Genomic DNA, 72,089 nt, shown 5'->3' with positions numbered 1-72,089 from the left:
GGGATTAGAGAGAGAACACACACTCACACTCACAAGGGAAGCCCCAGCTTGAAGAGGCAGCAAGGACACATGTCAGGTCCCTACCCATGTTACCTTCATGTGTTGCTTGAAGCCTATTGGCTAGGCTTCAAAGGGGTCCAATGATAAATTAATTGAATTATCTAATTGTTTTTGCATTTATCAAGTCCTCTCTCTCAAAGGGGAAAGGGGGACACTTGTCCCAAGGCTACCCATGTTGCTTGTAATGGCTCCTGCTTGTGATTGGCTAGGCCTGGAGGGGTCCAATGAGCTTCAAGCATGAGCTACAAGGGGGGGTCGACCCAAGCAAGCTAGGGGGGTGCTTAGGGGGTATACTCACCCACACACACTCACAAACACTCTCATTGTGTACTATGGAAAGTGCAAGAACTCCCTCTCCTTCTCCAAGCAAGAAGAGGTTGAGAGCCTACACCAACACTCTTGGCTATGGAGTGCAAATCCATCCAAGAGCCATGCTTCAATGCTTGAGCTTGCCATCTATTTCTTCTTCATTACTATGCTATTATGTATGCTAGCACAAGAGTTATGATAAGTGAGGAACTAGCTCTTTCTCGTATGAAATGTTTCTTCTTCCTCTTCCCTACCCTCATTCCCTGCTAGCTCTCTCCACCTTCGAAGGTGTTTGAGGTCTTGGGACTGAGGCTTGGTATAGTTAAAGATTTCTTCAAGTTTAGGTTATGCTATGATGGTGATGCATGAAGCTTTCCATCTTCATTGCTTCACCTAGGTCACAAGGAACACAAAGAATGTATTGTAACAAGTCTCTCTTTATGGGAGAAATCATAATACAAATGCCTATTGGAGGGGGGACCGGCTCCACATAAATCCGGTCCTCAACTGTTGTCATGTTCTCTAAACTCTCTCTCTTGCAAAAGTATTGTCTATGCCAAGTTAACTAATTGCTATGATTATGTTGCTATCTTCAATTATGTCTACCCGCTATGCTCACAAAATCATTTCTTGAAAGTACTCTCATTAAATTCCGCTATTCTCAAATTGAATAGGCAAATTCCATTACAAGTGTTGCTAAGTGGTGATAAAGTGTTGGAAGTGTGATGTCAAATAGTGCTTATTGGTAGTGAAGTGCTGAAAAGTGCTATCAAGGAGTGTTGTGTTTTGGTGAATTGAAGGAAAAGTAATGCACATTGGTGGTGAGGTCTTGTAAAGTGGTGATTTTGTGGTGGAAATTTGTTGTCAAGTAGTTCCTATTGGTGGTGAAGTGCCGGAAAATTAGTGCTAGAAAGTGCTATCAAGGAATGATGTGTTTTGGTGAAGTGCTAGAAAAGTAGTGCTCAGTGGTGGTGAGATCCTGTAAAGTGTTGCCAAGTGGTGCTTTTGTGGTGGTGAAGTCCTAGAAAAATGTGGTCACTTGGTTAAATTACTCCAATGGATTGAGTACAAACTATGGGTAAACTTTGAATGATCACATAGATATAACTTACAAGTTCTCCAAAGGGGCATGGTATGTAGATTTATTCAGATACATCATTTGGCATATCATATACATTAGGCTCACCTTCCCTCAAGGATTGGAGACCTGATGCATTGCACCAAGTGGGAGTAGATAAGAGTAGTGGGCTTGTTGTCCAAAAGGACATAGTTATCATCTCGCCCATTTACCTTGTCATAGAATAGACCCTCAATGACAAATGGATTTTTCTTAATACGGTTTTGCCATTCATCCCTTTCAGATTTTATGCTCAAGCGCTTTGTCTTAGTGAATTTGAGGATTTAGAAGTCTGTGCCTGGCTCCTCCACAGTCACTGCAAAGTTTTGGCCAACCATCAAGGCATCACTCAAGTCGTTGTGGTGTCCAATGTATATGGGGATATATTCATCCTCATCCTCACTTGATGCTTGTCCAACCCTTTCATCCCTAATTGTCGGTTGTATTTGCAAGCACTCCCACCCCTCCACGTGCTCTTTGTTCATGCATCTCCTTCATTACCTTTGATGCATGCATGGCAAAAGCAAGACAATAGCTTGTGCATTAGCCCATTCATATCTATTTGACTATAGTCATTAGCACAATGAAAGTATTGATACCCTTTGATGCACATGCAATCCCACACTGTGTCTCTATCGATAGCACCAAGCTTGACCTCCAAAAATAAATGATCGACTTTCTTGTCTGTATGTGGATATTCTTTTATGAGGGTTGCATTGAGGATTGCAACAATGCTTGGCGATATGAAGCACCCATTTGTCATATTTCACCTGCTCTTGTGTGAGAGATCTTTTGAGCACTACATCAGCCCATCATGTTCACCCTTCCCATGGCCAGAAGCAAAGAAATTCAGCATCATCTTGATACTGATCATAATGAAGAATTGGGCTACAAAATACAATGGCCAGCTTGCCTTGAATTGTGAAGCAGCACCATCAAACCACACCCAGTGTCGCTTGACACTACAGCCTTGAATTTTTAGCCACTCATTGTGCAAAAGAAAACAGTGTTTCACAAACAAAGTGTCATGGATTTTTTCATCATAGATGTAGGTGACTTATCTTTTGAATGGCACCAAGCACACCATGTAAGTATAAAATGTGAACCAAAGTTGTGACTTGACTTGAATACCAATGCATTAACTGAGTCTCATTCTGCACATGTAGTCCTCTACAAAATCTACTATAGACACCACTACATCATCAGAAAAGTTATCCAAAGATTCTTTAAATTGTTGAGCTTGTCATTTGTAGACATGATTGTGTTTGATGAAATTTATTGATTTTCTTTGAAGCAAGGAAACAAAACACATTGGACTGACCTCCCAAACCATGAGGCCCTTTTGGAATTTTGTGTTACCTTTCTCATCCACTTCCTGCATAGGAACCTCATCAAAAATCTTCACAGTCATCCTAGAGATATCACCACTCTGTTTGCTTGGACACAACAATAGCCTATCAATGCCACAATGTTTTCATGTTCCCAAAATACATTTTCTATGGTGATAATCATTGTCAATGGGCTTTGGACACAATACAAACTCCCATAGGTCTATTAAGCACAAAAATGTGACATTTGATGATGTGTACTGCACTACTCCATCACGAGAATTGCAAACCATGTAGCTTGTATCTTCTTTGGTGCATCTAATTGAAGGATTCCTTGAAGTATACAAGCTGAACATTGTATTCACAGCAGCAAGAAGAACTTGAGAGCACTCAAAAACGTTCAAAAGCAATGATAAGCACTGGGAAGCACTAGGAAGCACTGGCAAGACCTTGGAAGATCTTGGAAGCATTCAGATTATTTTGGAAGCACTCACAAGCATTGGGAAGCACTAGGAAGGCACTTTGAAGCCTTGGGAAGAACTTGGAAGCATTTGAAAGCAGTCAGAAGCATTCAAAAGCACTAGGAAGCACTTGAAATCACTAGTATGAACTTGGAATCATTGAGAAGCACTAGGAATTACATGACAGCACTCAAAGGACTTTCTTCTGAAGCACTCAAAGTTTGTATTGAGCTCTTGAAAGCACTCTAAAGTATTTGGCTATTGGAATCACTTGAAAGCACTTAGAAGCATTAAAAAGAACTTGGAATCACTTAGAAAGAAGCATTTGAAATCACTTAACAGTTGGAAGCCTTTGAAATTTATTTAAAGCATTAAGAAGCAATCATGATCACTAATCAGCACATGGAGGTACTCAGAAGCACTTGGCATGGTAACACAAGAATGGATTGTCAAGCACTTGGAAGACCTTGAAGCATTTTGAATCATTATGGGACAATTGGAAGCACTTGGATGCACTAATAGGCAATCATGAGCAGTTGGAATACTTTATCCATCTCAGTCAAGGTTAAGTACTATAATGGACTACCATACACATGAAAACAATTGAAGGCACCTTCAAGATGTAAATTCATTTTGAAAAGATTACAAGCACATAGTAAAGCACCTAAATAACACTAAGTAGAGCATTATGGTACAATCCCAAGATGTTTGGGTTGATATACCTAAGGCGAATCGAGTGGATGCACTGGATGTAGTACATGCGTACACTTGCCTATTCTCTTTTGAAAAACATCTTTCTTGTTTGGTGAGATGCAAGTTCCACTGACCAAAATTAAAACACAATTTCTCTAATTTTGGTTGTTAAGATGATTCCTCTATGCAGTTGATGGTGACAAAGCGTCTAAGGGAAATGCCGCATCCTCCATAACATGTTGCAAAACTGAAAATTGGCAGTAATGACATTTCTTTGGTGAAGTCCTAAAGCCTTGGCAACATCTCTACAACTTATTTGATTGTTACCCCCACTTGCTCCATTGAGGCATGCCATGATAGTAGCCTGTTTCAAAAATAGCTTGTTATATGAATGAGGTGTCTTCACCTCAGATAATGTATGACAAATGCTAGAGAAATGATTTTCTCAATTGTTTTTGATGTGTGTTGCAACATTGAAAATGTTGGATGAAGGAGGAGTTGTTGTAGATTCTTCTTTTGATGTGAGCCTGCCATGCCATGGACCGCCGACTGTACCATCTCCAAATGGATACATCGTGATCTCCGACATCCCTCCCGCTTGAGACTCACACCAAGACAGCACTCCTCCTGCTCTTCGATACCAACTCAAGGGGGTGATAAAAGTCACTTTCTCTCATATGGATCCCTTAGCCCCAAAGCACCATTGCTTACCGGTCCAACTTTCCAATCAAAGTCATCAGACTAAATTCAAACTCCACCTTCCAGGGTCAATTGGTGGGAGTTCTCTAGCTCACCCTTAGTTCAAGTTCACTAACATTTTTTTCTTGATTATGGCCAAGCACAGCAGTTAGAGCGTTCCCCTAAGATGAGAGTATTTAATAGCTACCCAAAACCCTCGTTCCCAAGTTTGATCCCCACTCCGTAGATAGGGATCCTTTTCCCTAGATCTTAACTTAATGGACAACATAAAAGTGGGTTCAACTTTTTGGCCAACAAATTAACCCTCCAGAATCCACCCTCCCACCGAATCGTTTCGTAAATGCACCTTCCCAAGGTAGTAATATGATACTAGAAAACGACATTTCAATCATGCCAAACCAAGAATACACTTCAAGCATTTGAAAGCAACATGCCAATTGTTGCATACCCTTGCAAGTGTGCATTTATTAGGTTGTTTCCATATTTTTTTTCTTTTAGAATATTTTATTTCCTTTTTCCTTTAGTATTAGTAAAATTATCTAATTATCTTTCAAGCTATCACCTATACTCCTCCAAGCATATCCATATCCTCATCCTAGGACTTGGGTATCCTGTCTCCTCCACCACGTGTGGATACTGCGCCTTGACACAATTTTCAATTCTTATTTTTCTTTAGCTTGTGTGGGAAAGGTTTACAAAAATAATCTACTCTAGATTCTTTTAAAATCAATAATCCGAGAAGTAGAGCAAAGGTCCGATTAATGAGGACAATTGCAGAATAGCCCGTTTAAGCTCTTAGCCTTTTCAAGGTTCCTTTTTACCAAACAATTAGAAGAGTTCCTTAAATAAATCACATCCTCCTTCCTTATCATGATCCCTTCATGGATCCATTTTCCTTCCTCCTTTTCTCGGCAGCATCAAGCCTACTCGGACTAGGCCGATTTCTAGATGCATCCGCGTGTCCCTATCACCCAACCAACCGGGACTCACTCCCATTCAATCGCATTTCTAGGTAAATGAATGAACTTGAGCTCAAAACATAGACCAACGGTTATCAATCCTAAACAAAAAGGACCATCCCTTGTTGTATCCCACAGGTAAACACTTACGTTGGCATTTTCCAAGCATGTAAGACAAAGTTCACACTTAAATCTTCTATGTTATGCTAGGGCTATCCATGTCAAATGTTCTCTGTAAAGTTCCTAAGTGGACATGCTAGTATAGTGAAAAATACTCATGCAATAGTGTATGAATGATTAACAGATTATTCTTTAAGAAGGGATTTAGACATAGCTTTGCTACCATGGAGAGGATTAATTATGTAGCTAGAAGAGGCTTATGGTTTTGGGACTTTCCAATTGATAAGAGGGGGGGGAAACCTTAATTGGAAGGAAATTTCCACTTCCAAGGAAAAACTCCTTTCATTAAGATAGAGCTACCCTTCAAAACTTAACTCTCCTTGAGAGAATTAGTATCAACTTTATTGGTATCACTAAACAAATCTTACACACATGCTCTTTTTCTTTTTGAAAGAACTGACCATTTTGTTTTATTTCAATGCAGCACATATTGTTCAACCATGGTCCATATTTTGCCAAGACATACGGCTCACTATCAATATGGTCCACACAAGGCATGAAAAAAACCCACTACATGGCAAGAACACGTTATTCTAAGCACACTAGACATGGGGGAGGAAAGGATAAGGCCAATAACCTATTAGAGTTACACCAATGGACTTATAGATGACTAATTCATAGAGCAAGGCAGAAGGATATTCTTAAGAGTTCAGAAATTACACAATCTTTACAACACATCCGCAAAGAGAAGAAACAGATGGCTTGGGGAGCTTCAAATGCGGGGGAGCGCCATGCGAGGTGGTGAGTGTCACGAGTCAAGAGCAGGAGAAGATGGACCTGAGCCCATCATTTTTATCCTCTTTGATGCACCTCCTTCTTCCTCACTTTGTACCTCTTCGATGTGCAAGCTCTGTAGACGAGCTCGTTCCTTTGTTGATGGTAGCATCCCCACGGGCATCAGGGTCTTCTTTCCCTCAGAAATAGCTGCTTGTTGTATGGATCTAAGCTCTCCGGGTCTTCTACCCCTGCATCCAGAGCTTGAGCTGTGTAGGACATGAAATAGGGGGCTCTGAGTGCTTGGCACCCATACCCAATGCCAAAGACGCGTAGAGCAAATTGTTTCTCAATCAAAATTAGTATTTTGGCCTTTAGTGGGAGGGGGTGCCCACCACACAATCTTGTAATAACTTTCATTGCAAACAGTGGGAACTTTGCATTGTCCTCAGAGTATTCCTTGTGGTATATTATGATCTACATAAAGATTGATTAATGAATTTATGGGCCGTAATGAGATGAGTACAATTTCCAAGTACTTGAATTGTTTCTACAAACCTTTTTATGTTTGAAATGCCCGATGTAGTGAGACAACGCCGCATCCTTGCCTTGGACTCCAGTGACAAGCCCTTGCCGTGAGCCTCCCGCTCTTCTAAGGAAACTATCGTCATACACTAGCACCTGTCAACAAAAAAAAAAAATCATGATATTTTATCCTTGGGCCATCTCCAATACCATCTAAATGCACGACAAAAATTACCGTCTAATTCTTGTCCATTTCCAGCATCGACCTCCCACACAAGTGAATTGACTGACTATTCATTACCTGAGCTCTGGGTGCCATGGGCCTACCCATGTTTTCCAAGCCAAGTTGTTTTGTTGTCGATTGAAAATGCTCATCTGTTGGCAGATTGGCCTCTCCGGACTTTGCTTCATTGAATGTATCTTTGATCAGTTGCCACCCTAAAGTAAAATGTGAGTCGCAGATAGCTGTGTCAGCAATAAGATGTTGGTCCACTCCATCATCATCCACAAATCCCATGTCTGCCTCACAAAAATTCTCAATTGCAGCTAGGCAGTAGTCCTCCCGTATATTCAGCTCATGCATAATACTTGTGAGCATAACGTAGTGGGTGTCGCCCGCCATAGCAAAGCTGGGAGCACAATTCAGAGGCAAAGTCACTTCCTCACTTGGGCTTTCTTGATTTCACCCTATTGCTACATCCGCAAGAGAAGCAAGAGTTAAGCCTACATCAAATGTTTCCTTTAATACCTCTACCCGCTCTTCTTCTAGGTCAAACTGCACCTCCACATCCTCTACCTCTTCCTCCGGCGCCAATGAACAACTACCAAAAGTTGTTGACTTGGAAGTCTCTGACTCACCATCCGTCTGCAATTATAAGTAACATACAAACCCATGGTAGAGTTCCACTAAGTGACACTTTTTGAAGTGCTTCATACACTTGTCTTGTACAAGCATTGCATTGGAGGTACACTTTTCTAGACAGCGATTCAGTCTCCTTGAAGCACTCTTGTTAGGGTCAAGGCCGGCTGGGTGCACATATCTCATGCCATCAACTGTCATGGAATTGTCACAAGTGACTGCCTCACACTGTTGCAAATGGGTTTGTAGGTACTCAAATGAGCAATCTATAGTCCTTTGTGTAGAAATTTCTTATAGTTCTGGTGCACGGTGATGAGCACGGGTGTTGTATAAGAACGTGAATAGTTTTTCTTCACATATATCCTCGCCCACATACGTCTGTCTCCAGGACTATGATCCCCATGACTGAAGAAAAAGCAAGCCAAAACTACTATTCAAAACTGGTCTGTATTTGGTGTCATAACCAAGCAAATATTGAGCCTCGAGTACCCCTCAAGGTCTCTATTTGCTTCGTTCTGTCACGTGCGCTAATGTCATACTAGGTGACGTCACTTGAGTCGGAACCAGGCGAACAGGGGCCCCAAGAAACTCTGAAGGCCCTATTCGCTTGGTTCTGACCCCCAAGTTCAATTTTTGTTGTAGCCAACAACGTCTGTCTCTAGGATGCGGTCCCCCATTACTGAAAGAAAAAGCAAGCCAAAACTACTTTTCAAAATTTGGCCTGTATTTGGTGTCATAACCAAGTGACTATTGAGCCTCAAGTACCCTTGAAGGTCTCTATTCTCTTGGTTATGTCCCATGCGCTAATGTCATAATAGGTAACGTCACTTGAGTCAGAACCACGCGAATAGGGGCCCCAAGAATCTTCAAAGGCCCTATTCGCTTGGTTCTGACCCAAGCTGGTTTTTGTTGTAGCCACAACGTCTGTCTCTAGGATGCGGTCCCCCATGACTGAAAGAAAAAGCAATCCAAAACTACTTTCAAAATTTTGTCCTGTATTTGGTGTCATAACCAAGCGAATATTGAGCCTCGAGTATCCCTCAAGGTCTCTATTTGCTTGGTTCTGTCCCGTGCACTAGTGTCATAATAGGTGACGTCACAAAACCAGGCGAATAGGGGCCACAAGAATCTCCGAAGGGCCCTATTCGCTTGGTTCTGACCCAAGCATTCGGAACAGGTGGATAAGAACAGAGCATTTAATGTTATCTGTGATAGATATATAGGCCTACTCACTCACTATGCCCAAACTCACGCACGATCACATAAGGAGTAATTATTCCAACCATACAGTGCAAGACTTCTAATCTTACCCTGACAACCACTCTTTGGCCCTTGGAGTGTTGTTCCCATTGTGCTCTAACCCCGTAACGCAGTGGCTTCAGTGTGCACACAGTTAACAGCACACAGGAAGGGGAGAGAGAGAGGGAGAAAGAACACATCTCTCCAATATCCAATGGCACCGAGTTGGATGGTGATGTCGCAGGTTGCCGAGAGCAAGAACCAGAAGGTTGCGATGGCGATGGCGATGGCAACGCGGCAGCAAAGGACTCAAACCAATGGAGTTCTCTCAATGCAAGATCACGAGAGGTGTCCAAGGGAAAGAGTGCAAAAAAGGCAAAGGCAATGGTGATCTGTTTGTTCTACTTGGAGATGGAGATGGTGATTGCAAGGGCGATCGATGTCTGACTCTAAATGCAGGATCACGAGAGGTGGCCAAGGGGAAGAGCGCAGAAAAGGCAAAGGCAACGATGATCTGTTTGTTCTACTTGGAGATGGAGATGGAGATGGCAACTGCAAGGGTGATCGGTGTCTGACTCTAAACAGTCACTCGAAAAAGGCATGTGGACTGCGCTCACAAGGACAACTAGTAATAAATGGGCTCAGATTCCCATGCAGTACGATTTACCAACAACAATCTCGGGTGTAATCATGCGATAAGTGAAGTTTTCACCCTTGCCGAGGTAAGCATTCTAAGTTTAGAGGCAGTAACCCCACCAAACATTTTAACTATCCCCTCGCCTTAGATGAGCACTCTTCTGCCTCTTTTCACATCCTCTACTGCCCATCATTTTAACTCTACCCCCATCAACGCTACGCAGTAAGCAAACCATCTCTTTTGTGCTCCCGACCCTTTTTGCGCATCTCCTCTTACTCTCTAGTGCTCCTCCTTTTTGTGCATCCTCCTCTTACTCTTGTTCTGTAGTGCTTTAGTGACGCAAAACTCTACACACAGTGAAGAGGTATGCTACTATGCTTTTGTGCACTTGTATTTTGTGTAGTCAGTACCAAGCGAATAAGGGAAGGTAAACCCTGTTTGTTGCACCTGTTCACTTGGTACTGACCATCATCTTTATTAATGATGTTTGCTATTACACTTTTTTGCTGTCAGTACTAAGCAAATAAGGGAAGGCAAACTCTGTTCGATGCACCTGTTCGCTTGGTACTGACCTTGGAAAATATAAATGATGTTTGCTATTACACTTTTCTGAGGTCAGTACTAAGCAAATAAGGGGAAGGTAAACCCTGTTTGTTGCGGGTGTTTTTTTTATTACCAAATACGCGTTTTGAATTTATAACGGAGAAGAAAATTACAACTTAACACCCATGTAGGGGTTTTTGAGTTAGAAAACACTAGGGATAGGCGCAAAGGCCAAGTTTCAGACTTTACAAAAAGTGGCCTACTAATTTTCGGGGGATACAACTGGCAATAAACAGTTAGAAGTTAATCCTTTTCCTTCACAGCTAGTCTATCTCTTCCTGAAGCTTGTTGGCAAAGTTCAGGGCTTCCTCATATTTACTGACTAGCTCAAGCACTTCATCCTTCATCTCCTGTATCCAATTATAGATAACATCTAGAGAGCCATTCTCGGTGAGCAATTCCTGCAGGTCTTCAGCCCTTCTTGCTTCCAGAGAGTCTTTGAGGATTGAGACTTTGTGCCTGTAGATCCTTATTTGTTCCAGCTTGAGGTTAGTATCCTGCACAGAGCATTTAGCAAATAAGATCTTCAAACTAGGATCTTGAAAATTGGGAACAAAAAGGAAAGAATTTTTGAGCTTCCAAGGGTTGGTACTAAGGGGGAAAGGATGGGGGTGCTGGTTTGGCAGAATTATCAGCAGCTTACCTCAAGGATTGACTTCCGTGTTGACAGTAGTCACTCTCGGGTTGTGTCAGTCGAGAATGCTAAGGGTACCATTGGGGGAGGACCAAGGGGGGACCTCATGAGGAGGGCCCGAATGCGGTCCTCCTGGCACTGCGGGAGTGTCCCTTGGAAAGGCATCGCCACTATCCTAAGCTTCCTGTAGTTGCTCTACAAAACCTTGAGGGAGGTTCTGAAAAAACTGTTGGTTAAATAGACTAGATGGACATGCCTGAAAAGCAGGGCCTGGGTTTTGGTTGATGAGTGGTCTGTGAGGCGGTGGGTTGGAGTACCACCATGCGTTTTCATGAGAGGTAGACGTGGGAGGGAGAAGCAATGGTACCACCCCCCCTAGATTAGGGGACGTGATGGGAGGGTACGGCATGACAGTTAGGACAGCATGGACTTAAACGTCTCCTTGACATTGGTATTTTGTTGCAGAAGATGCAAACCTGTTCGCTTGCTATTACATTTTTCTGAGGTCAGTACCAAGCGAATAAGCGAAAGCAAACTCTGTTCGATGCACATGTTCTCTTGGTACTGACCTCAAAAAATATAAACGATGTTTGCTATTACACTTTTCTGAGGTCAGTACCAAGCGAATGAGGGAAGGAAAACTCTATTCGATGCACCTACTCGCTTGGTATTGACCTCAGAAAATATAAGTGATGTCTGCTATTACACTTTTCTGAGGTCAGTACCAAGCGAATAAGAGAAGGCAAACTCTATTCGATACACCTGCTCGCTTGGTACTGACCTCACAAAATATAAGTGATGTCTACTATTACACTTTTCTGAGGTCAGTACCAAGCGAATAAGGGAAGGCAAACTCTATTCAATGCACCTGCTCGCTTGGTACTGACCTCAAAAAATATAAGTGATGTTTGCTATTACACTTTTCTGAGGTCAGTACCAAGCGAATAGGGGAAGGCAAACTCTATTCGATGCACCTGCTCGCTTGGTACTGACCTTAGAAAATATAAGTGATGTTTGCTATTACACTTGTCTGAGGTTAGTACCAAGCGGATAAGGGAAGGCAAAATCTGTTCGATGCACCTGTTCGCTTGGTACTGACCTTTTCTGAAATCTTAAGTCCCTTGTGCTGACAAATGAAATGTTGTTTTCTGTTATGCTATTTGTAGAGATGCCTCGTGCAAAGGCCACGCCTAGAAGGGCAACAGGTGAATCTTTGAATGCTCAACCAAGCAGACGCCGATATGAGGCGCACAGAGGTGTACTGCAAGAGCTACGAAGGATCGAACGACACATTCAACCGGCTATTCCACGTCTTCCTTTCTAGTGAGCAGTGTGAGAGATTTGCGAGTAGTGGAGAGTTGGCATGCGATGGGCCAGCAGTGCACTTCTTTGCCTTCAAGAAATTGCAGAAGACTACCTAATTGAATTCTTCAGCAATGGATATATCCTGGCTGCCCATGCACACCGCGTTACTATCATGCTGCGAGATTTTGATACTCTTTGTATGCTGTGTTTCCGCTACGATGGGCTGCTTCAGCCAGTACCTATCCAGGATAGTAGAACCATGAATATTCTTAACATCTCCCCTCTCCATCCTTGTGCACGATAGACATAGCCATTTAGGTCTGAAATAAACAGCAAAAGGACACGATCACAGGTCGAGAGAAGTGACACAGATGGGCAGGCTGAGATAGCCGTAGAGGGGCATGAGCAAGCCAGGGTGGACCCCAAGGTAGTCATGGAAGAAACAGAGACAGTTATGGAGGAGCCAGCCAGACCCCAAAATGAGCAAGTCATGGAGGACCCAGAGCCAGTAAGGGCTGACGAGGGACAAGAGCAGGCCAGGGTGGACCATGAGGCATTTATGGAGGAACCAATATTGAAGAAAAATGATCCGGAGCCTGTGCCTGTTAGGGAGGACACTGTGCCTGTTAGGGAGGAACCTAAGACTGTTAGGGAGGAGCCTGAGACAGCCAGGGATAAAGCTCAAGAAAACTAAGGGCAAGGCTCTGCTTCACAAGGGCCATCCAATGAGGAGCCTTTATCAGATGAGTCAATTATTTTAGAGCAAATCAACAAAGAGAACGAAGAGGAGTTGCAAGTTCTGATCAGTGCAGCACCTCTGCATGCACAGATACTACTGCCTAGAAGGTCAGAGGAGGCGTGCATTTTCAACCTTGATCAAAAAGACTTCCTGTGCATGCGCACTTTCACCAACTCCAACGCAATAGATGGGGTCGTCAACATTGCTTTGTGGTAATTCTCATGCTCTTTAAAAGTCACGGTTGGTTCATTAAATGTCTCACTACCAAGACATGAGTCAATACCAAGCGAGTCAGTGGCTTATGGAATTGGTAGTGATACTACTCGCTCGGTATTGACCCATGTCTTCACGGCAGTCGTCGTCAAGTTTTTCTTTATAAGTCACGCTTGATTCATTAGATGGCTCACTATCGTTAAGACATGGGTCAATACCAAGCGAATCAGTGGGTGATGGAATTTGATAGCTGCCCCACTCGCTCGGTATTGACTCATGGGTTTGTGGCAGTGTTGACAGCCCACTGAAATATCTTAAGTCTAATCTCTACCATTGATTCATGTTAGGCACGATGGCTCGCTTCTACCCCCTGAGGTTCAAAACAAAGTATACGTAATAGATCCGCTAATATCGCCTATGTTGCAGAACATCGGAGTTTCCTTTTTGGCTCTGATGAGCTGGTTTAGGAAAGTCAATTTTGATCTAGTGTGCTTTTTGGACTGCATACAATCAATCGTGAGTTTTTTCTTGCCTTGTAAAAACCATGTGGCATTTAGAATCTTTCTCCTCATCTTTGATGGTGAGGCGGTCCGGGGCGGGCAACAAGAAGAGCGGCCTCTAAACACCCTTCGAGGCTCCCGTGCTGCTCAATTGGGGCTGGGGCAAGCACAATATGAGACAACAACAACCCACAGCCAAAAACCAAACAAGAAAAGGGGCACCACCTAGTTGTAGATGCAAACTAGGACGCACGTGATATCTCCTTGTACTCAAACGCACAAAGAGATGGGAATGCAAGATAGCCACACACACCAAACAGAAACATTCACCACGCCAAAGAGAGGTAAAGAGCACCAAATCAACTTGAGCAACTCAATCTTAGCCTTAAAGACTAGATGCACACAAAGCTTGATGAGAAATAGAGAGACAACACAAAACTTGACCTTGTTGCCAATACACAAATTGTCTTAGGGTCACGGGAGCCCTCTCACCGAGAACCCTCTTACAATTTACCTTTTAGGCAAACAATTCAACAAGCCCTCAAACCACCAAGCATGAAATGGAACAACAAACTTCAAGGACAATATACCTTCAACCACCTGATGAGCCAACTTATCAAGTCAATTTGGAGAGAAGAGTCGTAGTTGCAGCATACAATTGCACCCAAAACTATGAATCTTATTTATGGACAAGAGTAGGCTACAAGTGTGATTGCAGAGTATAGTATCACTCCACTGCTCTAGATGGCATAACTAACTTCAAGCTTCTCCATGCACCTATGTGTAGTGATGGAATAGAGCACTCACAATGCACACACTCTACACAACTAGGCTTGAAGAGTGGTGTATTATGTGTTGAGAATGGTGTGGTGTAGTGTAATCATGTGATGATTTACAAGGGAGAGAAGGGCTCTATTTATAGGTTTTAGAAGCCCTGATTTGGATTATGCCTAATCAAGTTTATTTGAAGGAAAAAAGATTATGCATATTTTTATTTTTTTTAATGAGGGTGGGTCTCTCTTGTCCTTTGAGTCACATGGATGTGGGCTCAAGGAAGGAGAATTTTTTAGGATGAAAAGAGAGAGGATTGAGTGAATAATTTGGGAGTGCCTACTCTAGTAGAGGGTGCATTTTACAATAAGGTTAGTGGTTAGTAGTTAGTAATTATCACTAAAACATATTTACAAAATCATTCACCAAATGGTGAGATATATGATGAGAAAATTTAGAGAAGGGATAAGCTTGTAAAGCAAGGTTGAAGCTTGGAGAAGTTGACATTCACCTCTTTACAGCACCGGTAGAAGAAGCGGTCAGCATGGCGAAGTAACGCATGTCGATGAAGCTATGTTATTTCAAACCTTGGAAAATTCATGATAAAAGCCTTTATTTGCAGAGGTTATCCTTGGATTTTTGCTGATTTTTTGAAGTTCTTTACAAAGCTGAAGAGAGTATGGTATTATGGACATATATGTAGAGAGAAAGGGGGACACATAGGGTGTAGAAATGGAGGATGAAGGCTATGGAGGTGTGAGAGATGTGGCAATGGTGAAGAGGGTGAATTAGGACATGGAAGTTGCACGTTTGGGAGTGGGAAGGAGAGGGAGGAGTGTGTGTGAAAGAGGAAAATGATAAAGTGGAAGAGGGAGTGTGGCTGCATAGCATGGGCAAACTGGGGTCCACCAATAAAATCATAGCTCACAGCTCGTAGCTCAAAAAAATATGAAAAAAAAATTAAAGTGAAAGTTCAACTCACGAGCTACAACTTTTGTTTGTATCACCTTTTCAAATTCGGGGAGCATGTGATCTTTAAAAATTCAGCAAAACCGACTGTTTTTTCCACTGCACAAGGTCCTTGTGAGGTCCTTCTTTGGATGATTCTTTTGAATACCTCCAAGAGTGAGCTCCCCATGGTGCATGCATGCATGCCACATACCTTTGACCTTATTTTTTAGGTCTATAATTGAAGATATTGTTGAGATCATGATATAAGTGAATAGTACAACTAAGAAAATCAAATATTGAGGAGTCTAAAAAAATATGTATATGTCAAATATAAATAATATAGGTGGAAAAAATATAAAGGGGTCAAAATAAATCTCTCTCATTATAAGTCTACCATAAAAAGATGAATATTTTTGGTGGTCTAATTTATGAGAGTAATAGAGAATAGATGTAGGAAGGAAAAATGACAATAGTAAAAAAATATACACATAAATAAACTAGTTTTTTTGGATTTTTGTTGGGATGGAGTTACACCAAAAATAAGAGAAGCTTGCATGAAATTATTTTTATATGGAATAAAGAGTATGCAAAATGGTAAGAAAAAATATGGTAATGGTGAGTCAATATACATAGCATAAATAACACACCATAGGTAGAAATATTAAAATAAATACCAAAATAATTATGAAAAATCCTTTTATTTAGGCCCTATATACAATGAAATATTTACACACAAATGGGCCATAATATACTTATAATTTTTATTTTTTAAATTTTTTTGGCTCAACTAGCCCAGTCACTAGCTAATTAAGGGTTTTTAAGAAAATATAGGGAAAGTCGCCTAACTCACACACGCCTATGTACAGTGAAATGGTAGGGATAACCAAAATATTTGAGTGATTTGATAGGGTGAGGTAGCTTACTATGGCAATTATGGAAAGCCGAAAAACGGCTATCAATGGTTTTGGTGTAGTGATCATTGGAGTCTGTTGTTGTTATTTGACATTGAAGCTAAGATTGTTTACTACGCAAACTCTGGGCAAAGCAGGGCGTTTCACAATCATGTAAAAACATAAGGCACATCTGGGTACATTTAGAAGGAGTGTCTCTTTGTGATGTGTTGCTGACTCAAGTGGTTATGCATGTAGTGCCGCGAAAAAACTTGTATGCTATGTACAACATGTTTTGTTAGAACATGATCTAGGAAATACCATTCCCAACACAAATGGGTAACCGTGCCCACGCAGATTGATGACAATAGATGTGGCTGGCGAACTTGTTTGAATGCCTTGTTGCTCCTCAGTCAAACTTTGGATGTATCGAACGTAAGTAATCGTATTGTTTCATTGTTTTCTACAACATTTGTATGAAGCAACATCTTTACTTACTTTCCTATTATCACGCTTCTACAGGAACGTCAATTACATAACTACACCCCCAACGATGTGCGACATTTTTCTGTAATGGCTATCCAGCATATTATAATCTCGGTAAACAGACGCACAAGAGAGAAAGGGGCGAGAGCTGAAGAGTTCAAACAGGCTCACGTTAACGAAATGACGCAGTGTTACAATCAGACTCAAGAAGACGTTCGAAATATGCAAGAAGCAATAAATCAATATTATGCGGACGTCGCAGAAGTAGAGGAATGGGCTGCACAGGTGCAAGATGCATGGGAAGCCATGGAAGAGGCCCATGATTTCAAACGACGCGAAAGGATGCCCGAGACCAGCATCCCCAGAGGCAGAAGTAGTAGCAACCAAAGCAGAGGGCAGGGGAGCGATGGCAGCAACCAGGGGAGAGGGCAAGGGACCAGTGGCAATAGCCAGGAGAGAGGACAGGGGACCAGTGGCACAAACCGGGGGAGAGGATAGTAGCAGGGAAAGGGAGCAATAACTTGTATAAATCTTGACAGAAACAACACAATTTGTAAAGTTTTGAGACAATGAAAAGTGTACATTTTTTAAACATTGTTTGACCGCCATAAAATGTCTCTTTATTAGTCATTTTCAAGAGTACATCATGGTTTGCATGGCATCAAAGCTCATTGCATGCACAAGGTATGTGACCTAGCTTCTGGTGGAAGCAATTAAGTTTAGTGTATTTGTGAGCAACTCCTTGCACAATGTTGTTTTCTCCTTGCGTCTTGGAATCTGAAAAGAAGAAAAAGTTAGATTCTATCTTAATGTATTAAAGACAATCAAAATTCATCCATTTAGTAAGGACCTTTCTATTGTTGAGACTGAATGCATACAATTTTGGCAAAAGTGGAAGTTCTTCATATGTAAGATCTACCCTGAGATGTGCAAGAGTTGTGCTTGACACTGTCTCCATCACTGTAAGTAGGCTATCTCAAAATTAGAGCTCCATTGATAAAGGTTTGTTCTCAAGGCTAGACTCTGTATCTTGGTCGAGTGGAATAAGCTACCCACTAAGAAGATGATATCTAAAATAGTAAAACGACACTATAAAATTTTGAGAGCTTATATGAACTTGCAAATTATGGACTTCTTTTGCAAAATACAAATTTTGCTATGTGATTGTTTCCTATCCCAATAATCAGTCCAAACAGCTCTCAGACTTGCAAATGAACATTGTTGCGGTAGTTCTTATTCGCTCATCGAAGAAAAAATCTACAAACACTTCAAGAGGCATAAATAGTGCGAGCCGAACTATTTTTGTAGCAATTGAATACTTGAGGGACTTTTGTATATCCTAAAACAACTTATTCCTAAATCTTTCACTAGTTTGCAAAGATGGCAAAGGCTGTCAAAGGATGGAAGTGACAAAGGAGCTACACGACCCTAACCAATGGAAGTTCTCGGTTCCACATATGACATATCATAAAAGAATATTCCATTATCTGCAAGTTCCTTGTGGTCTTTTTGGGTACATTTGCTCACCAATAAATGCATGGAAAGCATCAAAAATCCCAACTATGCTCTCAACTGGTTGCCAATCTATCCTATGGGATGGATAAATATCTGAAACATACCAAAGATGATATCCACCACTTAACCTTCGAATATAATCATGCACTAAGTGAGATGCTCAAAATAACTTATAGTTGGGTCGGTGCCTTGGAAAACTTGAAGGAGATATTTGGAACCTTAAGTCTGCCAACTGGAAAGCATGTTGTATGAGGACCTCTTTCACCCGCTTGCTTTGTGCACACACTTTAAACTCTTTAACTTGGCCCTTGAAAGCCTCCACGAAATCATTGCGTTGCCTCCTCTTCCTCCTCCTAGTTTGCAGTAGAACCCAACTTCCAATAGTTATTCAAGATGGTATCCATGCTTGATCATCTGTAGTATAACTGTTAAAAATGCTAACAGAGTCAATGGTAGTGCTAGGCCTTCGAGAAGTAGTCATGGTGTGCACTAGAATACACAGAAAGGTTAGCACAAATATGAAAAAGGGAAGAAGTTTTGAGAGGGAAGTAGAGCTACTCAAAGTCATATTTGGGCGGGAACATAGATACTAGATAGAGTCTTTAATGAAAGTTCTGAAATTCTTCGGTACAGAGTTAGTACGACTTATGGTATTTATGCCTTGAAAGCGTGAAATTGTGCAGTTTGATGAACAAAAATAATATTTTCTCCCTTTTTTCTAAAAGAGCTTGGCTCCAAAATGTCGATTTTCAACGTAACGTTAGCCTCTTCCTCATTGGTCGAGCGCCACTCTCTCTCTAGAGCTGAAAGGCCCAAAAGTGAGTCCAACTTTCTCCTAATGTTGAAATGAGACAATGGTAGAGGAAAAAGGAATTCAAGCTATGGAAATCTTTAGAATTAGGAGAGAGGAGGGGGAGAGTGTAGTGTAAATAAGAAGATCAAGCTTTGACAAACTTGATTAGGGTTTTGTCCATGACTTCTCTTGGGGAGATGTGTGTGTGTGTGTGTGTGTGTGTGTGTGTGTGTGTAGGAGGTGTATATGTGAAGGAGGTTTGGCTATGACTTTCTCAAGCTTACTCTCAAGTTTGCACCTTGAGAAAATGAAGGAGAGAAGTGAAAAATGAGAAGAGACTCTCCAATTAATAAGTCTCTTTTTTTGCACTTTTTTAATAAGTGTTTTCACTTATCCTTATCGCTTACCTTTCTTATCTTGATAACTTATCTTTCTTTGTTAACTTATCTTTATAACTTATCTTACTTATCAAAACTTCCTCAACAAGTTACTTACCCATATTATCCTTTTCTCCTTTATCTTTTTCCTTTTCCCTTATCTGATCTTTGCCTTTATGCTAGCTTTTCTCAAAATAAAAAGCTAATTTCCTATGCATTGGCTATGTCCATGCTCCCATGGCATAAATCGGAAGTGTCTCGTGAGTATACTTTGGTGCTTAAATTGAACCCGAATTTTTTTCAAACATTTTTTTCTTTCTATTATTTTATTTTTATTTTTTATCTTTTAAGTCGGTGGCATAGATGTGTTTCCCTTGCGTAAGGGCTAGGAAAGGCCCTTACATTTGAAGACCCTCAGAAAGCGTGTTTGTTTGACTATGCCAATACTTAGCAACTGCCCTACATATTTTCTTTGCCTCTTGCTCATCAATGTCACTATCCTCACACGTTTGTGCCATTCTATTTTGAATGCTTCTTTGTTCCCTCTTCTTTGTAGCCTAGTAGTTCTATAGACCCGGCAAAAGTTTCCTTGGTGTGTGTTGTGTAATATACAATGGAGGAAGATATAGGGTTCCATTGTCGACATCATGTGATTCCAGGTGGAATGAGTAACAAGGCTTTACAATACAACAAATAAGACCATCAACACACAATCATAGTACTCATGGAGAGAGAGTGTGTGTGGGACGGTGTCTAACCTCACTCCTATCTTATTGCAGACGTAACGAGAATCACGAATATAATTGTCAATCCATGGGACGAATCTAACTCGACTAGTGCATAGAGGCTACAAGAGGTTGTCAATCTCTTGAAAAACAACAAACAACTCGCATCTAACTCAAGCTACACTCAAACGACTCAAATCACCAAAAGCTAATCGCTCATCGGCGAACAAATCACATCCGTTACAGCATCAAACGACATCCAAACGTTACAAAACTTCCAGGACATGTTTATAAGGCCTAAGCACACATGCTTATGGTCTCAAATATCACTTTAAGTCAAGTGAAAAAATCACAATTATTAACAGCAGTGAGTTTTTGACCTAAACGTTTTCGATCCAGAATGCATCTAAATGCTTAGCATGATGCCCCAATACCTCGCCTATAATTAGTTTTTGATTTTAAAGCTTAAATTCCTACTTATGATGAGATTAGGCCGCGGGTCAACGATGCCCAAAGTTATGGATTACCATGAAATGCTTACGTTAATGTGTAGAGCTCTTACATGCGGTTGCAACACAACAGACGTGACTGCAATGTGACAACCGAGAAGGGAGTAGGAAGAGCAAGAAGGAAAGAAGTGAGTGCATTTAGCTCACGCTATGTTTCATTATCCAAAAAACTTATGAAAAACTTACAAAAAATTGGCTTTAATACCTTAGCCAAGGTTTTTGTGGTCAAAACTAATAATCTGGAAGCTCTAACTAAAGACAGGTTGATACAATTTGGAAGCTTGTAGCCCCGGCTCATCAATTACAATTTTTATCTAAAAAGTAGGAGTTACAATATTCTCAATTCATCAAAATAGTAAATTCTTTTACAATGAAAGCTCCAAAAAATGATATCTCGGTTACCTTGCTGCTGCTAACATCCCCCCCCCCCCCCCCCCCCCTTTCGCCTGTATCGTCCCTTGACATAGCTTTATGGACTGAAGTAGTCTTTGGGTTGACGGTTGGCAAGGCGGTCTTTAAGTGCGTGTAAGGCTTTTTCGTATATCAATCTTCTCTCTTTGTCAGGAACCTGCAAGAACTACATGGTGACTTTGTTTTTAAGCTCAATGGCTGAATAGCCAACAGTCTAGAGGTTAAGTTGTTGATCACCAGCCCAAATATCTTCGTTTGCCAAGTGAAGAAACCTATATAAAATGCTTCCTCAAACGCCAACATATTACTTGAGGGCAAAAACATGAATCGGACATAGAAGTCGTAAAGGACTTCTTTGAAAGGCTGGCCACTTAAGTCATAGCAAAGACCCTTATTGCCTTCAAGGAATGACGTCCATGGTTCCCCTGCTTGCTCTGGCTCGTGAAAAGCTTCAATACATGTGAGCAAAATTCGAAAGATCTTGTATAACATAGCACATGAGAGGTCAGGAAGGCTCTTGAAGAATGTCATGGCGCCCGTTAGGGTTTTCACCATGTATTCCTATGTCGGTGTTCCCTGCTCTGGTGTTGGCAATCTTGGATAGTTCAGCCATGTAGGCCACTTCTTTCTTAGTGATTCATATGCTTGCCATGTCCTTACTCGTGGTACAGGACAAAAGGTTGGGTCTTTATGTAGTGCAACAGGTGCTCTTGTGAACAAAATCAGATATTGTGGATTCTTGTTCAACCAGCTCTTTCTCCACTTGGGGTGGATTATTAAAAATGATATCTCGGTTAGCTCTACCTTGATCAAAGGATATGGCAATGATTGATGATGCCATTGTGCATTGATTTGGTTGGGAGTGAGTGGAGTGACATTGATTGAGTGGAGAACTCTCAACTCCAAATCCATCGCAGCTTTCCATTCAGCATTTGTCTCCTGGGCAACTTGCTCATTGAGTGCTTCTTCCTCAACTTTAGATAGCTGGACCATGGGCACTTGCTCAGCATTTGTGAGTGGTACTTGAAAGTCTTCTTCTCCAGCTATGTTAGCGGGTCGCCGCGATGGACGTCTGCATCATAGCTTTTTGTACTAACATAATGTCATTATGCAAGGAAGTGACTCGAGATGGGGCATGAAGATTTAATGAGAGTGTCAATCTCACCAAAGTGAACTCAGAGAGCTACTAATACTATGACAAAAGCAAATCAACCACTTCCTAGTCAAAAGATCAGTATGAATCCAATCTCACCTCTCTAGGTCATCCCGCCTTTTCGGCATCCAAACGAATTCGGAATGCAATGAAACTTAAGAAGAAGTATTAAAACACCTGGGGACACAATCCTACCAAGTTTTGCAACCACCCGGGAAGGTACATAAATCACGATCCATCACAAAAAAATGTACAAAAAATTGAAACAGAACTATACGGAAAGGTCCCCCTTAAGCATAGAAACACTTATCCATTATCAAAACAATTTAAAAAACCATTTTAATCTTCAAATCAATGCATTTAGCTCACAAGAAATGCGACGCAAACCACAATACAATTGAGGATGTGTTAACCACTGGCGTCTACTTCTAGTAGTCATGGGCCGGGCTTGTCAGTCCAATAGGAAAAGGACAAGAGTGATCGCCGATGAGAGGCGCGCTCTAACAGGAACATTCAAGGGTTAGTTGGCTAAGTATGGGTGCCCAAGTGTGAATGGGGCAAGCTCATATAAAAGTCACCTAAACCTAAAAATCATTCATTTGTGCAATTGAAGAGTGCTCTTGCTCCATCTCCATCTTCTTCTTCTTCATCTCCTTGTATGTGTGCATATATGTGTGTGTGTGTGTGTGAGAGATAGAGAGAGAGTGTGTGTGTGTGATCAAGCATCGCGACAATGGCACCGTGGTGTGAAGCAGTTGAGCACGACGCAGTGGCGGTAGCTCTTTCTTCTTCGCGGTGAGGAATCCTCCACAACAGCAAGCATAGAGCAGTGAGTGACACACCATCGTCATCTTTGAGCTTACTAGTTAGGCTAGTTGCATGCTTGGAGCCATTTGTGGCTCGCACACAGTGTATCGGCAAGTCCCTTGGATTGACACGTGCGACAGATGTGCACATTTTTGGCACCGCTGTCGAGGAATTGTCTTGCACTAAGCTCAAGAGGCACTCTATGCTTCTTCTGTGAGTCTTTGAGTTAGGAAGGAAGAGGAAGAAGAAGAAGTTATTTTCTGCAAGTTTTTATTTCTTGCATAATCTCTATTTTCTATCAATGCCTGCTTGCACAGTTAGTAGTTAGTGTGTTAGTAGTGAATGAGTGTTTTTTGTCAATGTTTGTATTTTTTGAAAGTTTTTATTTCCTGCATAATCTTTGTTTTCTGTCAATGCCTGCTTGCACAGTTAATAGTTGGTGTGTTAGTAGTGAATGAGTGTTTTATGTCAATGTCTGTTTACACAGTTTTTTATTTGTTTGCATAGTTAGTGTGCTAGCTAGTGAATGAGTAAACAGTTAGTAGAGTAGGTAGATTCATTGTTCACTGTCAATTAGTAATTAGTAGAGTAGTTAAGCTTAGTTAGCAGAGTAGTTAGCTGTAGAACGGATAAGGTTAGGTTAGTGAGGAGAGTAGGCAAAAAGTCTTGTGTGTGTGGCCCAAAAAGGCCATCGAAACCGTGCGCACGGCGACTAAAAAAAAAAGAGAAGAAAATATTTAAGTGTGAGGCGTGAGTGTGTTCTACAAAAAATTTGGAACGGGATCATTTCCACATGCCCAAGCCCAAGCCCAGGCCTCAGTCCTCAGTCTTATGATATATACTAGACTCACTCTTATATATATGCCCTACCTCCACAAGAGGGAATGAGGGCATGTGGGATAAGTTCCTCAAGTCCTCCACCGTCCCCTTCACACTCACCCTTTGGACTTACTAATTCTAGCCCTCTCCTCACCTAGGAAAATACTAGTTTTAGGATTCTGAGGGTTGTATGTAATCGAACCAGGGGCTGTAAAGCACGACATGTCCCTCTAGCCAAGACGCTTGTTTTGAGCTATCGCACACCATATTTTGTGGCTCGGTTAAAAAAGGAACCAAAAATACAAAAAAAAAAAGGGTTGTAAACACCTTTAAAAAAAACTAGGTGAGCGGCCTCCAAAGGCACTCACCAACACCTCTAGAGTGTCGAGGTCACCTACACCTACGCTCTCGGCATATTCTAAAGGACGAGCACATCGAGAGTGTTTCCATTACGCGGGCACTCATTATTCCTCTACCTTAGGCTCTAGGCCCTCAGTGGGAACCCAAGGTAGTACCACTCAAGACCCGCATATAGCATCTAGTGACTCTTCCTCTGACTACGACGTCATGGAGGGTTACCCAATGCCTAATCATGATAGCTCAAGCCAAGACATGCATGCCACGGGCCCGCGGTCCGGGCCGAGCGTGCTTACCTGCTTGAAGGAAACCTTTAGTAGAGCCACTCGCTCTGAACATGGAACTAACAATGTAAATGAGGGGGGTGGGGAAGTAAATTTGCCATTCATGACCAAAATAAGCCCTATGCCCTTAGATAATGTGCACGTGAATACTCCATTCACTACACCCCCTGACTCTTCAAAACTATTTCCCTTTGAGGTTATATTACCTAATGGTAGAAGCCTTGCCGAAGTCCAAGAGGTTGAGCGATATATCATTGCAACTAGGGAAAAGGAAATTGAGAGCTTACGCAAGGCGGAGCAACGAAGAGAGTTAAAAGCGAAAGCTCCTATGTCAATATCTTTGCTAGGAGAGCAATCAAGTGCTCCTGAATTAGAGACCACTAAGGGTCAACCCATAGAGAGCCACATTGCATCTAGTTCAAAGGACACCTCTAGCACCTCAAGCTTAGATGGAGCGTTCCTAAATGAGAACTGGGAGTACGAGCTACAAATGGAAACTCTAACTGACCTATACACAGGTCACACCGATCACGTGGGTTGGTTAGATGTCCTACAATCCACAACGGGTGCTACTAGTCCGGAGGATGAACAATAAAGAGTTTGTGAGGTCATCCATAGGGTTATTGATCTAGAGAGACAAAACAAGGGGATCCACATGCCTTCAACGGGTCTCATGAGATTCTTAGATACAGGGAAGGCTAAACAACCAACCTTATCGCAAATGGAGACTCCCTCGGTAAGGCCGATGGATCCTCCATATGTGGTTTTGCCAGGGGTCTCAGTGCAATCTGAGCCCACAAGTGATAGCTTTACTTTTCCAAGTCTATCTCATCTTTCCCTTGATGACACCATGGCTACCATGCCTACCCCAATGATGGGCATGCCAAGAAACACGCCATGGACCTCATTTGTTAGTAGAGCACCGCTACATGGTAGCTCAATGCCTGCCACACTACCTACAAGTGTGTACCAATCGTATACACCCATGGGTCCTCGTACTCGTGTAGTTCCTACCCCTCCCATTGTTTCAACAACCTATGCTCCAAAACCACAATACCCAAGCTCTTATTTCCATGGGACCATACCGGCTAGCATTAGCATGTCACATCCAATGTCTGCTATGCCTAGGGCCACACATATGAACTTTGGGCCGCCATATGGCATTACACCGTATCAAACGTGGAACCCAAGGGCCTCCTATGTGCCAAGACCAATGCCAATACCTACTCCACATGTAGTCTTTGGAGCACCTTCACCCACGGTGCTTGCTCACTTAGGTGACTTGGCAACATTTGCTCAAGCTATCGGTCGATCTATTGCGGAGAATATGCGTAACACACCTGATAGAGACCCTAGAAGTAAGGTAGTACAAATATCCAAGCTCACACAAAAATTTAGTGGAGATGGGGATGTGAGAAAGCATATCGAAGTGTTTGAACAAATATGCAATTCTCTAGGAGAACACAATGACCTGCATAAGAGTAATGCTTTAAGCCTAACCTTAAGTGGGAAGGCTAGGGATTGATATAGAACCCTAAGGGTAGAAGAAAAAACGATTTACCCTACTCTTAGGAGACTGTTCTTAAAAGAATACATATAAGAGGGAGTGCTTTGGGGTGTAGCCTCTCAAATCCAGAAAGCCCAACGAGAGGAAGGACAGTCGGTGAGAGACTCTATTAGTCGCTTGAAGCATTTGAATTCTCGTTGTAATCCAAATGAGCGCTTCAATAATAATCAAATGCTTGATAGATTCATTAGGGGATTACGACATGAGGATATCTACAATGTCCTAGTCATTAGAGGTATCACCAATTGGGAAGCAGTCACCACCAATGCGATCCAATTGGAGGATAATTTAATGATTCAAGGAGATAGAGTGTCTGTTGAGCCTAAATCTATTAGCTCGCAATCATCGGGGCATCAACCAATGACCCTAAAGCCTATTGCTAAGGAGCCAAAGATATCTGAGATGACTTTAGTAGATCTCACCAAGGCCATTCAAGAGAGTCTTAGAGACAATCGTGCTCCGCAAAACAATCATATGTATCCAACAAGGGAGCAACAATGGTGCTCAGTATGCTATGGACTGCATAGTACCACTGAGTGCCCTACTTTTAGAGTAAAATTCAATGGTAACTGCAATGCCTATGGGAGGTATGGTCATCAAGCTAAGGATTGCATAGTATTTAAGCGCGCGATGGCCAATAGACCAACCTTACCATGGACAGACACACCCGAGTGCCTGCATTGATGCCGGCCCCACCTCTTGAACAAACATCACAACACATGGTCCCTAGGGCCCAAAATGTTGTTCAAACAACACCCTTACCACCTCAAGTGCTAGGACCGCAACCACCACATCCAAAAATCACTTATGTGAATCAAGCGGGTTGTGAGTCATCTATTGCTTGTTTGGAAGGCTGTGAGGAAGATATAGACCCTAATATTGCCTATGGGATGGATGTGCTTGAAGAAAGTCCACAATACTACATGGAGGACTATTGGGGACAAGTCAAACCTGTCTATCAAGTAGTTGCTCTTGATGCAAGAGGCAAAAATATTAATTACACTACTAAGAGACCACCTCTTCAATGCTATGAGTGTGGAGGTCCACATCGTGTGGCCAGGTGTCCTATTAGGCTACAAAAGAACGCCACACTAATGCAAACCAATCAAGCGAGCACGTCTACAATGTTGATACTCATGTGTAATCAGTGTGGCATAGATCATTTAATTGCCCAATGTCCAAATAATCCAAATGCACCGAAGATCACGCCATTAAACTTGATTGAGGTTACCGAGGAGCCATCACAAAGTACACATGTGGTACCAGTAAACGTACTCACACGATCGATGCTCCAAAAACAAAATTATATTCTTGAGGAAAGAGACACGGCATCAATTGCCCAATCTCAGAAAAAGAAGAAAACACGAAGGAAGAGATCGCAAAAAGCAGTGAAGTCAAACCCTAGTTCAAAGACCAACATAGGGACTGGTGACGACCCCGTATATATGAACGACGTTGAAGAGGATTCTGATTTAGGTGAAACCATGGAGACCAAAATGACCACTAAGATAGAAACCAACAAGGAAGATCTACATGAGCCACAATGGCCAGGATCCAAGAAGAAGATAGGAACTTATCCAAACCCTACAGAGGAGATCGAGCGAGTCAAGCAATTAAGGAGTTTGGTAGAAGATACCCAAAGGGATCTAGAACGAGCACCTAGACAGATCCAGATTACGGACACAGTGTTCCCTACGCAACAACAACCTCACCAAGTCCATTGACCCTTAGCCATACCTAGTGTCATCCAAGAAAAAAGTGACTTAAAGTCGTGGGAAAGTGGGCGCACTCACTTCTTGATGGAAAGAATGTTTACAGAGGGACTACCTAATCCTATCAAAGAAATAGAGATCCCATCTTCCCCACGTCAAGTGACTGAAGCCCAAAAGGTGCGGTTAAACATTGCCAAATTGTTGGATTTCATGAAATCAGAAGTCAGAACCACCATCATGTCCAAATTATATAAAGACCCTGAGCTAGTCTCAGCTCTTCGAGCCTTCCTCAATGGAGAACCAAAGTTTGGGCTACCACAATTTTCACAGATGGATGGACCTGGGGAGATGCCAATAGAGGAGGAACACTTAGATCCACAACCCAACCTAAATGAGAACCTTGTTATAAAAATACATGTTAAGAAGTTGGGACAATACTTTGAGGGTGATGAATCCAATGCGACCATACCAATCACTACTAAGGGATTAACTGTGAAGGGAATCCTTGATGGTGACGCTGGGGTTAGCATTGTGACTAAAAATTGCTGGGAAACTATGGGAAGACCTCACCTTGCGACCACAACCATAGTAGTGAACATGGCCAATGGGTCTATTGTTAAACCTATTGGGATGCTAGAAGACCTCAAGATCAAGGTCTTTGGACATAAAATAAGAATTACCTTCATTGTTATGGATTTCTCCAAGCACACTATGGCATCTGAGATGATCTTAGGACGTCCTTTCATGAGGGAAGCAAAAATGGTGCATGACTGGTCTAAAAACCATGTCTACCTGCAGTTCCAAGATTCTATCATTCGAGTGGATCTTATAACTAGTCGAGCACATCCCCTAGGAAACAGGTTTATATTTGATCATAGATCTGACACCACAGTTCACTCACCCCCATTACAGTATTGTTACACGTGTAAAGCGGACACTAATGTTGGGGAAGATTCTCCTCATATGGATGTACTACCTGGGATGACTGAGTCAGACAATGTGGATTGGGTCCACCTAGGAGCAACCATAGACACTTGGGGAAATAGGGGGACGACCTGGGTAACACCTAAGGGGGATGAAATGCCACCACTCCTACCCTTAAATATGCTAGAATCAATGCATATAGCTTCTGATGACCTATAAGATGAAGGTTTGACTGGCATTGGAACTAGTAGCACCTCACAAGACTATAGCCCACACGATTTGGGGTCAGAATCATCAATTGAAATTGACTCTAATGACGAAGAATCTGAGCTAAATCTTAGTGCAAATGTAGGGAAAAACCATTCAGGGCCCAGTGGTTCCCTAGATGACAATCTATCCAAGGGAACAGAAGACACAAGTAGCGATTCATCTTGTGACTCTTGACTAGAGATCGGCTATAATCGAAAATTAGACAAGAAGTGTAAGAGATATAAGAGGCAACAATATCGAGCAAATGTGCGTGCTAGGATAAATGAAAAGAAATCTACCACAGAATGGCTTAATTATATAGGGGCATGTGATGCTCATCAGAAGTTGGTAGATAATTGGGGTGAATACCTTCAAAGCCTTATGTGGTGTAGTCCACAACCCATTGACATCGCACAACTAGAGGCTACAGAGAAGCCAAAGTTGAGCCATACCGTAAGGAGACGACAAAATCAAGAGTTAGCTCAACAACAAAAGGAATCGGAAGTGAAATCACAGTCCACAGAACAACAGGACCCCACAAACTTACACCCTGCACCTAAACATTTCAAATCCTATACCATAGAGGAACGTAAGGTTGTGTATACAAAGGCTCAAAGAAAACCTATTGATGGGAGCAATGGAGTCTATGACGGTCCAGTGATAGTTAAGGAAATAGAGTTAGCAGACCCAGGAGAAGAGTCCAAACCTATTTTCATTGCCCAAGATCTGACAGAGACTGAGGTGTGTGTACTTAAAGAACTTCGCAAGGAATTTAGGGATATATTTGCTTGAACATATCATGATATGAAAGGTGTTCCACCTTCCGTGGTGCAACACACAATTCCCATAAATAGCATGTCTAAACCAGTTCAGCAACGACCCTACCCAATGAATCCTAAATATGCAAAAATCATTCAAGAAGAGATTGAAAAGCTTATGAAATGTGGATTCATATACCCTATTGAGCACTCAGAATGGGTGTCTCCAATAGTGATTGTGCCAAAAAAGAATGGGAAATTTAAAGTGTGCATGGATCTCAAGAAGGTCAATGCCGTCGCTAGGATGGACCATTACCCCTTGCCATATTCAGAACATGTGTTTGAAAGAGTTGCAGGGAAGGAAGCTTATAGATTTTAAGATGGGTACTCTGGCTACAATCAAATCACAATTACGCTAGAGGACCAAGCTAAAACAGCCTTTATAATCAAATTTGGAGTGTTCGCATTTCGTGTTATGGCTTTTGGCTTAACCAATGCCCCTACTACCTTTCAAAGATTAATAAACACTGCTTTTGAAGAATATTTGAGGGAGTTTTGTGAAGCTTTCTTAGATGACCTTTTTGTTTATTCCTCTTGGAAAGAACATCTATCATGCTTACAAAAAGTGTTTGAGAAGTGTAGATTGTATCGCATCTCCTTAAACCCTTTCAAATGCCAATTTTGGGTTAAACATGGAGTCATTTTAGGGCATATAGTGTCCAAAAATGGGATTTCCATAGATGAGAGAAAAATTAAAGCTGTTGTTGCTGAATTGTCACCACCTACAAATTATAAAGGAGTTCAAAGGTTCATGGCCATGTTGGTTATTACCGACGGTTTATTTTAAACTTTGTTGAGATAGCTCGTCCTTTGTACAAGCTTCTTATTGAGTTCCAATGGATCGCAAAGTGTGACCATGCTTATGAGTCATTGAAAAAGACCTTGACTAGCACTCCTATTCTACGAGTGCCCGATTCGAATGTAATTTTCCATGTGCATACTGATGCATTGAACTTTGCTATTGGGTGTGTTCTAGATCAACCACGAGAACATAAACTGGACTACCCCATTAGCTTTGCAAGTCGTCGATTGAATGATGTCGAGAGAAACTACACCACTACAGAGCGAGAAGGTTTAGGTATGATTTATGCAGTGAAGAAATTTTGCTACTATCTTTTGGCCAACAAGTTTGTTTTCTATGTTGATCATCAAGCCTTGTTGTATCTAGTAAATAAACCTTGTTCCACGGGAAGAATTACACGATGGTTGTTCATTCTCCTTGAGCTTGATTTTACCATTGTGGTAAGACCTGGTAAAAGAGAGGAATCTCAAAGCTCGAGCGAGATTTTCCGAGCAATCCCTAAAACGAGCGAGATAGGGCAACACACATATACAAAACAAAAACCAAACATGATTTCTTCGGTGACTTCAAGCACAACAACAAAAAATCAATTCAAGATTGCACCTATTTTTAATGGTAAATCAACCACAAATTTAATGGTAAATCAACCACGAATTTTTGATTGACAAAACCCTTTGAACAAGGTTTGGGTAGAGTGTTTCCTTTGATGGGCTAGAACACTTGGAACCATTACAATGGCATGTTGATATTCCTCTCCTTGGAAATCATTGCCCTCATAATATTGGAAGCTCATTGCAATTTGCTACCGCCATTGATCTTTACTGGATATAAATCTCATATTCCTACCTCCTTACACGCAGGACCTCATAGATCTTGTTAACAATTTGGGTGTTTATTATACATTAAGCATCACATATGACACATTGGTGTGTGTATACCATCGTTGCAATATGTCATAGTTCCATTGCTTCCATAAAAAGGGTGATGAAAAACCATTCCCCAATTTCAGCCCCCGAATCAAAGGGTTCAACCACGAGTTTTACACTAAAAAGGTAAGGTTGTTTCTACTCAAACAAATCTCATGAATAAGGAGAGTTTGGGAGCTCTTCACTTCTTCTTCTTCTCCTCTCTCTCACTCTACCTCAAGTTATTATGGGTTGATGTACGATACCATATTATGAATTTTTAAGTTACTCTAGAGAAAATTGTGGGAACTTGAAAATAATTCTATTATTGAAATGAGGTCATTCTTTTGAGAACTCAACATCATGTTATATATTAAAGTATGGGTCAAACCATCAAATGAAGTCTACCATCGAGGGGGTGGGAAAGTTAGTGGTGTTGCCAAAGATGGTGGTGACAAAGGTGTCAAGGGAGGTGGTAATGGTGGGGGATTATAAAGAGTGCTTTGATAAAAGAGTATGCAAGGTGGATAAAGTTATGAACACTTTTCTTAGGACAAATTCTCCCCATGCAACGGCGGCACTGTTTGTCGGAGGGGGGGGGGAGTTGTAGTAGCATACCTTACCGTCTCTGCTTGAGGCTCTTCGCGTTGTTGCTATTGTGGACAAATTAATTATCTTTTATCTTGCAACTGCTATTTTTATTACAAGCGTGGCTCCAAAGGGACACTGAAAAGCAACATCTTATAGTAGCTTCAAACAGCCTAAAAGTTGTGTACAGCATTTCATAGGCACCATGCCTATATCATTCCCTGCAAGCAGGCAGTGCCAACAAACTACCTTCAATTGTTTTGAAATGACGCTAGAAACATTGAGAAGGTCAATATAATTAGGAGTGCAATGCAACCCAATGACAAGAATAACATTTCTCCAAGTGATGCTTCTAGCAGAAACCACAGTGCAACCTTGCTTTTGAGCTCTTTAAAAATGCTTTAAGTTAGGATGGGAAAGAGCTTGGATACATGTTCTAATGGAATGCTCTCCACAATGCTCTTCTTCAACTTTGGATAGTTATCCTCATTGGGAGGGAGGATGACAAGTTGTCCTCCACCAAAAAGCTTTTCTACATACCAACCATTACTAGAAATCTGATGCTCCAAAAACTTGTCTAGCGATAAACCTTCCATGTTTATGGACTCTAGTAAGAAAGAGAGAGAACATGCAAAGCAAATCCTTGTATTGCTTGCTTGAACCCTGGAACACCCTCCAAAATATGGCGATTTCTAGCAGCCTCATCCCATTAAAACTCCCTGAATCTGGTTGTCTCCAAAAAATGAGCAAGATGAATCTGGCTGTCAGGAAGGGATCCTCCATTTGAAGCTTTTTAGGTATCATAAACATGCAAAGATTGAAGTCTGGTGCAGGAAGTGCCATCAATGCCTTCTTGCCACAATTTGGATATTCATTCGAGACGGTTCAAACTCATAAAGCCGCAATAGGCATAGGTTTGCATCCAAATTGTAAGTCTGCGTGTTAACCTGCTCCGACACATATGCCTCAAGGTCTAGAAGGATGTCTAGATTGTAGGGATTGACTGCCACACTTTGTTCCATAGTGTACTGAGGAGTAACCTCCTTGTGTGTCGCCGCTACCCAATCCCGCTGCATTGTCAAGAGTGCTTCTCTCTCTCTCTCTCTCTCTCTCTCTCTCTCTCTCTCTCTCTCTCTCTCTCTCTCTCTCTCTCTCTCTCTCTCTCTCTCTCTCTCAGTTTTTTAAAAAGAAACTCAGAGAGAGAGAGAGAGAGAGAGAGAGAATACCGCTGGAGGAAGGATTCTGAGAGGGGTTTGCGGCAGGCGGAACACCTCGTCCTCGGCAGCGGTAGCGGTAGTAGCAGCAGCAGAAGTAGCCATGGGTATCGACTTGCCTGCTGGGGGACGCAATAAGAAGACAAACTGCACTGCTCCTAAGAGTGAAAATGTCTATCTAAAGCTTATTTTCAAGCTCTACAGGTTTCTCATTCAAAGAACAAGCAGCCCACTTAATGTTGTGTTTTTGAAGCGGCGGTTGTTTATGAGTAGAACTTATAACATGCCACCTCTATCTTTTTCTCGTCTCATACATTACATGAAGGAGAAGGAGGATGAGGTGTAATTGTGGGAACTGTGACGGACGATGTTAGGGTGTATGAAGTTCTAGCATTGAAAGCCGCCGTGTTGCGCTTTACAGAGACTACCCAAGCCTAGATCTTGAAAGGTGGTGGAGAATTTTTCACATTTGACCAACTTGCTTTGAAGGTCCCAATTGGCTCAAATATTGTACTTTTGAGAGGTCCAAACAACGCTCGTGAAGTTGTGAAGCACTTTGGGAGAGCTCGAGGTGTACCGCATAGTCACACAAAGCCTTATGTTCGGTCCAAGGGTCGCAAGTTTGAGAGAGCTCGTGGTCGACGTAATAGCAGAGGATACAGAGTTTAGTTTTGTAGCTTTTGGATACTTTTGCATAGTATTTTATCAAACACTATGCTTGTAGTTGGCTTGTTACTGAAACTTATCTCTGAGGTATGCTAGCCCTCATCATAATTGCGTTGATCGAGTACTTTGTGAGGTGTCTTTGTGCGAGCAATGGTGAGGTTTCAATATGTGGCCCTTTGGAACTGACAAGCTGCTGCTGACTTCTAAATTGATTGCTGACAAAAAAAAAATCTGGTTTAACAAATAAGTAATGCATGTAATCATCACGTATCATTGATTCTATCAAAGCCACCGCAACATCGACCATGGTCGGTGATTCAAGAGGAAGATGTAAGATAGCGTGTGTCTATGCTATGGGTTTCTTGTTTGGAGGACCACCATTTATCAAGGTTGAACTACTTTTTGCCTTCTGTGTAAGCAAAGATTGGTACCTAGTCTATTAATACTGAATACCCATCAAGACATGAGACGTCTTATTTTGTGACGTTTGTCTTGAATTAGAGTGATGGACTACTTTTTTCTTTTTCTAAAAGAGAGAGAGAGAGAGAGAGAGAGAGAGAGAGAGAGAGAGAGAGAGAGAGAGAGAGAGAGAGAGAGAGAGAGAGAGAGAGAGAGAGAGAGAGAGAGATCTAAGCCAATCTCCATCGTTCTTTTTTTGATAGAGAAATTACATTTTGCGAGGCAGTGTTCACCAAGAACGTTTGTAGGGACCACTTTTCAAGAAAAACCATTTTTCCAAACATACATATTCCTTTCCTTGAATTTGCGAGGAGAAAGTTTAAGAAAATTAAGCTTAATTTTTGGGACTTTACACTATTTTTCTCTATATTGGGGCGAAATTTCTCCTTTTCCCCTTACCCTCAACTAGCCTACTACCCTGTTCAACATACTGATAGGTTCACTATTATATTTATTGCAATCTTGTCGAGATTCCAACGGGTGCAGCATTAGCCCTTTGCAAGTTGTCCAACCAAAAACTTAGCAAGCTGGACTCGAACTCTCATTGCTCCACACACGCATCTTCAAGTCAATTGAGCTAACCATGTAGGAGGCTGCATATGTTGCACGACATAGTGCAACACATTAATAAAAAAAATTTAACTAAGCCTCCCCAAAACCTACCTGGCCACGCTATTGCTCGTGCCAACATGCTATAGTAGATGACTCCATGCTATTCCTTTTGTCAATCCCATCCTTTGTCTTTGCAACATGTATCTCTTGGGATTCGTGCCATATTTTTTTTTCCCCAAAAATTGTTGGGACTTACTGGCAAGACGACATGGAAAAGACGATTGGTGTATAAATGAACTAATGAGGTGCAATAAATTGCTATCAAATTGATGAGTCTAGGATAAGAAAGGATGCACATGCTCTCAAGTATAAATGAAAATCAAGAACCAAAGTACTAGACACAGGAGCACTACAAATGACCTTACCGAAAGAAACTTACGATGACTTAAGCATTAAGTACAGGGCTAGAGCTCTTATTAGTCTATCAATCTTACTTTATGCTCAAACATGTGAAGCCCACGCGAGCCTAAGAGAGAAGATAATATTTTCAAATATTGTGTTTATTTTCTTAACATTAAACTATGATCTTTTGGAGTTTAGGAGGTAGTCTATCCATTGATAACCCTTTTTGTTGTGGTGCATGAATATATAACAAATGATAAATATTTTGTTGATGATAAAATTTACTATATCATGTACAAACACTTGCTCGGGTTTGTCCTTGCTCAGAAAAAATCACTCGGTGCATACCCAATGGTGAAGCCCCTACTAGAGTTGATGATGAGTTACCCGATACTTATCTATTCCTAGTCAAAACCATACCTGAATGGAGTGAGAAGATTGTGAACTTTCTAGTTAATGGTTTTTCACCCAAAGAGCTTCGTAAGGACATAGCTCAAAAACTGTTAAAAGAATGTGAACCTTACTCTCTCATTGCAGGAACTCTCTACAGGCTAGGGAAGGATGATATTCTTAAACGTTGTGCCCGTGAGGATGAGTATTTATACATACTGCAAGAAGCCCACATGGGTATAGCCGGAGGATATTTCTCAGGGGAACTAACAGATAGTAAGGTGTTGCAATCATGCTATTGGTGGCCTACCTTATTCAAGGATGCATCACTTTTTGCAAAAGGATGTGATGAATGCCAACATTACAAGATCACACAATGAAAGGATAAGATGCCCTTACATCCTGTTAAAGTGACTCAACCATTTGAAAAATGGGGTTTGGACTTTGTGGGCCCAATTAGTCTGGTAGCTCGTAGTACTCAATCTCGATATATTATCGTTGCCACTGACTATGTGACAAAGTGGGCAGAAGCCAAGGCGACACGTAAGGCCGATGTGAGGTCAACTGCCAAGTTTCTCTTTGAGAACATTATTACAAGATTTGGTTGTCCCTTTGAGATTGTGAGTGACAATGGTACTCATTTTATAAATGGAGTAATAAAAGAACTCACTACCAACTTTATGATATCTCACCATAAGTCCACACCTTATTATCCACAAGCAAATGGCCAAGCTGAAAGCACCAACAAGACCTTAATCTCTATCTTGACCAAAATAGTGGAAGCTCATCACACAGATTGGGATTTAAAGCTTACATCAGTTCTATGGGCTTATTGTACTGCATACAAAGTTTCCATTAAGTGCACACCGTTTAAGATGGTGTATGGCCAAGAAGCGGTTATGCCATGGGAGTTTGTCGCTCCTAGTCTTCGAGTAGCTTCTCAAGAAGGTTGGGATGGTAACCCCTTAGTTGAGCGATTATATATCCTTGAAAGGCTAGATGAAGAGAGGAAATTAGCTGTGTAAAATGCACTTGTGGAGAAAGATAGGAGGAAGAAATGGTTTGACCGTCATCTAAAGAACAAAGATATCAATGTTGGTGATAAAGTCCTTATGTATGGAGTGCATAACGAAAAGAAAAAATTGAAATATGCAAGAAAAGGACTATATAGAGTATGTGAGATCACCCCACAAGGAATCATTCATGTGGACACTCTTAATGGAGTTGAAACCATTGAATTCCTCAATGGGAGCAAATTTAAAAGATACTATGATCCTTTAATCAAAGAGGAACTACGTGCTATCCATACAAAAAAGGCAGCCAAGGCACAAACAAAATTGAAGAAGATACAAGCTCAAGCTGAGGCTAAGGAGCGACAACAACGCATAAGACAAAAATGAGAGGCTAACCTTGGAGTTACACATGCATTCCACGTTGAAATCGACGAGGATTGGTTGGAATCTGACACACCTCTACGATACCCTATTGAGCTAAACAACACCTATGGAAAAGTGCTATATAACACCTTATTGGACAGGGGTGCTAAATATAATCTGCTATCATATGGGGTGTGGTGTCAGTTAGGGAAGCCACCTCTATCTAAGATTATTATCCAAGTCAAGGGTGTCAACAAGAAAAAAACTGCGGTTTTTGAAATCTGGCACACTTCTCTCAGTTATGACAATGGGGTTGTAGCTCAACTTTTTGGTCATGCCTGTTGGAACTATGGAGGGTAATATAAACCTAGGATGCACGTGGATGATAGCCACCAAATGCACTATTGATTGGGGGACAGGGGGTGTCACAACACAGAAACCGACTCTTAGCCCTGACACTCAAGGGATAGTCCCTGAGATATTGCCTCTTAAAGAAATAAAACCAAAAACATTGCATGTCCAAGAGGTTGAACCATATGTCCCCATAGCCCAACTCTATAGAGGTTCAACTGATGTAGTTGAAATAAAGCTTGAGACACACAAGACCCATCCCAATATAACAAAGAAGACATACAAGTGGGTCCCTAAAGCTTCTTTAGCCATATCTAGTGCTAAAAGACAGGAGCCTGGTAAGAGACGTCCCACTCACCCCAAGAAATGTAAAGAAACGTTGCGTTGGATTCCTTAAAAACTATTGGAAGCCCAAGGCTACTACAAAGGAAATGATCAAATCTGAGTGCCAAAACGTAAATTGTGCTCTTACTTGTCACCTGGCCCATGTAAACCCAATCATGTGGCTCCAAAATGAATTGAAGATCGTAGAAAGAAAAAAATCACGGAATGCTACACATCCACTCCAGAGCTAGTTTGGGTACCAAACAAAGAAGGATTTGTTCCACCTAGCTCAATAACAAGGAAGTCAAATGAATCTTCTTGCTCTTCATGTAGTTCATATACGGAAATAGAAGCTTTGACACAACCTCCACTCACCATTGTACATATCCATACAAACAAGGAAGAGTTTGTACCTCCTGTTGTAAGTTCACCACCTACAACAACGTTGCAAATAAAATCATGGGAGAGTACCTTACCACCCTTGAAACTAGATGAAACGCATAGGGTGGTCAAAAACTATTAGTTAAAGCCTTCACCCATAACAGCTTGGAACAATTGGTTTCAAAAGGTGACAAAATCTTTCCAAAAAGTATGATCTACCCAAGGAAGGGGGGAGTGTTTGCTGACATCCATCATTCACTTGCTTCCCTCTCAACCTTCCTCCCTGACCTCTCAATCTCCAATCCTAGGGAATGTATATATAAAGCCTTATACTCACAAAAACAAGATAAAAAAGTAAAAGAGAAGGAGCCACCAAACAATAATGTGGAAACTTACAAGCTCTATACATAACACAATATCATAAAAACACATTATGCACAAGAGCACGACTCTTGTAATATTTTCACTCTAACCATCATCTATCTGTGTGTATAGATATGGCTAGAGACATCCACTCCTACCTTGGGTGAGAAGTACCCTTGTTACTTTTCACAAGTGTTTCACATGGTCTTTCCGGTGCTTGCCTGTGAATGGGATTTGGTAGGTACGCTAGCAAGTGAGAAGAATTTTGAGGAGTTAGAATGGCTGATACGTCTCTTGCCCACGACTGATCCATACTTAGTAGAGAGCGTTTCTCCCATTGCACAAACCTACCCTTTTGACCAAGATGACTATAGGCGTCTAGTGACCTTCTTAGTAAACATCGGTGCCTCTGATGAAGAAGAAGATATACATGATTACATAGATGGCACGTATGGTCTCACGGATGATGACTTTGTTTTTGTTGACGACGAGGATAGGGGTTTAGCCTTAGGGTTCCCCGTCAATCTCTACCATATCCTATTCCCTTGACTCTTTAGGGGGAGTGCAAATAATTAGGTTAGGGTTCCTTATGTTTTTTAATTGTGTTCAGTAAGTGTTGGTACCTTTTCCCAATGATGTGCCTCTAGAAGGTGGATGCTTAGTGGTGACTATTATGCAGTTTGTGACTACATAAGGATGCCTTTGAAAGACAACTGTTAAACCCTAATATATAGTGCACTATTCCCTAGGCTTTAGACTAAGGTCTATGGGAGGAATGAAGAGGCACCTTGAGGGAAGTGCCAAGGGGTATGGGAACTTTATAAAAGAGAGTCCTTATGTTGTAATCAATCAATCAATCTCAATGAATGAATGGAAAGTTATCTCTCTCTCTCTCTCTCTCTCTCTCTCTCTCTCTCTCTCTCTCTCTCTCTCTCTCACGCACTTCATCTCTCTCACGCTCTCTCTCTAACCGCTAACCGCCATCTCTCTCCATCTTCCCCTTCTACACTTGGCGATCCTACTGGTGTCTCTTCTTAAAGAGACGGGAACGGATATCAGACAACGTGGTAGAAAGGTTGAAGCGATTATGGCAGTCCACGAGGAGCATTCGGGGAATTGTGAACGAGTACGAATCTCCAATTCATACTAGTTTTGCTAACCGTTATTGTGCAAGAAAAAGAGTTTTTCTTGGGATGCGCATCAGTAGGTGTCGAACTTGTAAGGTCCCTCCCTAAACCCTAGAGCCATTCAGAAATTTTTCGGTCTAGAAAATAATTTAGAAAAAGTAAGACGACGAAGAAGTTATACGAACAACGAGACTTTACTCCATAATGAAAAGACAAGGATATTTCAGATAAGAAATTACATCATCCTTATATTTTTCCTTTAATATTAAGGTTATTTTTATACTTCTTCATCAAAAGCCGCGTGGGAACTGATCTAGATCGAGAACTAGGAGAAAAAGGGACTAACTTAATTGAAAGATAAAGTTAAGGGATAAGAACTAAGAAGAAAATTGGGTATCCAATACGAATTAAGAAGAGAATTGGGGTCCAATAGCATTTGAGAAGATAATTTGGGGTCCAATAGGAATTGAGAAGAGAATTCCACCCACCATTTCCTATATAAACACCCCCTCTCCTTTGTATTTTACACATATATTGCTAAGCTACTTGCATACTTGCCATGCTCAAGACTATGCTTAAGTAAATCAAGGTTTCCATTAAACCTTGCTCTTGCTCTCTCCCTCTCTTGAAGACCAAACCCTTGAGGGTTTTGTGAAGAAGCTCCTCTCTCCTTCCTCTTCACCATAAATCCCTTCCTTCCTCCTTGAGCCTCACATCTCTTCAAGAAGGACTTCAACCCCACTTCCCTCTTGTTTGGAGGAGGTAATCTTCATTTCTAGTAGGATTAATTAATCTATGTGTTTTAATACTAGGAAGGTTTATGTGCATCATTTTAGGTTTAAGCTTTAATAGTAACCTCGGAATTAAGGTTAAGTATTAATAGTAGTTATTCATCACTAAATTATGCTCAAAGGTAGATTTGCACTCGTAAGCTAAGCTTTAATGGTAACTTTGCACTTAAATGTAAGCTTTAGTGATTACCTTGCATTTTTAGGTTTTAAGCTTTAATGGAAACCTTGCAATTAGGGTTAAGTGATAAGAGTATCTATGCATCATAAATTTATGCTTCAAAGGTATATTTGCACTCGTAAGCTAAGCTTTAATGGTAACTTTTCACTTAGATGTAAGCTTTAGTGATTACCTTGCATTTTTAGGTTTAAGCTTTAATGGAAACCTTGCAATTAGGGTTAAGTGATAAGAGTATCTACGCGTCATAAAGTTAAGCTTCAAAGGTAGATTTGCACTTGTAAGCTAAGCTTTAATGGTAACTTTGCACTTAGATGTAAGCTTTAGTGATTACCTTGCATTTTTAGGTTTTAAGCTTTAATGGAAACCTTGCAATTAGGGTCAAGTGATAAGAGTATCTATGCATCATAAAGTTAAGCTTCAAAGGTAGATTTGCTCTCGTAAGCTAAGCTTTAATGGTAACTTTACACTTAAGTGTAAGCTTTAGTGACTACCTTGCATTTTTAGGTTTAAGCTTTAATGGAAACCTCGCAAATAGGTTAAGTGCTAAGAGTATCTATACATCATTAAGTTAAGTTTCAAAGTTAGATTTGTATCTTAAGCTAAGCATTAATGGTAACTTTGCACTTAGGTGTAAGCTTTAGTGACTACCTTGTATTTTAGGTTTAAGCTTTAATAGAAAGCTCGAAAACTCGTAAATTATAGGATGACCTTCTAGCTTCCTAAAATGGAAAGCCAGGTACCATAAGAAAAGAGTAGTTGTCTAAGCTCGATAGAAGTAGTTCAATTTTTGGTATTGAAGAGTATTTCTAAAGTTTTCAATTTCAAGTTTGTTTGCAAATACGGGATGGGGGAGATAAGGGATAACTTCGCGGGATTGATCTCCGTGTTGTTTGAACCGAAAACTCTACAAGCTTCCATGGAGATGCCCCATGTATGGCAAAGGATTGCAAAAACCTGGGAATCGTACAAAATGGGGATTGAACTTTAAAAAAAGTTGGTATTTCCGAAGAGACATTAACAATCAAATGCCTATGGCAAAAACTCGCTTGTATTTCTAAATAAACTTGGATGGTAGATAATTAATGAAAGTAGGAATTAAGGTTGATAAATGAATGAACCTAGAAATTACCAACTAGGAGTTAAAAAGGAATCTTGAGAGGTGATAGGGATAGCCCATTGCAAAACATAGATTTAACTAGGAGTTTTGAAGATTGTCTGGAAATGACCGGGAACCAAGATGGATCTTCTTGGGGTCAATTTGATTGAAAGGCCGGCCCATTGAGAGGATTCTCTTGGGGAACTTGTCGGAGATTGGCCCTTTTCGGCTAGGGCAGTATAACCGGCAAGTTGTTATACCTAGGTCATTCATGCCCGAGGGATAAGGGATGAATGGGTTTGTTTTATTTTTGCCCGGCCGGGTGAAGTACTCGCAGTATCTTATTGGAAATCGGCCATAATCTAGGTATGGCCTGATGCCAATAGTTGGATGAAAAGATTATACTCAGGGAGGATGATGTGAATTTAATTAAGGAAATTTGTTCGAATTGGTTGCTTAAAAAGGAATTGGAAAGGCTAGGAATATAGGGGCTATCCTGTGCATCTGTCACTAGATGGTGCTATACCTCTCGAAATAAAATGCTTAGGAAGGAATGATTAAATTACTTGATGACCATTTCCCAAACACTTAATTTTGGGAAATTTTGTGAAGGTGATGCCATTTTGATGGCTTGTAACCGATTATCTTGGCCTGAATGGGGAGGTAAGATGAATTGGTTTAAACTAAATGTGTTGCATGATTAGTTAGGGAACTAGTTACAAGCTAATTATAGCAGATAAAGGAAAGGAAATGACTTAAAAGTTTCTAAATAAGGATCTGGTGGGAACAACCAGATGAATTTTCTTGAACGAGGGTATGCAACAGATTGCATGCTGCTTGTTGTTTGACGATGTCTGATAGACTATTGTCTTCCTGATTTTGTAGTAGTTAAGTACTACCTCGGGAAGGGATTTTCATGAAATGGTTCGGTGGGTGGACGGATCCGGAGGGTCAGATGGCCGGATTTTGATTTAAATTTTTTATGTTAAACGCTAGGACTACGTGGGATAAAAATGGGTAATCGGAGACGAGCGAGACCAGGTAGGATTGCAAGATCCCTCTTCTTAGGGGAAAGTGATAACTGCCGTACCTGCTTGTCAGGAAAAAGGGGTTATCGCCATGAACCAAGGGAGAACAAAAAATTAAGAGCAGATCCTCAAGTTAAAGATCAAGAGAATCAAGACTAAGGACCACGATTCTGGGTGTGGAAATCTGTCAAGGATAGATTGATTATGAGAAACGGATAAAATCATTGAATGAAGGGATGTACCCCCTTGGGTTGGCAATCGAGATAGGCCGGAGTCCTGTCTGAGTGTCGGTCCCAAGTGAGAGGGATACCTACAGATAGATCTACGTCATTCCCTGGAACGGTCTGGAGGATTGAGGGAGGTGAGTAGGGTCAAGTCTGGGTATGGCCCTCACATTGGGTTGGCGTTCGAGATAGGCCAGAGTCCTGTCTGAGTGTCGGTCCCAAGTGGGAGGGATACCTACAGATAGATCTATGTCATTCCCTAGAACGATCTGGAGGACTGAGGGAGGTGAGTAGGGTTGAGTCTGGGTATGGCCCTCACAAGTGGTATCAGAGCCTAATTTTGAATCTTGGACCTTGGAATTTAGAATTTTGTATTTAAGATTAATGCATGAGAGAAAAACAACTCAGTCTAGCACCCAAATTTCAATTATATTACAAAATGAAGTCTTGAGTTTCCAATAATTATTCAAAAATTTTCAGATGGCTTGAGATCTGGCAGAAGAAATTTAGCGGATTGTTTGTGAGAGGATGGAGTCTGCTACGCTAGAGCAAAGGCTCGCTATGCTGGAACATTTTCGAGAACTCTTTTTCCCAAAAACAAGTGAAGATCCCACTCAAGAATGGAAGACTACCACATCAAATGAAGTAACCCGAGTATTGATGTTTGGCCATAAGTACCTTCTAGATAACTTACGTCTGGCCATGATCAAAGAAAAGCTAGGACTAGGATCCAAGAGATACTGCATTCTCAAGAGTTTTGCAGAAAACTTTGAGAGCAAAATTTTACTCGTCCTCTCCTGTTTACCTCGTGAAAAGATTTGTATCTACCCAAAGCCACTAAAATTAAAGGGACCTTTTCTGCATTCCCCCTGGAAGGAAATCGGGGAAACAATTTGTAAGCAGTCCCATATTTCAAGGAAGGATCATAAGGTTCTATTTGACTACCTAGATTATGACAAGACAGAGTAGCACATAATATCCACTTCTTGGATTTTTGTAACCCAATATTTATTCTATATGTATTATCTCACGGTGAATGCTCTTCTCCTCCTTCTTCACATCCTCTAAAGGCATTCCTTGCTTGAGTGGAGTCAATCTAGACTCTTTATCTTTAGTTATTTGAATCTAAAAAAGAAACCAATTTGTCTGAGTTATTCAAATGACTTAAAAATAATTTGCAAGCAAAAAAAAAAAAAACTCACATCATAAACTAGCATTCCAAGGTAGCGTCGTGTGAGTGGATACCAAGGTTCTGCACCTTTAGCATACTTTCTTCACATAGATGCAATTAATTTTTGGTCTTTGTCAGGGAGAGTTTTTAGGTAGCTTTCATGTTCAGCTGCACATATGTGATTGGTGTTCACAATCTCATCCCGTATGTGAGTGGCCACCAAAGCATGCATGTTCATACTGCAAAAACCCATATTGATTTGTTTCCATAATAAAGTATTCAACAACAAGATATATGCTTTAGTAGATACTCACACATTCATTCGTTGCAAGCTACTTAGCAATGCAATCTCAGGAACCTTGGTGGGATCTATGATAGTACAAAGGACCCTACAATGTCTCTCCTTTGAGGTGGAAAACTTCTCTTTGATAGCTTCAATACATGCAAGCGTGTGATGGTTGCCCTCCCAAACATAAAACATGTGGTCTGACAGATCTGCAAACCTTGGTGGGCTTTTGAGCTCCAACTCATACTCCTCATTGATTTCTATCCAAAGAGGATCCCACTTTTCCTTGATGTCATCTTCAAAACAAGAAACCAAAATTAGTGAATTCAAAAAGAATTTTTAAAATAGAAATTCACTTAACAAATTTAAGAAGCTTCAACTTACCTGTAGCAATGGTTTGCTCTCTCTCAAATGTCCAAAGTGAAACAATGAAAGCGCGCTCCCTTTTCTTGCATATATCCTTCCCTTGCAAAAGCCGTTTTTAATCCACCTAAATCATCTCTTAAACCTCTGACTCTAGCATATGGAATCAACCTACACAATGGTATAGGAGGACAGTTGAAGCAACTGAACATACGTGTGGTCTAAAGTACATCGGCACCTCTATGCATAAAAATATTTTGCTCCTCGTCAATCTCTGCAGCTTCAGTTACCTCATCTCGTATTTCCCAAGGGATAATTTGAAGTTCATATACTTCAGGAGCCAATGTGTCATCAATTTCGTGCATAGACCCTTGGTCAACATCCACAGAGTGAATCTCTTCCTCTTCAATGCCATGACACTCTGACATTTCTGTTACTGACACTGATGACACCTGTTCACTACTTTCAAGTGGTTGTGTAGACTTTTCATTACATAGACTTTTCTTTAATCTTCCACGAGATGGACTACAAATAAAATACACAATCAACATCTGAAAAAATTTGTACATTGCCTCTAAACATGAACTTTAACATGCATGTATATAAGCAATGAAAACTTGCCTCTAAACATGAACGTTAACAATGAAAACATTGCCTTTAAACATGAACGTTAACATGCATGTCTATAAGCAATGTTTCAAACAGAATTTAATCTTTACATAGAACAAAATCTTTACATAGTCCATTGGAGGAGACAAAATATAAAGATTGAAGACAAAAAATCAAAACATTGCTTGTAAAGATGCACGTTAACATGTAACATGTATGACTAGAACCTCTTTTGTGCATAAAAACAAATTCTAGAAATACAACAATATATTCTGCTTCTCTAATGAAACATTGGTTTTAAACATGCACGTTGACATGCAGGTCTTTAAGTTGCCCTTCAATAAAATACACAACCAATCTTTGAAAATATTTGGACAACACCTCCTGTGAATGTGGAACAAAATTTCAAAAAATATAATAATCCAATGGACACCTCACATGAGGGTTTCTTAATATTGAATATTAAAAACAAAAATAATCTCTTTTGAAACATTAATCACTTTTCTCTAAACATGCATGTTAACATGCAGGCTTTTAGACACTAATTGACATTTTAATTAGTCTGAAATTTAGCAAGCTTGGATGATTTGAAAGCTTTTTTTCATATGTAAACATCGTCTCTAAGCATTCACGTTAACGGGTAGGTCTAAAAGCAATTTTCTATTGGGTAAGTTTTTTATTTAGCACATTAATATATACATCTATTTTGATATATAAACATCAAACACCGTCTTTTAAACATGCATTTTAACATGCAGGTCTTTAGACACTAAATAAAATTTAGCAAGCTACAAACATTCTCGTCAACGGGTAGTTCTAGAAGCAATTTGCTTCTGTAAAAATATATACATTAATTTTGATACAATTTGCTTTTAGGCATGCACATCGACGGGCACCTCTACATGTATAATAATGACATCAAAAAAATGGTGAGAAAATGTACCTACCAGGAGTGCGTCCTTTACGTGCCGCCATTGCTCCTCTCCGATTTTTTGGTGATGTTGGCATGGAGATGCAAGCTTTGCGTCGATACTCGGATGACAGATGCACCTAGAAACATCCTAGATTCAATGTTGTTGGTTAGAGTAGAGTTATATATAATTTACTTGCACCTAAAGCTAGTTTATAGCAGCAAGTAGACAAAATCCACAACCGGCACACAAATACTCAAAATTCAAAAGTTTCCAATTTCCAAGAGATGGCATCTGCTGGCCTATATACAAGAAAAGATAGGATGAGGTAAGTACCTCATTTAACCAAATAAAGAAGACATCAAGAAAAAAACATCCAAGAAATTTTTTTGCCATGCCGAAATGGTGTTTTGGACACCAAATAACCAAGGCATTGTTGAAGAAATCCTCAAGAGACCTCACGCACACCATGAATGATTAAGATCGAAGTATAGGCCGAATGTTTTCAATCTCGCAATCTCGAAGTATAGCCCGAAGGTAGGAGGAGATGAGGTAGTTCATGAGCCAGTTCAACTACAGAAATTACTCGGGCATTAAACAGAATCATATAATTGTTGGGCTCATTCTTTCAAGGACACATGACAGATAAATCTTTGAAAACCGTGACAGAGAAATCTTCACAAATTCTAGCTGTCTTGACGAGTGCATTAACACTAGAATGGTAACCTAACAGGACATAAAAGTGTCCTTTCAGGGTTTTGGGAAAAAAATCGAAAACCATAGTAGATCCACTCATTTTGAAAAATCCTTTCATGAGATTATAGTTCAATAACTACTACATATGGAAAAAATGAGAAACTTGTAATTTTTCTCATCACTTGGTCACTACAAGCCTCCAAAGTTGATGGACCAGTCCATTTTGCCCAAAACAGCAATTCCTTACGGTTGATTGCATATAAATAAGAGTGGGGATTTTTGTAGGACATGAGATAAAATGCCCCGTTAACTTCAATGGGTTGGTGACCAAAACATATGGTTGCTTTTACCTCACTAATTTTTTTTTGGGTAAAAAAAATAGGTACAAAAAAGTTGCATTTTTGCCATTCTGTGGACCTATCATCAAAGTTTCTATAGTCACGCTCAATACAGATACTATATACATGTTTTCTTGGTTCCCTTTGGGCCTTTGGATTCAAAAGGAGCCATGGAGCATGTCAAAAGGATCACGGATCTCTTAGAATTGGAACCTTGGGGGCAATGATAAAGTGCTAAATACAGCAAACATGAAAAAACTAGGTTTAGCATTATGACCTCTAGAAACCCATAGAAACTACTCAATATCTAGCCAAGTTTGTAGTCTATGATTAGATATGGTTACTACCTACAAAATACACACAATTGGCCTAAGAAACTAGCAATATTGAGAAAGTTATACTTGCTACTCTAAAATGTATCGTATTCTTCAGCAATAAAAAAACTCAACCATCATCATATACTATGCTATATAGCATATTAGGTCCCCCAAAACTCAAGGAAGATTAGCTTTATGTTATACATTACACTTACACAATCAAAATTAAATTTGGATATCAAGAAAGCCACCAAAAAAATCATAAAAGTGCTAATTTTGGCTAAAAAACAAGATTATGCAATTCTTGTAAATTGGTCATAACTTTCAATTTTGACACTTAGCTCTCCCTACAAGCATCAAAACATGTTGAGAACTATGAAGGCCTAACCTCTAGCCATCTGAACCTCACAAACATGAAGTTTAGAGTGGTATAGTTGCCAAAAATTGAAAAAAAAAAGCCAAAAATAGGACCCGTTTTTTCACACAGTTTAGGTTCAAAAATGTTGTGCAAGAGTAAGGTTAATGGTGAGATCGATACTCCAAAAAAAATTCTAAGTTTTTTTCAGCTCATAAGACAAATTTGTGGATATATAGCACCTAGAAATTCATTTGCATACTCTTGAAATAATTCAAGCAAAATGGTCACTTAACAGGACACAAAAGTGTCCAAGGACATAAAAGTGTCCTGTTAAGGGTTAAGGGTCATGGTGCTCATGGTGCTCACGGTGAGGATGTCTCAGTAATGGCAAAGTACCATTCTAGTGTTAAGGCTCATGGTGCTCATGGTGCTCACGGTGAGGATGTCTCAATAATGGCAAAGTACATACAAAGGCTCGCTTTCCACTTAATCAAAGAAAATTTTAATCAAAGTAAGTAACAAACTCACACACCCATGCTAGTTACCGAGATTTGCTCAGTCCTGCTGAGATTTGCCAAAGACCTGCCGATAGATTTGCTTAGTCCCGAGATTTGCTCAGTCCTGCCGAGACCTGTCGCAATTTTCCCAGTCCTGCCGAGACCTGCCGATAGATTTGCTCAGTCCTGAGATTTGCCCAAGACCTTCGATACCTGCTCATTGCATCGTGACTGTCGATACCTGCTCACTGCACCGATTTGAGCTCATTGCACCTGCGCTGATTTGAGCTCATTGCACCGATTTGAGAGCTGCTGAGTACTGCGCCGATCTGCGCCCAAAGACCTGCTCCCAAAGACCGCACGTTAACGTGCGCTCAGCTAAGCTTTGGTTTTTTGAGAACTGCTCCGATTTTCTTTGAGCCCAAAGACCTGCTCCCAAAGACCGCACGTTAACGTGCCCTCAGCTTAGCTTTTGTTTTTTGAGAACTGCTCCGATTTTCTTTGAGACCTGTTGAGACCTGCGCCTATTTGAGCCCAAAGACCTGCTCCCAAAGACCACTTTGTGCCCAAAGACCTGCTCCCAAAGATTGCACGTTAACATGCGCTTTGCTTAGATTTTTGTTTTTGAGAGCTTAACGGATTCGAGGTCTTTCTTTGAGAGTTGTTGTGACACCTGCTCCCAAAGACAGTAGGTTAATGTGCGTGTGCTCTGCTACAGATTTGAGAGTTGCTTCTAGAACTGCATGTTAATGTGCGCTCACATCAAGCTCTCCCAGGAAAGCTAGAGATCTTGAATGGGGTAAGGCATTTGCTAGAATAAACCAGAAGAGTGGAGTAGTGATTTTGAGTTGGTGGAGTAGTTATTTGTCTTGAACGACGTTTGTTGGTGCATTCATGATTTTAATTTTTAATAATTTTCAATCATTTAATGTTCACGCTGCTGATTTTTAAAAAGTTTATATTAAATCTAATTGTTTAATTTTTATAAAAAAATATGTTGAAAAGAAAATCGTCACTAATGTGTCTTGAATTGCGGGCAGGATATGGAATAATCATTTGCAACGTGCGATTCTTCATTTATGGCAGCAGGATATGGAATAATCATTTGCATGAGAATCATGAAACGCTTTTGTTGTAAAAAAATTTAAAGTTTATATTAAATCATTTTTATTGATTTTTGTAAACATTAAAAAACATATTTAGATTTGTTAAAAAGGGAATCGTCATATTTGAAAGCTATTGTGTCATCTAGTGGATTGCAGCTACAATGGGTCGTCAGATTACTATCTATGGTCCAGTTCGTGGTCAGAAACTTTTGTTACTTCTTGAAAACAGATTCCATGAATTACCTTTGCAGTCAGTGAGAGAAGGTTTTGGCTTGTTTACCAGTTCGTTTACTCTGCACCCATTAACATTGAATGGGGAACATGTAAAAATGGAATCCTCGAGGTCAGGTTCTGGTGAAGAGGTCTTTTTACTGGATCATGAAGTGTGCCAGTTTTTTAAAGTTCGAATAACAAACACTCATGAACATCAAGGCTCCCCGGGAAGTGAAGCTTCTCCAATAGTTCTGGATATTGGTTCAAGTGATGTCACAAAGAATCAGACCAGTGTCATGGATATAATTCGATCAATGCCCAATAAAAACAATCTTCATTCTGCTTTGAAGAAGACTAATGAAATTGTTCAATGTAAGGAGATTCCTGCTCAATACGATGGATATGTTGCATTTGAATTGCCACCAACAAGCAATGACAATACAATGGTTGGCATGGAGCAGCGTCATGATTGTCATTTGTGGACAGAATATGTCACTTGTAGTACTGATTGCTTTCCTGGTGCCATTCACTTCAGTAGGTGTTCAGGTCATCTCCGTTGTGTCAATGATGCATGTCCTTTCTATTTGCGAGCAAGAGTTCATAATGAATCACAATGGCGTGGTCGTCTCTCTAAAGTTATTTCCATTGGAATATTGACACCTGAGCTGGGGACAGTGGTTTGTGTCCATTGCAGTCAAATGCCTTTTTGTGTTGCAACATGTCCTGCTGTTATTTATTACTGTTTGCCAAAAGATAAGCAAAGAGTTACTCGATGTGCTATTCATATGGGAGAGCATAAGCACCCTTGTGTTCAGGGAAAGAATAGGTCTGCTGAGAAAATGATAGATTCACTTCTGCAAACTAAAGCAAACCAAGATTCTTTCACAACTACCAAGCAATTAGAACGTGTTGCTACCCAAGACGTGATAATAGATAACCTAGTGATGGAAACTGCTGGAAAAAATGACACTATTGAAGATGGAGAGTTTTCAGAATTTCTTGATACCATTACTCCTCTATCTAACAAGCGAAGAATAGAGAGGATCTTAGAGATTGCCAAGAGGTCAAAGCATTTCAGTGCAAAAGGTTTGGAAGTTATCCTAGACCTTAAGAGCAGGTGTAGGTATCATTTCATTCATAGTGTACTTTTTCCTGGACAGCTTGGAGGTTTAGAGCAGCCACATGTGTTCAAAATGTCGATCATAGGTCCAGGTAGTGGAGTTGACTTGGTGAACAAGATGCGTCCAGGAGGAACTTTAGAGAAAATGTGGGTTCACTTTGATCATGTGCACCGTGTTCAAGGGTGGCCAACAATGTCTGCTCATGTCTACGACCCATTTGTGCGTGAATTAATGACAATTTCCACCTGTGAATTCACTGTTGAAAATAAATTTGCTCAAATTGAGTTTTGGAAAATGTTAAATAAAGTGGTGCAAGATCAAGGGTATGAAAAGCCTGAATTCAGAGGGTTTATGGCAGATGAAGCAAATGCAAATTGGGTTGTTGTTCGAACTGTTTACTTTGGTGGGGCAAAAACAAAAATACCTTCCAAAGAACGATCATGTGGCTTTCATTGGGAGCAGTCCATGATTTGACATGCAGTGAAGTGTATCCGTCCATCTTCACAAGAGGATCACAAAATCTTGTGCCGAAAATGGCGGAGTGCACCATTTGAGAATCAAGCAGACATTTGTAAAGAAGATCTACGCCAATTTGGAAGGCAGGGCATGTTGTCGATGGAGAGATGGCTTGTCTAGAGACTTGGATGGCTTGGTGGGATGTAAGAGTACAACATTGGGGAGGGAGCATGCGTGCATCTATTGGTTACAAAGAGAAAATTAGCTTGTATGAGGTAGTTGGTGCAGACATGGCAATGGCAGTGCTACAAAGTGTCAAATACAATGCTTATCTAAAAGGTGTTAGGTCTGCTATCTACAGGTCTTGGGATCGATGATCTCGCAAAGCGATTTTTGGGCCGATCATCAACAACGTCAACTTCCAAATCCCTCATTGACTTGACACACTCTTCAATGTCTGAGATGGGTTTTCAAACCCCTGAAATGAATAGAGCTCCCTCCCTTGCGAGAGAAGAGTGTTAAGAAGAAGCGACCAACATTTGTTGATGCAGATGAGCTGCTTGATGAAGACAGTCATAGACCAGAATTTGTGACAGTTACAGAGCCGGTTGTAGGGCCAGATGTGCATCCAGAGACTAGCTGTGGAGTTGGCAAATATTGGCACGAGGTTAATGTTCCAAAGACACTTTGGGCTATAAGAAGAACTGAGCCTGGTCGAAAGATGACTTGCTTTGGGATTGTTGATAATCAGAGTGTTAGATGTGCACGATACATCAATGAAGGGAATGACGATGTCACACGTGGAACTGCGGCTCCATGCTTTTGGGGACGCAGAAAGTATCCTGCCTCTGGTTCAAATCCAGGTGGTTTAGTGGAAGGTTTTGTGTGGTTTTGCAACTTCAATAACATGCATACATGGTGGATACATGAAATGATTGTAGGGGCTCCAGGGCCAGCACCAGGTGTTTGGCATGTAGCGCAGGGAACACAATTGTTGTCAGTTGAGGTGGAACACTTGCAAGCAAATGGATTTGTCCTTCAATCGACAACAAAAGCTACCAATTTAGGTAGTGGTTTGCGATCAGGAAATAGTGTTCCCAATGCCTTCCGACCTAGGTATAGGGATGGGAAGATTGTTAAGTGGAGATCAAAGCTGACAAAAGATTTTCATACAAGGATTACGTTGGGGAGCACACTTGAAGCAAAATTGGTGAAAGAAGTGATTATTGTGTGCAATGAAACACATGTTTTCTATGTCAGTACAGAGGGGTCCAAGGCAAAGGGGATAACATACTCAATGACAATCCCTGATTTTCCACGATGCAGATGCGAGGACTTCCAAAAGAGAGAATAAAAAAAACAGACCTACGTGCCGTGCAAACACATGTACTATATATTTCTTCATATTCTTGGGTTAGACTCACATGCCCATGAGTTCATGCACCAGGTTGCTTTATCCAAGGTAGAAATTTTTTAGGCTCTGGGGGGCACTAGGGTAGTTGTGCGTCCTTAGCTTACACAACATGATGTTCAAATTATATACTGCACACCATTGAAGTAGTTTTTTGTGAGCTTTTACGTTAACTATCAATCACCATCCCAGGAGTTTTTAGGTTGCAATTTTGAAATTTTTGGGAAATGTCGAACGTAAGGCTTCGAACACATAAACTTTCCATGTATTTAATATATTGTTGTCGTTTTTTGTTGGCATTTGGATTTACTACCAGCTTCTATCCTGGGAGTTGACAGATTTTGCATCTTTTGGCTTTGCCTTGTAAGGAATTGCTTGAGTTCAATTCCTTAGTATGCTCTCCACTATATTTTGTTAAAAATTATAGGTCGTCAATAGCAATGTGTTTAAATGTCTACATTGTTTTTGCATTCAATACCAACAATCGTGGTAAGGGAGTTCATGGCTTTGAATATATTGGCTTTACCTTGTACGACAACACAGTTCTAAATCATATGGGTTTACCTCGTAAGAGGCACGGTAAACTATTAATTTATTTCCTTGGAAACTATTGGTCATCAACAAATATGTGTCTAAATGTTTTCAATGTCTTTGCTCGATTTAGTGCTCACTCAGATTTGTTCGTTGCAGTAGTTTTTTGTGGGCATTTACGTTAACTATCAATCACCATCTTAGGAGTTTTTAGGTTGCAATTTTGAATTTTTGGGATACGTCGAACATATAAGGCTTCGAACACATAAACTTTCCATGTATTTAGTATATTGTGGTCGTTTTTTGTTGGCATTTGGATTTACTATCAGTTTCTATCCTAGGAGTTGACAATTTTTGCATCTTTTGGCTTTACCTTGTAAGGAATTGCGTGAGTTCAGTTACTTAGTATGCTCTCGACTATATTTTCTTAAAAATTATAGGTCATCAATAGCACTGTGTTTAAATGTCTACACTGTCTTTGCATTCACTACCAACAACCGTGGTAAGAGAGTGCATGTTTTTGAATATATTGGCTTTACCTTATACGGCAACATAGTTCTAAATCATATGGGTTTACCTCGTCAGAGGCACGGTAAACTACCAATTTATTTCCTTGGAAACTATTGGTCATCAACAAATATGTGTCTAAATATTTTCAATGTCTTTGCTCGATTTAGTGCTCACTTGGATTTGCTCGCTATATGAATCCTTTGGGTTTTCCTTGGAAACTATTGGTCATCAACAAATATGTGTCTAAATGTTTTCAATGTCTTTGTATTTGTTTGCTCGGTTTAGTGCTCGCTCGGATTTGCTCGCTTGGAGATTGGGATTCTTCTTAGAAAAACTATAAGCTCAACCGAATGCAGTGTAGATGCCCCTTACACGGTAGAGGATCTGTAAGATATAAAGCTAGAAGGTCTTAATAATGGACTGAAATTGACAAATTGGAGCATATGGTTCTTGAGGATATGCAGGAAAAAAAGAATTAAAAGTTTGATGGTGATTGCCAAGATATGCTTGCGAAAACTGTTAACAAGGAGAAACCATGCATTGCCTATAAATCAAGAGCCAGCTTCAAGTACCTTGTCTTAAATGCTCATACCAACCACACATGCCGTGATTGCCAAGATATGCTTGCGAAAACTGTTTAACAAGGAGAAACCATGCCACAACCATGCATTGCCTATAATCAAGAGCCAGCTTCAAGTACCTTGGCCTTAATGTCCATACCAAGCACAAATGCCGTGAATGTTCGATGCATCATTTTGAAGCCATGAACTGAGCCTACTATTGTGCATTTGAAAACATGTGTCAATATCAAATGTTAGCTTCTCATGAAATATCTCTTTGACACCTGCTAATGCCTATATTTTGCTACGGCATTGAAATGTGGGGTTGTATCATTAGTGCACTCTCCACCAAGAGCATTAAAGACGCTAGTGAAGAATCACACAAACACAAGTGGGCATGGAGATGGAAGAAGAAGTACATACGAGCATGGTTTTCATCTCTACTAGTGTACTAGATAGCCATGAGGTATAGATAGAAAATTGCGACACGCATACCTTTTGAGTATCATTCTTCCTTCTTGGCTATTATCATGATGTGTAAACACACGTAGGATCGTCGGGTACGTGTTTTTGCCGCGGCACTAGGAGAGAGGCAGTTTTCTGGTGGCTTGTATATGCACCCACGACTCCAAAAGTAGGGAATTATCTCAATGCAATAAGGCCGGCGTGGCATCAGTCCCACAGGGCAAGCCGTGGGGCGGAGCAGGTATAAAAGCCAGAGAGAGCACGCTGGGTAGCGCATACCTTTCTCGGCCTTTTGGCTAAGATCAAGTGTAGTATCTGTTCTTATCAGTTTAATATCTGATACGTGGTCCATCGGGCCACATGATATTAACCTAATTTTTCTCACGGGGGCAGCCCCCTCCCGGCAGCTTGCTGCCCGGGGGCTGCGCGCGTCGCCTCTGTATTGCACTGCCTCAGAGGCCTGGCGCACCCCCCTTCCAAATTTTCAAACTCAAATCTCTTCTGCGATGGCCCCACAAAACGCTTTGAAACTTGTCTGCTGTGATGAGCAGTGGCTGATGACGAATTGGATTTCGTTGCTTTGAGACATGCCAATCGGGATTGCTCAGAGAAAAAGAGGCTTGATAGCACATCAGAGAGCATGACCGGTGAAGTTTACCATCTCTCGAGCAGAACAACTCTAGCCCAACAAAGGGTGTCATGTCTAGGCATACAAGCACACACTGCAAGAAGGGCTTCCAAGGCTCATCCCACGCACTTGAGCATCTCGGCTTTGCCCAGACTAGGCAGAATAATAGTAGCGTGCCAAGCAACATGGGCGAGAAGGACAGATGCCCCTATCAGTGACGGTGATTCCATCTTGCATTGAGATTGCAAGGCTCTTAGGCCTACTGGAGGTTGTGTTTCAAGAGATGGCATGCTGGCTTTTGCATCACTTATTGAAAGTGTTACTTTCTTGCATCCTGTCAAAGCGCATGTTGAGGTTGCATCTGATGCAGGTCCTAAATCCTTGGTAATGAAGTTTGCATAAACCATACGCACCGGAATCCTGACAAGCCAAGACCTCTCTCTCATCGAAGTTGTCGCCCCTCAACGGAATGGCTCGATACCAATGGGAGGGCATCATAGAAAGATCTTAGACAATGATCATGCCTCCGCGGAGGAGGCCATACCACCCTATGCATACTTCCTATTGCATCCAAGATTGTTTTAAAAAAGTGGTTATGGTGGGGGGATTTTTTAATTTCTTTTGCTAAGGATTTGGTCTCGAGAGAGAATATTGTCCAGCCAACATGTTGAGCCTGAAGCTCAGCTCATGTGTGGTACAACTTTTCAATTAACTAAATTTTCTCTAAGAAATGGCAACTTCTTTTCGTCATTTGAGATGTGTGGATTGTTTGCTTTTGATCATGTCGATCCATATCACCTTTGAATCTAGCAAAGACCATGTTAGTTTTTTTCCTTGTTTACCCATTTCTTTTCCACTAGAAGTCATCTACTAAACTGTTCACTTCACCCATGAGCTAAAGGGGGGGCAATATGGGATAGTATCTAAGAAGTATTCCTGCAAGTTCTCCATACACTTGGTTGTATAAGACACCTTCCATTGTGCATTTGTACATCTCTCTCTCTCTCTCTCTCTCTCTCTCCACCATATAAGGGTATCCAAGTATGGCATTGCTATCAAGCAATTCTCCATCACAAGTCTCTTCCTATGGGAAACCAAGCTACAATCACAAGGAAGTGTTGACGGCCAAACACAGAAGGAGCCTTTCCAAACTTCTTGCATCATTATTTTTTGAAGCGGAATGACATCTTTGTAATGTTTTGTGCGGTCAATATTCTTTATGGGAACGAGCCTCTAAGGAGGAATTGCATATAAGCCTTTTTTGCTCGAGGTTTTTATCTATGTAAATATGGTATCAGAAAAAGATCTTAGACAATGACCATGCCTGAACGGAGGAGGCCGTACCACCCTATGCATATTTCCTATTGCATCAAAAATTGTTTTAAAAAAAGTGGTTATGGTGGGGGGATTTTTTATTCTCTTTCGCTAAGGATTTGGTCTCAAGAGGGAGTATTGGCCAACCGGCAAGTTGAGCCTATAGCTCATGTGTGGGACAACCTTTCAATTAACTAAATTTTCTCTATGCAATGGCAGCTTCTTTTCATCATTTGAGACGTGTGGATTGTTTGCTTTTGATCATGTCGACGCATATCACCTTTGAATCTAGCAAAGACCATGCTAGTTTTTTTCCTTATTGCTACCATGTTTACCCATTTCTTTTCCACTAGACGTCATCTAAACTATTCACTTCACCCGTGAGCTAAAGGGGGGCAATATGGGCTGGTATCTCACTCTATAGAGCTTCTACTAGTGGGAATGTTCTACATTTGTACATCTCTCTCTCTCTCTCTCTCTCTCTCTCTCTACCATATAAGGTAATCCAAGTATGGCATTGGTATCAAGCAATTCTCCATCACATGTCTCTTCCCATGGGAAACCAAGCTACAATCACAAGGAAGGAAATAATTTGGAAGATAGTCACTAAAGATGAGCATGAGCATATTCATATAGATCCAAGCCAACAATTGGCATGTGCCCTCAGCTAATAATCTTTTCAAGATCTTAACCTCACTAAAATGGGCAATTATCTTTACTTTGGCAACCACGTTTGATATAAATTCACATCCCAAAGGAGCCTTGTCTAATGAAGAAACTATATACACTAAAGGTTGCCAGCAATGTCATTATATATTTAGAGCATGTTTCATACTTCTCATGCCTACTTGATAAGTACACATTGGTATGAGTACCACCATGTCCACAATAGAAACAAGGTGCATTCTTATAGGTGGTTTATTTGAAGGGTAAATTCTCGTCATTTATCGAACAATGTGGTGATGCAATAATTAGGACTCTATGTTAGTTATACAAGCGGGATAGAGCTATAGTCATGGGTTGCAAGCAATTGGAGGAGAAGACCGGGATCCACCAACATCTAAACAGTCCGAGGCCTACACTTGACCTTAGCCATAATAGCACCAAAGGTCAATCTATATTGTATATATTGATGGGAGAGACCCATGGGTGTTTTCTTGTGGTTGCAGCTAGGTTTAGGTATGTTTTCTTTGAGCCTTAGTAAGCACAAACATGTCACAATTCATGGCAAAAAAACACGGGCTGTACATTGTTGACGTGGCAGGTTGGATGTTGGGAGTTTTTCTGTCAATTAATGAAAGCATTTGACTTTTAGAACTTTTGTTGGAAATACTCGGCTTTAGAGATCTCTTATCAAGAGGTTTAATTAGATCTCTTGTCAAGGGGCTTAATTTCTTTAATTTCATTAGTGATCCTGGTTATATGCCTATGCATGGTGATATGGTTCCAATATCTTGATCTGTCAGAAAAGGAGAGTCATGAGTTTGTGCTCCCGCATATGTCACAACTTGGTGATGTGGCATGTCTGCTTCTGGACTGGAAGAAAAGAGGAGAGCTTGTGAACAAAAAGGTGAACCTGAGTCAAGGCCATAATGAGCACAAAACGTGGCACAATTCTTGGTGGAAGACATGGGCCACACGTTGTTGACGTGGCAAGCTCAATGTTGGGAGCTTTGCGCCAACTATTGAAAGCATTGACTTTCAGAACTTTTGAGCATTACTTTTTGAAAGCTGCTTTTGGGGACATTGGTGCAGATAAAGTGAGTCTGTGCTAGGAAGAGCAAGAAGCAGGGATATGGGTGTCTAAAGTGTATGCTAGGGTGATACCCGGGGGAATTCACTCTTTATAATACAAAACAGGACGCCACCTGCGAGCGGACAACTTTGATAAAACCCCTATATACGACTCATATTAGGGAATATGACCCCCCTTTCTACGCTTATACGACAATCAATGAAGAAAACTATCATACCCCTATCTTATATATAAAATTTAGGTCGCACATAATCTAACTGAGTAAAACTAGTCAAAGAGTGTGTAGCATAGTGAATTGCAACGTACTAAGGAACCACTTTTGTTGATAACTAGATATACCCTCAATGTGTCTTAGTTTGACTTTCAAATTATGTGCCCGATCAACCTGCACTCTAGCTACTCATCCAATTCTGACCCATCTACAGCTGGTGTAAATCAACCCTTGACCTGCTCCAAATTATCCCTTATTTATGACTGGCTTGATGCAAAATTTGATGTGTGACCTGATAAAAAACTTCCCCTAAATTCATCTGAATTCTAGTACAGATCGGTGACCAATTATTACAAAGTAATCAACCCGGTTCAGGTACCCCCCCCCTCTTAAATATGATACCCCCCTCCCTTATTTTTAAGATTGGGAGATAAATTATTGGGTGCCTGCCCCTAACTTATACGCTTATGTAACTTGTAAAAAAACCCCCCTCCCCTGCACTTACGTGGTGCGATAAATTTTCCATGGTGAATCCCCCGAGGGGTGATAAAGGAGGTATGAAGGTCAAGGGCACACAGGTGGATCCATGTGTGTGTGCAGTTTTGGGATATTTTGACCAACGTGCTCTTCCATGGGGCTTCTCAAATTGGCTAATTGGAGAGCTTAAAGTGTATAAATGAAAGTACAAAAGGTGGTTTTCAAAGTGCTTTATAGGCTAGTCCAAAGGGCCTGTCAATCTGTAATGTACAACTCAAGATATGACAGTTTGAAGAAAAGGGTGCTTCACAGATTCTCAACAGAATGGATGAGTGCAACAGAATGGAGTATGTCGGTCTTTTCGGATTGGTAATTGGATCCCAAATGGATAAGATATGAGAAGCTTAAATTTTTCTGCTGCACCATTTTGATTGCCTCTATAAACGTGCCATCATATGTTTTTCAAGCTTGCCAAGGGTTTGTAGAGGTAGTGTGAAGCTTGTGGAGCTAGACAAAAGTGACGGCCTGCCAAACAGAGTTGCGATCATCAAGATATTAAAGTTTGAAGCTGACAGTTGGCAGAGGAGATGCGGTTACATATGGTTTTTTCCCATTTGGGAACGATTGTTTACTATTGTCAACTTGCCAAAATGCACAAAGGTCCTGATGGATCAGAGTCACCTTCCACGTTGGCTTTATACCATGGCCATCTAACATTGGAGTTGGAAATGGGACTAGGTCAAAGTAGCAGGGAAAATGGGGATTTTTTTGGGAAATTTTGTGGTTTTGGGTAACCCTTGAAGGTGCACTTCATGGGAGACTGCCACGTGGCGTGGGATTAAACCATATGTGCAATAGAGTCCAAAGGAGGTGTGGTATATATATTGGAGGGAGAAACTAAGTATCCAAGAGGGAGAGAGATGGAGCTATGGATTCCACCCCTCCTTGCCCGTGGGGCGCTGCTATGGTGGCCTTCTCGCATGTGTGCCCACAATGAGATGGTGATTAATGTTGGAGCCACTGTCACCGATGGTGGATTGTGGCATCCGTTTGGCGATGTCGATTGACTATGGCAGTGCCCAATTGGGGCTTGTTCATACACCCGGGGGGGGGGGGGCATGGGCCCTCCCCCTTTTGTTTGGAGTATAAGAGGATACCCCACGATGGCGTTGAAGGGGCGGGGTCCCATGCAGTCAGAGAGATGTGGATGTGCCCCCGGGCTGTTTGTGGAGTGCACATGCGTGCGTGCACGCACACACACACACACACACACACACACACACACACACACACACACACACACACACACAGAGAGAGAGAGAGAGAGAGAGAGAGAGAGAGAGAGAGAGAGAGAGAGAGAGAGAGAGAGAGAGAGAGAGAGAGAGAGAGAGAGAGAGAGAGAGAGAGAGAGAGAGAGAGAGAGAGAGAGATTTGGGGGGGGAGGGGATATATGCGTTGGGGGGGTTGTGTTTCCTTGGGACCATGTGGTGGTTTTTCACCCCGAGAGCGCCTTGTACTTGCTTTTTTTCCACTCAACCTAGAGGAGACTTGTTTACAGTCGTACATTCTTGGACTCTTCATGGCAATACTCGGTTACAGTGATCTCTTATAAGGAGGCTTAATTAGATCTCTTGCCAGGCGTCTAAATTGCTTTACTTTCATTATTGGTCCCGTTTATTTGATCTGTCGGACAAGGAGAGTCGTCAGTCTCTGCTCCTATCTGTGACACCTTGCATTGAGACTCCTGCATAGGAGGATGTGTTGCAACAGATGGTCGAAAATTGTGTCTGTCACAACTTGGTGATGTGGCATGACTATTATTGGACTTGGAGTTGAGAGGAGAGCTTATGAAAAAAAAGGCATGACCTCGAGCCATAGTGAGCACAAAACATGGCACAATTCATGGTAGAAAACACGAGCCATACGTTGTTAACGTGGTAGGTTGGACGCTGGGAGCTTTTGCATCAATTAGTGAAAGTTTCACAACTTCACTTATCGAAAGCATGTACTTTTGGGGACGCCTTGTAAAGATGAGGCCAAGGGCCATTAAATATGTGGCTATGGGGAGTCTTATACACAATTGCAGAGTTAGCTCTCCCATGCAATTGTACACTAGCTGAGAGCATAATGAAACGAAGTACCACAAGGAGGCACCTACCTTAGCAACCAATGAATCCGAGTGGAATCTCAAGTGTTGAGTTCTCTTTCAAGTCCAAGTATGCGATGATTATGAAAGAAGAGCAAAGAAAGAACATAGATTTCAACCTTTTATCAAACCTTTCTTACTAGAGGAATATTCAACAAGGCTTGTGGCACCTAAGAGATTAACACTTCAAGAAATTCTACATGCTACGAGACATACAATATGCTCAGAAACTTGCTACACAAAATCAAGCAAATGAGGATATTTCTATGAAGAGAGCTAGCCATGCAATTAACGCTTGAGCCACTTGATAGTGAGGACACCTTAACATCCATGAATTAGGTTTTTAGTTACACCTCATTGATAAATCAAATTCTTTTTTCCTCGAGTTTTTTTATCTTTGTAAATATGGCATCATAGAAAGATCTTAGCCAATGATCATGCCTCAGGAGAGGAGGCCATACCACCCTATGCATATTTCCTATTGCATCAAAGATTGTCTTAAAAAAGTGGTTATGGTGGGGGGGATTTTTTACTCTCTTATGCTAAGGATTTGGTTTTAACAGAGAATATTGGCCAACCAACAAGTTGAGCCTGAAGCTAATGTGTGGGACAACTTTTCAATTAACTAAATTTTCTCTAAGAAATGGGCAATTTCTTTTCATCATTTGAGATGTGTGGATTGTTTGCTTTTGATCATGTCGATGCATATCACCTTTGAATCTAGCAAAGACCATGCTAGTTTTTTTACTTATTGCTACCATTTTTACCCATTTCTTTTCCACTATAATTCATGTAAATTGTTCACTTCACCCATGAGCTAAAGGGGGAAATATGGGCTAGTATCTCACTCTCTAGAGCTTCTACTAGTGGGAATGTCTCTATGCTAGCTCCTTATCCACTAATCTAAGAAGTAGTCTTGCCAGTTCTCCATACATTTGGCTGTATAAGACACTTTCCATTGTATATTTGTACCTCTCTCTCTCTCTCTCTCTCTCTCTCTCTCTCTCTCTCTCTCACCATACAAGAGTACCGCAAGGAGGCACCTACCTTAGCAGCCAATGAATCTGAGTGGAGTCTCAAGTGTTGAGTTCTCTTTCAGGTCCAAGTATGTGGTGATTATGAGAGAAGAGCAAAGAAAGAGCACCTACCTTATAATCAATACAGATTATAAACAACCAATGTGGTTAAGTTTAGAGATTGAATAGTGAAATAAAGAAACTTTAAGTTTAGTCAATGTATCTACAAGCACCTAAACCGAGCCATGGCCTCTGAAGGTGATTGGTAGACCCACAATCAATCTCATAGAGATACTGTACATAAAATGAGGAATGCTTCATAAGCTATCAATTTCATGAATTTGCATGCCGCTTCAAATCTACCTTTGCTAAATACTAGGACCCATAACACCTAGTGCTCATGCATTTAACAAAAAATGATATGAACCTATATTTTCATGCCTATAAGTACCGATGCTTATGAAATATGTGATGCTCAATGCACACATGGAAGAGAAGGGTATATAGTACTATGAAGAGAACTAAATACTTTCTACTACAATCACTTAAAAACCAAAATGTTTGAACCATAATAAAATGTGAAATATAAATCACATCTAAGCACAAACAATGAAATATTTTCATTAACAATACATAGCCTTGCTATACATACAAACAACCATTCGTGAATGTTGTTCAGTAGTACTTGTAAGCTTCACAAGTCTTACTATGTATCCTCGGATAATGTTTGACCACTAAAGACATGCTTGAAATGGTCTAATACATGGATATGACCACCACCTAGGGGATTTGTCATGACACATAATTGAAATAAAAGGTGCTAGTGTCAGTCCAAAGACTCATATTCTCAACATGTGGAATATGTCTCATATAATGATGTCTAAAAATATGACACCCATCAAGTACGAGATGTACTTGTCTGTGGAGGTAATTGTAAACACTCAACAAAATGAGTGAGAGGGACCCTGATAACTCGTACTCTGCACTCGCTAAACCAAAATCCATGAGTTTCTAGACGATGTTGCATACCTTATGACTATCAATGTGTGCCAAACAAAACCTTACTATGTAGGTCTATAAATGCAGGGTGCAAAAATGTATCTGGGACACTACATGCCCAAAATTCTTTGCTCCTCCATGACCTTGTCATGTGTCTAAAGAGAAAAATGGATAAAAACATTTCTAGAATATGCATCCCACTTGGAAAACTCAATTTGGTTAGCATTGGGCAACTTGATCATGAGGGTTATCATACCGCTTTTGGAGATGCTGTTGTCAAAGGGTTATTTGATTGTGGAATTTTTTTTCAAAGATGGAACTCTTTACACTCTACGTGTGTGTGTGTGCGTGTGTGTGTGTGTGTGTGTGTGTGTGTGTGTGTGTGTGTGTGTGTGAGAGAGAGAGAGAGAGAGAGAGAGAGAGAGAGAGAGAGAGAGAGAGAGAGAGAGTTAGTTTATATTTGACATCCCTTTATTCAAGAACCATATACTGACACTTGACACAAAAATGACATAACCAGGGGACACAAGACAAAACACAAATTTTTTAAACTATTGAACTTATTCTTGGTACATCCGTTTCTGGTAGGAGATTGAGAGAGCTCCAAAAATCATACAAGAATAGGCCTATACCTACCACCATCCATCAAAAAAATAGCAAGTGGGCTACTTTGATGGGAAGTTAGATATCCAAGAAACCCATTCTACTCGTTATCGCTGTCCCATAGCCCAAGACCCCCTTAGTCTCCTTGTATATATTAGGGGGTCAGTTTTTTACCTTCCTATTAGGCATAATCCATTTCTTTATGACTTTTTTTGCTACCATGGCATGTTTTGGTTTAATGGGTACTTTTGATTTTTTGAGGAGGTACCTCATCAACCATTAGCATATATTATTGTTTTCTTAACCTAAAGGTTTGTTGCCATCATAACATATCAAAGTCCAACTATGTTATATTTTATATGTATTTTTGTTAAACATTTGTGTGTAGTTTAAACACAACAAATACATCCATTCATCAATTTGATTCCATCTTTTATGGAGCCCCTAAGCCTAAAGCCATCTTTTATTTAAACCACTCATCCTTTTATGGGTCGTCTAGTTATACAATGTACTTCTATTTATGTATAATATACCCATGTTTATACGATTACTTTAGAAATAATTTCCTAAATCCTCAATTTTTAGAAAATTTCGATAGAGTTTCCCCCATTTTTGATTATTTTATCCAAAAAACCTTGAGATCACCCATGGCAACTTCATATCGAGGATTTTCATACATCTTTTTGTCCAAAAAAACCATATATTTGTAGTGTGCGCTTAACTTAGCATGGTTCATTGCTAAGCATGTAGTATTGTTTTCAAGGCACGTTACCTACTATCATACCATAACAAAGTTTAGCACTGTAAACTTTTTTTTTAGTGTGTCTTTTTAAACCAACATGCTTTGTGAGAACATCTATGCCCAACCATGCATTAAGTACCCCATTCATTAATAAAAAAAACCTTTTGTAAGTAGAGCAGATTAAACATCATACAAAATACAAATCTTCTCTCAATAGACCTCGAAGGAGTGTCTACCTGGTTTTGCAAAGCCCTAGCCACCATGAGTACGATTGTGATGCAATTTCTTGGTGGTGGTTGCAACTTGGTTGAGTGCTGCCAAAAGGGAGTATGATCTGAGGTTTATCGCCGAGCTATGTTTGTGAGTTTTGAGCAGGTGTAGGTTTGACCCGAGTATTTTCTCTTGATGGTGTAGTGCTCTTATGTCTTGTGTGTGTGTGTGTGTGTGTGTGTAGGGGTGAATAGGGAGAGGGAGCTCGGAACACACGGACGGATTCTTAGCTATGGGGTGAGCGTATTAGAACATAAGAAGTCTTTGATGAATAAATACATGCAGATTACAAGAGCTCAGAATAACCACGTTGATGGTGTGATGCTCATGTTCCATGTGTGTGTGTGTGTGTGTGTTGTGTGTGTGTGTAGATGAGGGTTGAAAGTGAGTGCAAGGTATCAAGGGGCATCTCTAGCCTCAGAACCCCCACTAGGAACTCTAGTTGGATTTCCTTCTATGGCTCTCTCCTCAGGACACACAACTCTTGCTTTTGTTAAGGTAATCAGACCTCTTGTTGTATATATCATGCTATGAGCTTTATTGACCCTATGTGTAGTCATTGGAGCCCAAGGATCCCATCCGTCTAACCACTAAAAACTATTGTTGGCTTATTGAATCAACAATTCTTGATCTTTCAGGACTCAATCTTCTTATCTTTGATCTAGTCTCCGATACAGTAGGTCTGATTACACTAGGAGTGATAAAATATTGGTGGAGTGGACCTTCAAAAGATGTATATCTCTCAAGTTCTCTCTGGTCTATTGTCAAGTACCATTAGGAGAAAGTTGGACTCACTTTTGGGCCTTTCAGTTCTAGAGAGAGAGTGGCGCTCGACCAATGAGGAAGAGGCTAACATTACGTTGAGAATCGACATCTTGGAGCCAAGCTCTTTTAGAAAAAAGGGAGAAAATATTATTTTTGTTCATCAAATTGCACAACTTCATGCTTTCAAGGCATAAATGCCATAAGTCATACTAACTCTGTACCGACGAATTTCAGAACTTTCATTGAAGACTCTATCTAGTATCTATGTTCCCACCCAAATATGACTTTGAGTTGCTCTACTTCCCTCTCAAAACTTTCTTCCCTTTTTTATATTTGCGCTAACTTTTATGTGTATTCTAGTGCACACCATGACCACTTCTTGACGGCCTAGCACTACCATTGACTCTGTTAGCATTTTGAACAGTTATACTACAGATGATCAAGCATGGATACCATCTCAAATAACTATCAAAATTTGGGTACTACTGCAAACTAGGAGGAGGAAGAGGAGGCAACACAATGATTTCATGAAGGCTTTTAAGGGACAAGTTAAAGAGTTTAAAGTATGTGTATGAAGCAAGCGGGTGAAAGAGGTCCTCATACAACATGCTTTTCAGCATGCAGGCTTAAGGTTGCAAACATCTCCTCCAAGTTTTCCATGGCATCAGCCCAACTGTAAGTTATTTTGAGCATCTCACTTGGTGCATGATTATATTTGAAGGTTAAATGGTGGATATCATCTTTGGTATGTTCCAGATATTTATCCATCGAATAGGACGGATTGGCAACTAGTTGAGAGCATAGTTGAGATTTTTGATGCTTTCCATGCATTTATTGGTGAGTAAATGTACCGAGGAAGACAACAAAAGAAATTTGCAGATAATGGAATATCCTTTTATGATATGTCATATTTGGAACCGAGAACTTCCTTTGGTTGGGGTCGTGTAGCTCCTTTGTCACTTCCATCCTTTGACATCAAGGATTGGTCTTTGCCAGCTTTGCAAACTAGTGAAAGCTTTAGGAATAGGTTGTTTCAGGATATACAAAAGTCCCTCAAGTATTTAATTGCCACAAAAATAGTTCGGCTCGCACTATTTATGCCTCTTGAAGTGTTTGTATATTTCTTCTTTGATGAGTAAATAAGAACTACCGCAACAATGTTCATTTGCAAGTCTGAGAGCTGTTTGGACTTTTTAGATGATAATTGGGATAGGAAACAATCACAGGGCAAAATCTGTATTTTGCAAAAGAAGTCCATAATTTGCAAGTTTATAATAAGCTCTCAAAATTTCATAGTGTCGTTTTACTATTTTAGATATCATCTTCTTAGTGTGTAGCTTATTCCACTCGACCAAGATACAGAGTCTAGTCTCGAGAACAAACCTCTATCAATGGAGCTCTACTTTCGAGACTGCCTACTTGCTGGGATAGAGACAATGTCAAGCACAACTCTTGCACAGATCAGGGTAGATCGTATATGTGAAGAACTTCCACTTTTGCCGGAATTGTATGCATTTAGTCTCAACAATAGAAAGGTGCTTACTAAATGGATGAATTTTCATTGTCTTTAATACATTGAGACATAGAATCTAACTCTTTCATCTTCTCAGATTCCAAGACGCAAGGAGAAAACAAAATTGTGCAAGGAGTCCCTCTCAAATACACTTCACTTAATTGCTTCCATCGGAAGCTAAGTCACATACATTGTGCATGCAATGAGCTTTGATGCCATGCAAACCATGATGTACTCTTCAAAGTGACTAATACAGAGACATTTTGTGCCGCTCAAACAATGTTTAAAAAATGTACACTTTTCATTGTCTCAAAACTTTACAAATTGTGTTGTTTTTGTCAAGATGTATACAAAGAGAGGTAGTTATTACTCCCTTCCCCTGCTACTGCTCCCTTGTCCTCTCCCCCGGTTGGTGCCACTGGTCCCCTTTCCTCTCCCTTGATTACTGCCACTGGTCCCCTGCCCTCTCTGCCACTGCTTCCTTGCCCTCTTCCCCGGTTGCTGCTTCTTCTCCCTCGGGGGACGCTCGTCTCCGGCATCCTTGCATCGTTCGAAATCATGGGTCTCTTTCATGGCTTCCCATGCATCTTGCACCTGTGAAGTTTCCCTCTACTCTTGCTCTTGTCGCTGATGTGTAGCCCATTCCTCTACTTCTGCGGCGTCCGGATCCGCATAATATTGATTGATTGCTTATTGCATATTTTGAACTTACTCTTGAGTCTGATGGCAGCGCTGCATCATTTTGTCAATGCGAGCCTGTTCAAACTCCTCAGCTCTCGCCCCTTCCTCTCTTGTATGTCTATTTATCGAGATTATAATATGTTGGATGGCCATTACAGAAAAATGTCACACATCGTTGGGGGTGTAGTTATGTAATTGAAATTCCTGTAGAAGCGTGATAATAAGAAAGTAAGTAAAGATGTTGCTTCTTTTAATACAAATGTTGCAACAAACAAACAATGAAACAACACGATTACTTATGTTTGGTACATCCAAAATTTGACCGAGGAGCAACAAGGTATTCAAACAAGTTCGCCAGCAACAGCTATAGTCATCAACTTGCATGGGCACAGTGACCCGTTTGTGCCGGATGGTAGTCCCTAGATCATGTTCTAACAAAACATGCTCTACACAGCATACAAATTTTTTTGCGGCACTACATACGTAACCACTTGAGTCAGTAACACATTACAAAGAGATACTACTTCCAAATGTATCCAGATGTGCCTTACGTTTTTACACGAGCGTGAAACAACCTGCTTTACCCGGAGTTTGCGTAGTAGACAATCTTATCTTCAAGGTCAAATAACAACAGACTCCAATGATCACTACACCAAAACCATCAAAAGATCCTAAATCCAATATGGTTTTTACAAGGCAAAAAGAAACTCACGATTGATTGTATGCAATGACCAGAAAACGCACAAGATCAAAATTGACTCTGCTAAACTAGCGCAATAGAGCCAAAAAGGAAACTCCGTTGTTCTGTAGCATAGGCGAGATCAACGGATCTATTACGTATATTTTGTTCTGAACATCAGTGGGTAGTACCGAGATAGCGTGCCTAACATGAATCAATGGCAGAGATTAGACTTTAGATATTTTAGTGGGCTGTCACACTGCCACAAACACATGAGCCAATACCGAGCGATTGGGGCACCTATCAAATTCCATAAGCCAATGACTCGCTTGGTATTGACCCATGTCTTAGCGGTAGTGAGGTATCTAATGAACCAAGCGTGACTTATAAAGAAAATCTTGAGACGTAACACATAACAACATTGACGACTGCCACAAAGACATGGGTCAATACCGAGTGAGTGGTATAACTATCCAATTTCATAAGCCACTGACTCACTTGGTATTACCCATGTCTTGGCGGTAGTGAGCCATTCAATGAACCAAGCATGACTTATAAAGAAAATCTTGAGACGTAACACATAGCAACGTTGACAACTGCCGCTAAGACATGGGTCAATACGAAGGGAGTGGTATAACTATCCAATTCCATAAGCCACTGACCCATGTCTTAGAGAAAGTGAGCCATTCAATGAGCCAAGCATGACTTATAAAGAGCTTGAGAAGTACTACATAGCAATGTTGACGACCGCATACGTTGCGTTGGAGTTGGAGAAATTGCGCATGCACGTGAAGTCTTGTTGATTGAGGTTGAAAATGCAACCCTCCTGTGACCTTCCAGACAGCAGTATCTGTGCATGCAGAGGCGCTGCACTAATCAGAACTTGCAACTTCTCTTCATTTTCTTTGTTGATTTGCTCTAAAATAATCAACTCCTCTGATAAAGGCTCCTCATTGGATGGCCCTTGTGAAGCAGAGCCTTTCCCTTGCCTTTGTTGAGCTTTATCCGTGGCTACCTCATTCTCCTCCCTTAATGGCACATGCTCCTCCCTAACAGGCACATGCTCTTTCCTAACAGGCACCTCCCTTACTGACACATGCTCCTCCCTAACAAGCACAAGCTCCTCCCTAACTAGCTCCAGATCCTCCATGCCTTGCTCATTTTGCTTCATAACTGGTTCCTCCATAACTATCTATGTTTCTTCAAGGATCGCCTCAGGGTCCACCCTAGCCTGCTCATGCCCCTCATTGGCTGGCTCAGCCTTCCCATCTGTGTCATTTCTCTTGACCCGTGATCGTGTCCTTCTGCTGTTTAATTCAGACCTAAAAGGCTCTGTCTATCGTGCATGAGGATGGAGAGGGGGGATGTTAAGAATATCCATGAATCTACTATCCCGGATAGGTACTGGCTAAAGCAGCCCATTGTAGCAGAAGTGAAGCCTTTGAAGAGTGTCAAAACCCCGTTGTCTGATAGTAACACGCTGTGCATGGGCAGCTAGGATATATCCATCGCTGAAGAATTCAATGAGGTAGTCTTTTGCAATTTCTTGTAGGCAGAGAAGTGCACTACTGGCCCATCGCATGCCCACTCTCCAATGCTCGCAAATCTCTTGCACTACTCGCTGGAAAGGAAGTTGTGGAATGGCCGGTTGCATGTGCCGTTCAATCCTTTGCAGCTCTTGCATCGCAGCTCTTGCAAGGACACCTCTGTGCTCCTCATATTGGTGCCTTCTTGCTTGAGCATGCAAAGAGTCACCTGTTGTCTTTCTACGTGTGGCCTTTGCACGAGGCATCTCTACAAATATCATAACAGAAAATGACATGTCATTTTTTTCACAAGGGACTTAAAATTTCTAGGGTCATCACAAAGCGAAGAAGTGCACCAAATACAATTGTATTGCCTCTACTTGCTTGGTACTGACCTCAAAAAAGTATAATAGCAAACATCATTAATAAAGATGATGGTTAGTACCAAGCAAACAGGTGCAATGAACAAAGTTTTCCTTCCCTTATTCGCTTGGTACTGACCTCATAAAAGTGTAATAGCAAACATCATCAATAAAGATGATGGTCAGTACCAAGCGAACATGTGCAACGAAAAGAGTTTTCCTTCCCTTATTCGCTTGGTACTGACCTCATAAAAGTATAATAGCAAACATCATTAATAAAGATGATGGTAAGTACCAAGCGAACATGTGCAACGATGGTCAGTACCAAGCGAATAGGTGCAATGAATAAAGTTGGCCTTCCCTTATTCTCTTGCTACCGACCTCAAAATAGTATAATAGCAAACATCATTAATAAAGAAGATGGTCAATACCAAGCAAACAGGTGCAACGAACAGAGTTTGCCTTCCCTTATTTGCTTTGTACTGACCTTAAAAAAGTATAATAGAAAACATCATTAATAAAGATGATGGTTAGTACCAAGCAAACAGGTGCAACAAATAGAGTTTTCCTTCCCTTATTCGCTTGGTGCTGACCTCACAAAATACAAGTGCACAAAAGTGTAGTAGCATACCTCTTCACTGTGTGTAGAGTTCTACGTCACTAAAGCATCGCTGAATAGGAGGAAAAAGTATTAGGAAATATGACGTAGCTAAATAGATATTTGAGTAGGTTACTTAATGGAGAGAAATAGATTTCACACACACAAGATTATAGAGTAGGAAGAGAGAGAGAAAGAGAGTAAACACGATATACGTGGTTCACCCAATGTGGGCTATGTCCATGGGAAAGTATCCACTCAGTGGCTTTAGTACTTCAAAACAAGAAGTAGTTTACAAAGGGATTAGACCCTTAATAGAGCTCCCGCCTTGCTTCACTCTCACCACCTCACACTCACCTTGTTGCATCAACTTCACACTATGAAATATGTGTAGAAATGGCCTCCTTTTATAGGTCAAAAGGGCTGCCCTCTCTCATGAGAGGCAGCCATGTGTAGCCACCCTTGTAGATAAGTCCAAACCGGACCCTCCAATCCGCCCATGTGTGGCCGCCCTTGAGAAGACAAGTCCGTTTTTGAATTCGGCCACCGGCCATTGACTTCCGACCACCGGCCAACTGGCCAACCGACCGGTGGTTTTCCGACCACTTTTCGGCGGCCATCCGGCCATAATATTCCGGTGAAAAGGAATATTCCGGCCCCTAAAGTTGCCCCTGAATTTTGGCCGTGAAAATTTTGGTTTCCGACGAGTGATTTTCCTTCACGCATGATGGCTTCTCCTCATAATGGGGGCCTTACAAATGTGCATTTTTACCAC

General features: G+C 40.9%; 1 protein-coding gene, 1 non-coding gene and 3 pseudogenes across 2 annotated transcripts; 2 read left to right on the top strand and 3 right to left on the bottom strand.

Moving 5' to 3' along the window:
* Window positions 1-32,588: 32,588 nt before the first annotated feature.
* Window positions 32,589-33,263, bottom strand: LOC147451746 (eukaryotic translation initiation factor 3 subunit K pseudogene; annotated as a pseudogene).
* A 241-nt stretch (window positions 33,264-33,504) lies between these two features.
* Window positions 33,505-34,099, top strand: LOC147451745 (large ribosomal subunit protein eL18 pseudogene; annotated as a pseudogene).
* Window positions 34,100-45,150: 11,051 nt separating this feature from the next.
* Window positions 45,151-45,498, bottom strand: LOC147451744 (uncharacterized). Its single transcript, XM_086518810.1, has one exon. The coding sequence runs from the start codon at window positions 45,496-45,498 to the stop codon at window positions 45,151-45,153; it is 348 nt and encodes a 115-aa protein (XP_086374936.1).
* A 9,753-nt stretch (window positions 45,499-55,251) lies between these two features.
* LOC147451742 (uncharacterized) lies at window positions 55,252-56,682 on the bottom strand (annotated as a pseudogene).
* On the top strand, window positions 55,304-55,502 carry LOC147451743 (U2 spliceosomal RNA). Its single transcript, XR_015189065.1, has one exon. It is a non-coding gene; the product is annotated as a U2 spliceosomal RNA (small nuclear RNA).
* Window positions 56,683-72,089: the final 15,407 nt, after the last annotated feature.

The sequence above is a fragment of the Adiantum capillus-veneris genome, chromosome 8, assembly GCF_014529385.1.
Source record: "Adiantum capillus-veneris isolate H3 chromosome 8, ASM1452938v2, whole genome shotgun sequence".
In the NCBI taxonomy this organism is placed as follows: Eukaryota; Viridiplantae; Streptophyta; class Polypodiopsida; order Polypodiales; family Pteridaceae; genus Adiantum; species Adiantum capillus-veneris.
This window is presented reverse-complemented; position numbering and strand designations above follow the sequence as displayed.

Bases quoted from the DNA above. Each gene is read 5' to 3' on its own strand.
- LOC147451744 (XM_086518810.1), bottom strand. From the start codon at position 45,498: ATGTACAAATTTTTTCAGATGTTGATTGTGTATTTTATTTGTAGTCCA.